Source organism: Coregonus lavaretus (genome assembly GCF_964263955.1).
Source record: "Coregonus lavaretus genome assembly, chromosome: 26".
Classification (NCBI taxonomy): Eukaryota; Metazoa; Chordata; class Actinopteri; order Salmoniformes; family Salmonidae; genus Coregonus; species Coregonus lavaretus.
This window is the reverse complement of record NC_140013.1, coordinates 26,371,621-26,425,661: the sequence shown is the minus strand read 5'-3', so window position 1 is coordinate 26,425,661 and position 54,041 is coordinate 26,371,621. Positions and strand designations below refer to the sequence as shown.

The 54,041-nt window shown below is 43.0% G+C and overlaps 2 protein-coding genes across 2 annotated transcripts; one reads left to right on the top strand and one right to left on the bottom strand.

The window, feature by feature from the left end:
* Positions 1 to 3,498: 3,498 nt before the first annotated feature.
* Positions 3,499 to 15,568, top strand: LOC311101386 (gamma-sarcoglycan-like; the record flags this gene model as incomplete). Its single annotated transcript, XM_084142518.1, has 7 exons — positions 3,499 to 3,693; positions 6,334 to 6,438; positions 7,283 to 7,370; positions 8,171 to 8,287; positions 9,385 to 9,457; positions 9,600 to 9,723; positions 14,090 to 15,568. The coding sequence occupies 7 exons, from the start codon at positions 3,499 to 3,501 to the stop codon at positions 14,255 to 14,257; spliced, it is 870 nt and encodes a 289-aa protein (XP_083998644.1). The 3' UTR covers positions 14,258 to 15,568.
* A 6,371-nt stretch (positions 15,569 to 21,939) lies between these two features.
* Positions 21,940 to 53,736, bottom strand: LOC311102072 (sacsin-like; the record flags this gene model as incomplete). Its single annotated transcript, XM_084143293.1, has 9 exons — positions 21,940 to 33,512; positions 37,814 to 37,905; positions 38,043 to 39,525; positions 39,669 to 39,815; positions 40,013 to 40,124; positions 42,539 to 42,624; positions 42,765 to 42,855; positions 49,761 to 49,911; positions 53,714 to 53,736. 9 exons carry the CDS (start codon positions 53,734 to 53,736, stop codon positions 21,940 to 21,942), a joined length of 13,758 nt encoding a protein of 4,585 aa, XP_083999419.1.
* Positions 53,737 to 54,041: the final 305 nt, after the last annotated feature.

Below are 54,041 nucleotides of genomic sequence, written 5' to 3'. Positions count from 1 at the left end.
TGTTGAACGCCTGACAGACATCTGAGGCAAGGGCTCCACCACTGCTACCCCTTTTGCTGCTGCTGCTGCTTCAGAAGAGCTCTGTTTGCTACAGGAGAGGAGAGGAAGCTAGCTGTCTCAGCACACAAAGGTAGGCAACATGCTCTGCTTGTCATTGTTACTGTACTAGTCAGTGCTCTGAATATCTGCAGCTTTTGAATACTCTAGTGTTTCAACTCTCAAGTCTTCACAGTCTAGACTTTGACCTGTCTTGTGTGAGTGTCTGGTGGTGACATTGGTGTCCTTATTGTTTTGCTTGTTTGGGTTCACTTTGTTTTTATTTTAGATTTGTGTTTTTTATAGAAAGACAATCTTGAATTTAAATGTATGTGGATTTATTGTGCCAGAACTATTGTTTTATGTGCTGGTAATAATTTTACCATACATGGTCAAGAATATTGGAAGACAGAAAAAAGTTATGTCAATGTACTTCAGTTATAATTTAAGTTAATTTCCCTTGTTACTGTATCATATTATTCTGTTGATTAGTTTTGCTCATGTTATGTCCTGTGGCTCATTTTAAATTTAGAACCCAATGCTATGCCCTATTTTTAGAAGTGGAAGCATTACAGCAGATGGGAGATATGGACATAGCAGCTTAGACAGAGACAAAACACTTTCGATCGCCTTCTTTCCCACAGCTCAAATCTGAGCTCCTCTGAGTTTTGTTTCCCCCCCCCCAGCAGTCTTTATAAGTGAATATCCTCCAGCTAACTCACTATGAGGCTTTGGAAGTTCTGCTGGCACCTGAGCAGGTCAAAGTGAGGTGCTAAGAGAAGCCTGGATTGTCTCAATTAGAGTCAGACCCTAGTGATTTAGACAGGCAGGCAGCAGTATACATAGTACTGCTACAGCCCTTTAGCTTCACATGAGTGAAGACAGAACAGGGCAGTAAAAGTAGCATCACTGGTTTGAGGTTAATGGACAAGGGCCCCAAGATAAAAAGCAACGGTAAAAGTCTATGAGGTGAACTCATTACTCTTCATAACAGGAGGACAGTGAAATCTTATGGGACTATTGGGCTTTTGAAATGAGTTTTAAAACCCTTTCATGTGATCAGGTCTCATAATGAATTGTGTTCAACTACTAGGCTTGTGTTCTGTGAAAGTCACATGACTAGCATTTTGTTTCCTAAAGCACATTAGATGAGGAGGATTCTTTCCATGGCAGTCCAGTGGCGAGGTTGTTTAAGGAATGTTTATTTGGGTTGCTATGGTAGGATTGGTCTGTGGCTGGGCTGGCACGCTGAAACTGGAGCCTGAAAACCTTAAGAAATTCTGCCACCAGGCTGCTCCCACTCGGTTGTTTTAGCAGTAGATCTCCTCCTAATGCTTCTCTTTAAATTAATTAGGGAAAGAAGATTCATTAACAACTCAATTAACATTTCAGAGTTATTCAACCTTTATTATTCATTTAGGCACTCCACAAAGTATTATTACAGTGTAATTGTTTTAAAACATGTATGCTCTTTCTTAAATTCATACTGCCAACACACTGCATGGGCTTCTCTAATTTATACTCTAAGGGTATAAGCCCTGTGTGCATGGTTCTTTTCAGTCAGATGTAGTTTGTATTCGCTATAAGATGGGTCAAGAGGAAACCAATTTTGGGAATTGTTGCAATCCAATTTGTCATTATGATTTATTCTGATGACTCAGTCCAATTAATAATACAAATGAGCATTGATATGAAAAATAAGCATTCCACACAACAAAGATTACCTCCACATTGCCTTGGGTTAGGTTTTTTAGCTACATCGTTTGTGTTGTAGTGAAATAAGGCCTATTTATCACTGCTGGGCTGTGGATACAGTGTGACAGGTCCTGAGGAGAGGTGGATCCTGGTGGGAAGAGATACTCTGGATCCTTTATGCTAACACGCTTGCTGCCTTTGCAAGTTTGCATTTTTATGTTAACAGCAGGAAACAAGCTGTTTGTATCGTCTTCTCTGAAACATCTCTTCCTAGGGGACGGACCCAAGCAGGGAGCATGTATACTATTCATCCATTTACCTTTGATATAGTCACTAAGATATACAGCTAAGGGAGCAACATAGTGATATTCATTAATCATGCATTTATCTGAAAGGTTTTTGGCAAGTTCTGTGGAATTGGAGGTCACAAATTTGGAAGTTTATTTTCCACAGAAAATGTTAAAACTTTGTGAACCAACTAACAAAAATGAGGAGTGATAATAAAAACAAAGCTATAACAGTGCCACACATTGCCAGTTAACTTCCCCAGCCTCTCCAGGTAGGCCTAACCTTATCATTATTGGTTGGGAGCCAGCCAAATTACACTGAGGTGCTGTACTATCTTAGCATCTGTTTATGTCAGGATAGAATTATAGACCACAATGAAAAGTTGCTCCTTAACATGATGGAGACCATGTTTACTCCTGCAATGAGGCGGAGCGTATGTCCATATGTAAATCACCCAAGCTGCTATGTCTCCATTCCAGACGGGCATGAAACAAATCAACCAGACAGTCAGTTTACCATTTGTTTCGTTTTGTCAACAAGTTGAGATGTCAGTATGCAGTAAACAGCAGATATTGGGGAAACTTGGATGATACAGAAACTATGTTGTGTGGAATGGGTCTTTTATTAAACGTGTGCATTTTGCAGTATTGGTGTCAACCAGTGGAGGCTGGTGAGGGGAGGACGGCTCATAGTAATGGCTGGAATGGAGTAGATGGAATGGAATGTTCATTCCATTCCATCTACTCCATTCCAGCCATTACTATGAGCTGTCCTCCCCTCACCGTTCTCCACTGGTGCTGACAGAGATTAAATTAATTGAACAGATTAATTCATTTGTATCACCTTTATCAGTCACATTTAATCATGGTGTCTGTATATTCTTTATTCACTCAATATTACTGGGGTTTTCATGTTGTCTCTGTGTCATATGATCGATCCACCCTTTACAGAAGAGTAGAATGCTTTCAAAAAGACCCCCTGTTCGCTCTAACTGGTCAATAATTGAGATCATTTTGCTCTTATATGACATAAATATGAAGAAGCAGCAAAGCCTTTGCCATTTAGATCTCTGGTACTGTTGATTTATATGAGCATGCATTCCGATAGAACCCAAGAATCACGCTCTGTTCAGTTCTACAGTATATGGTCTGGACTTAAAACTAAAGCCAGTGGAATGAGGAGGAGTTTTCTCTCTCTTGCTGTTAGCCATCTTTGAGTAGATGTTGGAAATATAATCAAGTTTTCCATCAGTGTTCTGGACAGATATCCAGCTGATCATTAGTGACGGAGGTCTTTAGAGTCATGAGAACAGGCAGTGTACTGTACATGGTTGCTATTGCTATGAGCCAATTTCCATACGATGAAGCATGATGATGATGATTATAAAGAACTGCCACTTCAGGGTGATGTATAGTCAATGTCAGACGTGTCCATTGATCTAAACTGCCTCTTTCCATGTCCCTGTGTTTTTCCCAGCAGATGGTGAGGGAGCAGTATGTCACAACCACCCAGGACAGCATTGTCCCTGCCCCTGTCCCTGACTCCATCTATAAGATCGGGATCTACGGTTGGAGGAAGCGCTGCCTCTACCTGTTTGTCCTGCTGCTCATCATCATCCTCACCGTGAACTTTGCCCTCACCATATGGATCCTCCGGGTCATGTGGTTTAACACAGTATGTTGGGTCACTGACATGGCTCTCCAATCACCACTTAGCTCTAGTTCATTAATAACACGTTACCTGACCTTTACAGTAGATGTTTGGGTGGTTGTATGGACAAAACGCCATATAATCTGTCCTGCATCAATGAAAAATTATATATGTTTGTTAATGAGACAGAGAAATATCCCTATAGATGCAAATGTTGATTTATGAAGATGCTCTAGTACAGTGGTCACCAACCGGTCCACTAGGCATTCCTAGCCAATCACTAAACATTTCTGTAGAAAAGCCAACGATAAAGGCTTGCGCTCCTTTATTATTATTTTTCTTTCGACTTTGCGCTTTTGATGGAAGGTGCATTTGATTTAGAAGCCCTGCACGCTGGGTAGGCAAAGTGTTTCCATTTTTAACATTTTAATTTATCTGTAGTGACAAACCCCGGCCTAACGGCCTGACCACTGACCAGGATAGCCAATCAAATAGCTTGAATCATCGTGCCTATAGGTTCCACGACCCCACAGTAAAGTTTGATATTAGTCACTTGAGATTTCATAATTTTTAAAACCATTACCCGAGAGATTATTATTATTATAGAAACTGTCAAATAATACAGCAAAGAGCTGCTGTTTTTATAAGTGAGTTCATGTTTAAGTTATTCATCACTGTCAACTGTTTTTATTCAACACTTTTACTAAACATCAAACGCGTTTCTCCTACTTCCTATTGCGCTGCAGCTGCAATGACTAAAAGGCGCTGGATGCTCAATCGACGTCTGCAGCATTTACCGTTACACATTTTCTCATCGATGAAACATTTGATCTCAATACAGTTTTCTGTTCCCTAAACTAGAATATGTTACGAACAATGTGGACTACGTTTCGTAGACTTTACCCTTTGCCAACGTTTTTTAAAAATTGCGTTCTTTAGAAGGAGTGCAAAGGCAAATTGAGTTATTGCACACGCGCACTTCACAGAGTAGGCGTTCCCTAACGGAAATATGCGCATGTATGCTAGAACGCGCCAATAGGATCTCGCTAGCTCGTGCTTGGCTCTGCCCACGTCCTTGCTTGTTCTGCCCACTATGACTCATTTGTTCCCGTTTGAAACGACAGGCTGTGGTCTGTCTTGGTTTAGTTATAAATATATTTTACTGAGCCCTCCACATGCCATCCACATGTCGGAGGCGCACAGCGATGCGGTACAGAGGTCAATTTGGCCCCTGCATGACTTCGGAGGCTCAGCAATTGCGTTACACCATCCATTTGGCGCCTCCGACCTAATTTCGGATCAAACATAAATTGGCTCTTAGTAGCCAAGTGTATCGATAGGCCTGCGTTTTTATTATTAGCAGCTCCTCCTGTCTATTTTATTATCGAGGAATATTTCACATTCTCTGGTCATAGGAACACATTAATTTGTGCATGAGGCAGAAATAATGCGGTGCGACTCGAGTTTCGCCATCAGTGGGAGGTGTCCCCTCTCTCTGGTCAGCCTCATAGGAGGAAAGAAGAGAGCAGGGACCGTGAGAGGCGGACCCTCTGCTGCTCTCTCCAACCCTCTGCTGAGACTGACCAGCCAATGCAGGTACCATCAGTCCAGTAAAATATAAAATCAAATTATTTCAATTTATGCTCAGTGATTCAACAACTGATCTATTTTGTTATCAAAGCTCGAGTTTTTGGTCTGAGAAGAACTTAAACTGATTTGATTAATTTTGCATTGGTTTACATTTTTAAAGTCATGTTTAAAAGTGGTAGATCTCGGCTTGCTTTTTGACTGTGAAAGTGATCTTGACTCAGAAAAGGTTGGTGACTGTTCTAGAAGCCCAGTTTATACCTGCTTCTAACTTGCGTCCTTTGTCCTGATCTTGTCCACATTCTGATTGTGCCCACATTTTTAGACAGGTGTAGACAATCAAAAGGCACATTGTGATCTGATTGTGATCAGATCATCCTGCCACCCTCCCGGAGGTAGTTAGAAAACACATTGTGTCTGGATATCTTACAAGTGTAGACTGGACAGAGAAACCATTTAAATCATCATTATTCCGCCCTCTAAAATCCTTGACAGGTGGCACCATTAACTGATTACATCAATATGTGTCTTACAATAAATAAATACTATTTTAAAAGAATAGCTGTGAAATAATTTACATAAAGGAAGAGACCAGGAAATCTGGTCACAATGCAGACAGCATAGCCACGTCTCTTATCCTTGGCATCCAATGGCTGCCTGGTGGGATGAATCAAATCCAACATTTGCCCTCTAGCACAGTAAGCTTAGTTTTATACACATTTCATGATTCCTCCATCCTTTTGGAATATAGCCTGAGAGAAGTAGTTATTAGATGGAATTGAAATCAGAGAATCTGCTTTTGTTTCACACTGGATCATTATCAAAGTCACTATTGCCTGGGGTGCTATGAATCATATATTCACTGCAGTGTGGTTAACTCCCAACACTATACCCAGCAGAGACCATCACCTAAAATAGATTCACTCACCATCCAGAATTAGAAACCACATGGTGTCACAAGAATCCTTGGGGACACAGTATGGTCATGATTAGTGAGTGAATTTCTTGTAGGATACCCTGTGCAGTGCCTTTTCTCTGATGCATTGCTGAGTTAATTCTTTCTGCTTGTCATTGCAGGAAGGGATGGGACACCTAAAAGTAACATCGGACGGAGTGAGGCTTGAGGATGGCGAGTCAGAGTTCCTCTTTCCTCTCTACGCCCAAGAGATCCACTCCAGAGAGGTAAGCAAACAGGCTACTACACTCCTCCTCTTCCTTCTCCTCTTCCTCCTCCTCCTCCTCCTCCTGCTCCTCCTCCTCAAACACTCACACCCAGTCCAATAGGGTTGTGTTGAATAAAGTGGTCTGGTTTCCCAAGCACTGACTCACTGTCAGGAAACCATAGAGACCAAAGTTGATTGTTTGTTGAATCTAGGAGCGCTTTCTGTTAAAAATGCTGGGCAATTACATCAAAAAAGCTTTCCTGAGGTATAGTCATTAGATGCTCTGTATTTTGACATCACTCTCTTGCGTAGTTGGGAAATGTTTCTTACTCAGTAAGCTTTGGCAGTCCCTGTGGATGCACAGTGCAGCGAGTTCCTCATTAACCTCCTGGATATTTGTGGTGGAAAACAGTCGATGGTGTGCAATCGAGCAGCAGACGGTAACACTTTGCAGCAGTTGTCTACATGTTTATGGTTTTTCCTCATTGTGCTGTGTTTTCCCCCACTCTGTCTTTGAGCTTCATTAAAAAGGCAATGTATTCACCATTTATGGACCGACACTTTCATCACTGAAGTCGACAGTTTCTAATTAGATTCAGCGTTCATTATACTCAACCTGCTTTTCACGACTCGCCCAAATAAGCTAAATCTCTTTAGCCTATTGTAAATAATAGTGTTTTCTGGAAGGTACGAGTGAGGACCAGGTACTTGAACCTGTGAGCATAACGATACATTTTGTAGCATTCATTGGCAATGCATCATTTTGTGTTGTGCCCCATGTTCAATTACAGTCCTGTCCAGTGATATCTGATAATGACGTGCACAGGATGCTCATTGATGACCCAAGAGTTATTTTTTTCCAGGACTCCTCTCTCCTAGTGAACTCGTCAGAAAACGTCACCCTCAATGCCCGCAATGAAAATAATGATGTCACAGGAAGTCTCTCCGTAGGTAAGAGGACAGAAAACACACACCTACACATATACAGCATGCTGGCAATGTTCATAAATTCCACTATTCAACTGATATATGGAGACTTCAGCAATGTCATTCATGGACTTGTCCTGCAGCTGTACTGTATGTAATACAACATTAGCAATGACAAAAACGCATCTCCCCTTTCATATTCCATCAGATTGCCATTAAAACCCCATGCCCAGCTTTCTATCACCAGTACCAGAATGGCCTATCTGTTACACCAAGGGCCTCAGGCCTACAGAGACTATTATTTGTGCACCTTTTATGGCTTGCCAGCGGGGTTCGTAGAGGAGTGTGCCGTAATTAGAGGGGTAACAAACGACTTAACTAATTACAGTGTTTCACGAGGCTGTTATGTATTCTTGGTCATTATGCCATAAAAGGCATTGACCCATCTATGTGACCCTCTGTGAAGGAAGTTTAAGGCTTTTAAAGACCAGTTATTTGGTCTATTCCCCCTCAGACGTACTGTAAGTCGTTTGGAAAGAACATCTTGTTCTGTTCTTTTATAGAAGATGGTATTGAAGTGTATTAAATATCTCACTGGCCTATTTCTTCCCGGAGACAGTAGGCCTACTGGCACCCTGGCTTTATTTCCTATGAGAGAGAGGTGACAAAGTGGAAGAATTCATCCAAATGTTAAAGCTGCGTGCATCATTTACATGTTTTAGTGATACAGCATATGATATCTCAATTATGCTAAGCCTATGTCTCCCAGTCCCACAGCTTTGACTGCTTCTGGTCTCTAATAATTCTCCCTGGTGTCATTTCAGGTCCAGATGTGGCCCAGGGAAATGCACAGAACTTTGTCATCAGCTCCAACACCAAGACGCTGTTTTCTGCAGATGACAAAGAGGTGGTTGTTGGGACAGACAAGCTCCGTGTCACAGGTACAATCATGTCTGCAGTGTCAGTGTCACACCACTTAGCCCATACATGTGTATACAGCATTACAGATAGGACATACAAACAGGGTTTTCATTCATTTTCTTGTAATTTAAAGGAATGAGAGCAATGTACTGAATCACTCAGTGTTTTCTTACATATCAAAGTAATTAATTTTCATTTGACATGGTAGTTACTGGACTGGAGCAGTTTATGACTTTTTCAGCAAAGTTGTCCTTGAAAAGGTATTAAAAGTCAAAAGCTCATTCATCTAAAAATGACAGGAAAGATGACAGAAACACTGCTTTTGAATTTAAGTTCATTTATAATTAAAGTATATTTATAATATAACGTAAATTGAAGCTACAGTAACTAAGAACTGAAGTCGAACATATCAGAGTCCATCCAATTAATTATAGACTGTATGCTCAAGTTCTCTATCTTCCCTAAATATCTTTGTTGTGTCCAATTTTAGTATTGATGGGAGGTCAGTGCCCTCGTGCTGTGTGGGGTAATTAGCTGAAGAGAGTGTCCGTTGATAGCTTCATTATGTCTCGGACATCTGGAGCCTGACGTACCGCTGGACGGTGACGGTCATTTCACTTTAGCAAGACACTGAGCAAAAGTGAACACAACCTTGGCCAGAAAACCATGCACAAACAGAACGAAGCTAAAGATGTGTATACTGTCGCAATATAACTCTCAAACCTAGTGAGACTCTATAGTGTGATGTCAGGTGAGCAGCTTTGCATGCTATTGTAACATACGATTGGCAAAGGCTGGTGGTAATAAAGATGTAATTAGCTAGCCGAGGGAGCTGTCATCCACCGTGATTAAAGCACTGCAAACATTCTCTCTCTCCTTCAAGTCTGGTGGTTGGAGGTGACTCTGAGCCAGTGCACATGTCATCCTCTCACTAACACCAGTTGACAAGCACCTAGGGAAACAATTGACTGCCAGGACCTGTAGACCCACTCACAGTACATAGCAGAATTAAATAGAACACTATATGTAACATGTATCTCTATAGTAACACTGATGATGTTTCATTGTAATTGACTATCAACTTAATGAGGAGCACCTTGTGTTTGTTTTTATTTAGGTCCAGAAGGTGCCTTGTTTGAACACTCTGTAGAGACGCCCCTGCTCAAAGCTGAGCCCTTCAAAGACTTGAGGTAGATGTTGGATCCCATAACCATTGACATCTTGGAAGAGGCCAATATGAAATATTAACTCTTAATTCCAAGCAGTTTATTGATTGTTTTATCACAGTCATATGTGGAATTGATCAAACTGATGTTCTCCTGTGTGTTTCAGGCTGGAGTCTCCAACACGCTCTCTCAGCATGGATGCACCAAAGGGAGTCTTTGTCAAAGCACTGGCCGGGAACATCGAGGCTGCATCTAACATGGATGTTCTATTGCACTCCAGTGAAGGACTGGTGAGGCAATGTGTGATTTACTTGCTGTTGACTGACAGTACTGTACTTATATTTTACACTACGTGACAGAGACATGTACATTTACTCACTGGCCTTGATATCTATAAATAGCAGCGATGCTGTCCCCTAGTGGCATGTAAATGTACAGTGCATTCGGAAAGTATTAAGACCCCTTGACTTTTTCCAAATTTTGTTACGTTACAGCCTTATTCTAAAATGAATAAAATCGTTTTTTTCCTCATCAATCTACACACAATACCACATAATGACAAATCCAAAACAGGTTTTTATACATTTTTGCAAAAAAAATAAAAAAATATATCACATTTACATAAGTATTCAGACTCTTTACTCAGTACCTTATTGAAGCACCTTTAGCAGCGATTACAGCCTCGAGTCTTCTTGGGTATGACGCTACAAGCTTGGCACACCTGTATTTGGGGAGTTTCTCCCATTCTTCTCTGCAGATCCTCTCAAGTTCTGTCAGGTTGGATTGGGAGCGTCACTGCACAGCTATTTTCAGATCTCTCCAGAGATGTTCGATCGGGTTCAAATCCGGGCTCTGGCTGGGCCACTCAAGGACATTCAGAGACTTGTCCAGAAGCCTGTGTTGTCTTGGCTGTGTGCTTAGGGTCGTTGTCCTGTTGAAGGTGAACCTTCGCCCCAGTCTGAGGTCCTGAGCACTCTGGAGCAGGTTTCCATCAAGGATCTCTCTGTCCTTTGTTCCGTTCATCTTTCCCTCGAACCTGACTAGTCTCCCAGTCCCTGCCGCTGAAAAACATCCCCACAGCATGATACTGCCATCACCATGCTTCACCGTAGCGATGGTGCCAGGTTTCCTTCAGAAGTGATGCTTAGAATTCAGGCCAAGGAGTTCACAGGCTGTCATCTGCCTTTTACTGAGGAGTGGCTTCCGTCTGGCCACTCTACCATAAAGGCCTGATTGGTGGAGTGCTGCAGAGATGGTTGTCCTTCTGGAAGGTTCTCCCATCTCCACAGAGGAACTCTGGAGCTCTGTCAGAGTGACCATTGGGTTCTTGGTCAGCTCCCTGACCAAGGCCCTTCTCCCTCGATTGCTCAGTTTGGCCGGGCGGCCAGCTCTAGGAAGAGTCTTGGTGGTTCCAAACTTCTTCCATTTAATAATGATGGAGGCCACTGTGTTCTTGGGGACCTTCAATGCTGCAGAAATGTTTTGGTACCCTTCCCCAGATCTGTGCCTCGACACAATTCTGTCTCGGGGCTCTGCGGACAATTCCTTCGACCTCATGGCTTGGTTTTTGCTCTGACATGCACTGTCAACTGTGGGACCTTATATGGACAGGTGTGCGCCTTTCCAAATCATGTCCAATCAATTTAATTGACCACAGGTGGACTCCAATCAAGTTGTAGAAACATCTCAAGGATGATCAATGGAAACAGGATGCACCTGAGCTCAATTTCGGGTCTCATAGCAAAGGGTCTGAATACATATGTAAATATGTTTTATTTTTATTTTTATAGATTTGCAAACATTTCTAAAAACCTGTGTTCGCTTTGTCATTATGGGGTATTGTGTGTAGATCGATGAGGTTTTTTATTTATTTAGTCCATTTTAGAATATGGCTGTATCGTAACAAAATGTGGAAGAAGTCAAGGGGTCTGAATACGTTCCGAATCCACTGTATGTGTTTCAGCAGTGGCATGTATATGAATGTGTTTCATCAGTAGCATGTACACTACCAGTCAAAAATTTGGACACACCTACTCATTCAAGGGTTTTTCTTTATTTTAACTATTTTTTACATTGTAGAATAATAGTGAAGGCATCAAAACTACGAAATAACACTTATGGAATCATGTAGTAACCCAAAAAGTGTTAAACAAATCAAAATGTATTTTATAGCCACCTGGAATGCAATTCAATTAACAGGTGTGCCTTGTTAATTTGTGGAATTTATTTCCTTCTTAATGCGTTTGAGCCAATCAGTTGTGTTGTGACAAGGTAGGGGGGGTATACAGAAGATAGCCCTATTTGGTAAAAGACCAAGTCCATATTATAGCAAGAACAGCTCAAATAAGCAAAGAGAAACGACAGTCCATCATTACCTTAAGACATGAAGGTCAGTCAATACGGAACACTTCAAGGACCGCCACAGGAATGGAAGACCCAGAATTACCTCTGCTGCAAAGGATAAGTTAATTAGAGTTACCAGCCTCAGAAATTGCAGCCCAAATAAATGCTTCACAGAGTTCAAGTCACAGACACATCTCAAAATCAACTGCTCAGAGGGGACATGTTTGAATCAGGCCTTCATGGTTGAATTGCTGCAAAGAAACCACTACTAAAGGACTCCAATAATAAGAAGAGACCTGCTTGGGCCAAGAAACACGAGCAATGGACATTAGACCGTTGAAATTTGTCCTTTGGTCTGGAGTCCAAATTTGAGATTTTTGGTTCCAACCGCCGTGTCTTTGTGAGACGCGGTGTGGGTGAACGGGTGATCTCTGCATGTGTAGTTCCCACCGTAAAGCATGGAGGAGGAGGTGTTATGGTATGGGGGTGCTTTGCTGGTGACACTGTCTACGATTTATTTAGAATTCAAGGCACGCTTAACCAGCATGGCTACCACAGCATTCTGCAGTGATACGCCATCCCAACTGGTTTGGGCTTAGTGGGACTATCATTTGTTTTTCAACAGGACAATGACCCAACACACCTCCAGGCTGTGTAAGGGCTATTTTACCAAGAAGGAGAGTGATGGAGTGCTGCATCAGATGACCTGGCCTCCACAATCCCCCGACCTCAACCCAATTGAGATGTTTTGGGATGAGTCGGACCGCAGAGTGAAGGAAAAGCAGCCAACAAATGCTCAGCATATGTGGGAACTCCATCAAGACTGTTAGAAAAGCATTCTAGGTGAAGCTGGTTGAGAGAATGCCAAGAGTTTGCAAAGCTGTCATCAAGGCAAAGGGTGGCTATTTGAAGAATCTCAAATCTCAAATATATTTTGATTTGTTTAACACTTTTGGGGTTACTACATGATTCCAAATGTGTTATTTCATAGTTTTGATGTCTTCACTATTATTCTACAATGTAGAAAATAGTAAAAATAAAGAAAAACCCTTGAATGAGTAGGTGTTCTAAAACGTTTGACCAGTAGTGTATACAGTTGAAGTCAGAAGTTTACATACACTTAGGTTGGAGTCATTAAAAATAGTTTTTCAACCACTCCACACATTTCTTGTTAACAAACTATAGTTTTGGCATGTCGGTTAGGACATCTACTTTGTGCATGACACAAGTAATATTTCCAACAATTGTTTACAAACAGATTATTTCACTTATAATTCACTGTGTCACAATTCCAGTGGGTTAGAAGTTTACATACACTAAGTTGACTGTGCCTTTAAACAGCTTGGAAAATTCCAGAAAATTATGTCATGGCTTTAGATGCTTCTGATAGGCTAATTGACATCATTTGAGTCAATTGGAGGTGTACCTGTGGATGTATTTCAAGGCCTACCTTCAAACTCAGTGCCTCTTTGCTTGACATCATGGGAAAATCAAAAGAAATCAGCCAAGACCTCAGAAAAAAAATTGCAGACCTCCACAAGTCTGGTTCATCCTTGGGAGCAATTTCCAAACACCTGAAGGTACCATGTTCATCTGTACAAACAATAGTACGCAAGTATAAACACCATGGGACCACGCAGCCGTCATACAACTCAGGAAGGAGACGTGTTCTGTCTCCTAGAGATGAACGTACTTTGGTGCAAAAAGTGCAGATCAATCACAGAACAACATCAAAGGAGCTTGTGAAGATGCTGGAAGAAACAGGTACAAAAGTATCTATATCCACAGTAAAACAAGTCCTATATCGACATAACCTGAAAGGCCGCTCAGCAAGGAAGAAGCCACTGCTACAAAACTACCATAAAAAAGCCAGACTACGGTTTGCAACTGCACATGGGGACAAAGATCGTACTTTTTGGAGAAATGTCCTCTGGTCTGATGAAACAAAAATATAACTGTTTGGCCATAATGACCCTCATTATGTTTGGAGGAAAAAGGGAGTACTTGCAATTTAAAGGCAATGCTACCAAATACTAATTGAGTGTATGTAAACTTCTGACCCACTGGCAATGTGATGAAAGAAATAAAAGCTGAAATAAATCATTCTCTCTACAATTATTCTGACATTTCACATTCTTAAAATAAAGTGGTGATCCTAACTGACCTAAGACAGGGAAGTTTTATTAGGGAATTGTGAAAAACTGAGTTTAAATGTATTTGGCTAAGGTGTATGTAAACTTCCGACTTCAACTGTATGTGTGTTTCAGCAGTGGTGCGTCTGACCCCGCCCTTTGTTGTGTGTTGTCTGTGTAGGTGATTCTGGATGCCGAGACGGTGCGTCTGCCTAATCTCCCCCTGGGACAAGGAGGGGTGTCTGGAAACACTCAGGGACTCTACGAAGTGTGTGTTTGTCCCAGCGGAAAGCTGTTCCTGTCCAAGGCCGCGGTCACCTCCACGTGCAGCGAAAGCCAAGAGTGCTAGTGAGTGTCTTTGGCATCTGATTATTCCCTGGTGAATGAAAATGCCTTCATATTGGGTACTCTGAAACACTTTCATAGGAATCCTCAAAAAGGCACTTTTCATATCTGAACAACACTGCCAGTTGAACTGCAGACATATCCTCCTAAGTAATTATTCCATGGTTCATTTTATTGATGGAAGTTACATTTGAGACTATTTTACTATGTAACTAAAACAGTGACATGACAACTTTATACCGTATAGTTGTTGATACCATCTTATGTTTACACTGATTGAGATGATTGTTTATTTTATATAATTATGGTATTATGGCTGGGCAATGAGGAGCTGGTTAACAGATTACATCCTATGCAATATGTTTTTTGTGATGCAATAATATAGGACATTATGTGTGCCAAGTTTCCTGGACCCAGATGAAGCCTAGTCCACCATGGAGAATCTCCCATTGAAAGTGATTTTTAGTGTAGGCTTAATCTGAGGCCGGAAAACCGGCCCTTAGTGGATTCATATGTTGTGCATGTGGCTAGAAAAGCATGATATGATCTAGTCTGTAGATACACTGAGGAATACCTTCCTAATAGTTTTGATACACACGGGAAACTGTTGTGTGAAAAACTTAGCAGGGTTGCAGTTCTTGACACAAACCGGTGTGCCTGGCACCTACTACCATACCCCGTTCAAAGGCACTTAAATCCTTTGTCTTGCCCGTTCACCCTCTGAATGGCACACATACACAATCCATAGCTCAATTGTCTCAAGGCTTAATTATCCTTCTTTAACCTGTCTCCTCCCCTTCATCTACACTGATTGAAGTGGATTTGACATCAATAAGGGGTCATAGCTTTCATCTGGATTCACCTGGTCAGTTTATGTCATGAAAAGAGCAGGTGTTCTTAATGTTTGTATATCAGTGTATAATATAGTTAGTACAAATACAACCTAGTTATTGTCTAAGAAATAGAATAGAAAATAGATGTACAGTTGAATGCCTTTGTGTTTGTATTACAAATCCATTATGCAATGTTGAGCAATCTGATACATCTGTAAATCGCTCTGGATAAGAGCGTCTGCTAAATAACTAAAATGTAAAATGTAAATATGATCCTTTTGCTCAAGATTTTACTGTGTTTTCCCAAGTACTTAATTTCATCTCACAGTTCACCAGCTGCCACTGTGTTTCTGTTGGTTTTTTCATTTATGCATTTATTGTGTGAAATGTTTTTTATATTGGAGTTTAGATTAGTCAGTCAAACTAATCAGTATATTGTAGGTAATAACTTTGTAATAATGGGAAATTAAAGGGATAGTGTGACATTTTGGCAACTTTTTCTTCTTAATCTTTCCAGTCAGATGAACTCATGGATACCATTTGTATGTCTCTGCGTGCAGTTTGAAGGAAGTTGAAGGTACTTTCTGGAGTCATTGCTAACTAGTGCAATGACTGGAAGTGTACTGGAACAGCTAGGATGCATTTTCACCACTCTCTCAAATTTGCTTTATTTTGTTTATCAATACATCATTGTGTTTCTATCGCCTGCCATGGTATAGGCTCTGAAATAGGCTATGATGTCGCACTCCTAATCCTATTGCACAGCAATACTGTAGCCTACCCATAGCCTACTGTCACATGTCATGGCTACCGGTCTATTTACTTTCGAGCATGCTTGGCTATTTAATTAGCGATTGATAAATGGTAGCCTACTGTTTGTTGTGTAGCGGGAATAATTGAAATCAGTCATGTCAGTAAAGGAGACGTCCTGCAATAGGATTATGATTTAGACCTATATAATAAAAGTAAAATAAACATACAGTGGGGAAAAAAAGTATTTAGTCAGCCACCAATTGTGCAAGTTCTCCCACTTAAAAAGATGAGAGGCCTGTAATTTTCATCATAGGTACACGTCAACTATGACAGACAAATTGAGGAAAAAAAATCCAGAAAATCACATTGTAGGATTTTTTATGAATTTATTTGCAAATTATGGTGGAAAATAAGTATTTGGTCACCTACAAACAAGCAAGATTTCTGGCTCTCACAGACCTGTAACTTCTTCTTTAAGAGGCTCCTCTGTCCTCCACTCGTTACCTGTATTAATGGCACCTGTTTGAACTTGTTATCAGTATAAAAGACACCTGTCCACAACTTCAAACAGTCACACTCCAAACTCCACTATGGCCAAGACCAAAGAGCTGTCAAAAGACACCAGAAACAAAATTGTAGACCTGCACCAGGCTGGGAAGACTGAATCTGCAATAGGTAAGCAGCTTGGTTGGAAGAAATCAACTGTGGGAGCAATTATTAGGAAATGGAAGACATACAAGACCACTGATAATCTCCCTCGATCTGGGGCTCCACGCAAGATCTCACCCCGTGGGGTCAAAATGATCACAAGAACAGTGAGCAAAAATCCCAGAACCACACGGGGGGACCTAGTGAATGACCTGCAGAGAGCTGGGACCAAAGTAACAAAGCCTACCATCAGTAACACACTACGCCGCCAGGGACTCAAATCCTGCAGTGACAGACGTGTCCCCCTGCTTAAGCCAGTACATGTCCAGGCCCGTCTGAAGTTTGCTAGAGTGCATTTGGATGATCCAGAAGAGGATTGGGAGAATGTCATATGGTCATATGAAACCAAAATAGAACTTTTTGGTAAAAACTCAACTCGTCGTGTTTGGAGGACAAAGAATGCTGAGTTGCATCCAAAGAACACCATACCTACTGTGAAGCATGGGGGTGGAAACATCATGCTTTGGGGCTGTTTTTCTGCAAAGGGACCAGGACGACTGATCCGTGTAAAGGAAAGAATGGATGGGGCCATGTATCGTGAGATTTTGAGTGAAAACCTCCTTCCATCAGCAAGGGCATTGAAGATGAAACGTGGCTGGGTCTTTCAGCATGACAATGATCCCAAACACACCGCCCGGGCAACGAAGGAGTGGCTTCGTAAGAAGCATTTCAAGGTCCTGGAGTGGCCTAGCCAGTCTCCAGATCTCAACCCCATAGAAAATCTTTGGAGGGAGTTGAAAGTCCGTATTGCCCAGCGACAGCCCCAATACATCACTGCTCTAGAGGAGATCTGCATGGAGGAATGGGCCAAAATACCAGCAACAGTGTGTGAAAACCTTGTGAAGACTTACAGAAAACGTTTGACCTGTGTCATTGCCAACAAAGGGTATATAACAAAGTATTGAGAAACTTTTGTTATTGACCAAATACTTATTTTCCACCATAATTTGCAAATAAATTCATTAAAAATCCTACAATGTGATTTTCTGGATAGTTTTTTCTCATTTTGTCTGTCATAGTTGACGTGTACCTATGGTGGAAATTACAGGCCTCTCTCATCTTTTTAAGTGGGAGAACTTGCACAATTGGTGGCTGACTAAATACTTTTTTTCCCCACTGTATTAGACGACACACTGCTATACTATCTCCTTACCAATGGCAAATGCATCTGTTTTATCATTAGGCATACGTTTGAATGTTTTTATTAGCATACCATCATTATAATTCCTGTGCATCAAACACCTCCCATTTTCCCCAAACAAACAATAAGCCTATTTGTTGCAATACAGTTGATCAACCTTCTAAAAGTTGTGCACACGCATTGTTGGAGATTTGCGTGGGGATATGCACACTTTTCTGTCATGTTCACAATTGATAAATAACAACCGCTGCAGGAAAACTGGCGCACGCAAGGTTTAGAGTATTTTTTGTGCGCACGCACCTTTGATAAATGAGGCCCCTGTAGCCTATGTGTTCTACTACTTTAGGGAATATTTATTGTACTTTTTGATTTGAGCAAAAATGTTAGCTTGTTGTTATCTTGTCACGACCTTGACTGTAATCTAGATTATAATAAGTTACTGTTCACTGTTAACCCATGTTGTATCGTTTTATGTGTGTTTGCTTGTTGTTCTTATACAGTATAGTATGAATGTTTTAAATATTCTAAAGTCCTCAGTGAAGTTGAGGATGTTTTGATAAATTGTGGAACATGTGTGGCAGGTTTTGTATGTTTGAATAAAACATTTGTGCTATTCTTGTAAGAATAAGCTCCTGTCTTTTTAACAGAATCAAATGTATGTTTCATTGTTTAAAATTATGTATCTGAAAATACATTTTCCATGAACATTATAAATACCAGGGGGGCAAAAAGGATAATCTCTTTATTTTAAAGTTCCATGATCACCTTCTTTCTGTCTTGCGACAATTAGTAGTCCAATGCGTATTACTTATCTTTCCATAATGTATAGCACTGATGCACTCTACTGGAGCACTTCTGCAACAGTAGTACATCATAAAAATTCAGAAGCCATGGCTCAGAGAGACAAAATAGTCAAACATGCAGTATTTCCTGGTCTTTGTTCACATGTCCATAGACAATCCCATGCCACTACCTATAGTCAAAGAATACATGCCCATACATTGGGATACTTGTTACTTCTCCAGTGTTTCTGTATTTAATTCCTGTTCCAGTTATAACCAATTCATTAGTTACACTATTCAAGTTCAAATGAAACAAAATATATTTAAAAAATAATAATATATACAGTGGGGGAAAAAAGTATTTAGTCAGCCACCAATTGTGCAAGTTCTCCCACTTAAAAAGATGAGAGAGGCCTGTAATTTTCATCATAGGTACACGTCAACTATGACAGACAAAATGAGATTTTTTTTCTCCAGAAAATCACATTGTAGGATTTTTAATGAATTTATTTGCTAATTATGGTGGAAAATAAGTATTTGGTCAATAACAAAAGTTTCTCAATACTTTGTTATATACCCTTTGTTGGCAATGACACAGGTCAAACGTTTTCTGTAAGTCTTCAGAAGGTTTTCACACACTGTTGCTGGTATTTTGGCCCATTCCTCCATGCATATCTCCTCTAGAGCAGTGATGTTTTGGGGCTGTCGCTGGGCAACACAGACTTTCAACTCCCTCCAAAGATTTTCTATGGGGTTGAGATCTGGAGACTGGCTAGGCCACTCCAGGACCTTGAAATGCTTCTTACGAAGCCACTCCTTCGTTGCCCGGGCGGTGTGTTTGGGATCATTGTCATGCTGAAAGACCCAGCCACGTTTCATCTTCAATGCCCTTGCTGATGGAAGGAGGTTTTCACTCAAAATCTCACGATACATGGCCCCATTCATTATTTCCTTTACACGGATCAGTCGTCCTGGTCCCTTTGCAGAAAAACAGCCCCAAAGCATGATGTTTCCACCCCCATGCTTCACAGTAGGTATGGTGTTCTTTGGATGCAACTCAGCATTCTTTGTCCTCCAAACACGACGAGTTGAGTTTTTACCAAAAAGTTCTATTTTGGTTTCATTTGACCATATGACATTCTCCCAATCCTCTTCTGGATCACCCAAATGCACTCTAGCAAACTTCAGACGGGCCTGGACATGTACTGGCTTAAGCAGGGGGACACGTCTGGCACTGCAGGATTTGAGTCCCTGGCGGCGTAGTGTGTTACTGATGGTAGGCTTTGTTACTTTGGTCCCAGCTCTCTGCAGGTCATTCACTAGGTCCCCCCGTGTGGTTCTGGGATTTTTGCTCACCGTTCTTGTGATCATTTTAACCCCACGGGGTGAGATCTTGCGTGGAGCCCCAGATCGAGGGAGATTATCAGTGGTCTTGTATGTCTTCCATTTCCTAATAATTGCTCCCACAGTTGATTTCTTCAAACCAAGCTGCTTACCTATTGCAGATTCAGTCTTCCCAGCCTGGTGCAGGTCTACAATTTTGTTTCTGGTGTCCTTTGACAGCTCTTTGGTCTTGGCCATAGTGGAGTTTGGAGTGTGACTGTTTGAGGTTGTGGACAGGTGTCTTTTATACTGATAACAAGTTCAAACAGGTGCCATTAATACAGGTAACGAGTGGAGGACAGAGGAGCCTCTTAAAGAAGAAGTTACAGGTCTGTGAGAGCCAGAAATCTTGCTTGTTTGTAGGTGACCAAATACTTATTTTCCACCATAAAATGTGATTTTCTGGATTTTTTTTGGATGAAAATTACAGGCCTCTCTCATCTTTTTAAGTGGGAGAACTTGCACAATTGGTGGCTGACTAAATACTTTTTTCCCCCACTGTATATATATATATATATTGGTGGCAGCAACTGTACCTTTTAATAGATTCTCACTTTTAAGGTTACCATTAAGTGTATTATACTGGTTATGTATTATACAGGAGGGTTGCCTCAATTTATGTGGGGGAATTTATTAACTATGGCACTGCGTACATCAAGATATACATTTTCCTCTGCTAAAGTTTGTCAAAGATCTCTTCAAAGGATTCCCCTTGGCATTAAACAGATATGAAATAAAAAACATGAAATGTTAATGTATCAACAATATGTTGCCAGTGTATTTCTAGTCCCAAAAATAATTCATGAAAATTTAAACACGAAAAGAGTAAAGAAAATTGACAAAAACATGCACCACACAAGGTGCCACCTGTGATATTTCTCTAATATGAAAAGATCAGACAACCAAATTAAACAGAGCTTGATTCAACTTTGGCAAAATAAACATGTGTTACATTACCTATCTATAGAACACCATGGTTCTTCATTACAGTAATCACGATTTTTCTTAAGGATGAATCCTTGCCCTAAATCATTTTGGTCAGCCCAATCCATAATTAATAATTTTGACTCATGACGTTTTCAAAGCAGGTAACTGCTTTCTTATCATGAGTACTACAAAAAGTACCTGATGTATCATACATACTCGTCAGCATACAGATAATTACAGTAGATGTAGTGTACAATTGTGCTCCTAAAAGACACCATTCAAAGTCTAATAAACTGACAAACAGTTCAGTGGAGACACAGTCAATTATGATAAAACAGAATCTAAAGTATAGACGTATGAAAGCTAGAAGTAACATTCAGAATTTTCCATTCAGTCTATTTCTCCCAATCTGCTGGGGTGTCTGTCACAAGCGCTCTACAAGTGCAAGTGCAAGTACCAGAGGTGTTTTGAGAAAGTGCTTTGTCCATTTACAAGCAAAGGCTATGATACAGAACATTTACAACTTATTACAAATAAAAATAAACCAACCATCAAAATATAAAATAATTCCATTTTAAAAGTACAAATATGATTGTAATTTTGTTGGTTGATTTTCAGATGTTGCAAATAGAACACATTGCATGACAACAGTGACAACATGAGAGAATTGTCTAGAATCAATAAACTTGACTTTTTAGATGGTAACAAACAAAGTACAGACAAATGGTTGTCTATCGCAGGAAAAATATACTTGTATAAAAGGTCAAGTAAAAAAGCAGCATAGTACTCAATTATCTGAGAGCAAATATATTCAACATGGGACTTTGGTTAAAAAAGTATTGATGGGGCATTTGTATGTACAGCATTGCAGCTAAAGATAATTTGTGTATTTGTAAAATGGTACAGCCACATCAAATTACTTTCAGACAGCTTGTTGTTAGGATATGAAGATATGTATACATTATGCATGGGCCACAGAACCAATATTGGTACTGGCGTGCTGCATATCTAAGCTGTCAGCTGGATACTTAATTTTGCCTCAAAACAATAATATACATATCAGTATTGCACACAGCTACTATAATATTCTATTGTTCAGTGGATCTATGCATATTTGTTTTATTTAAATGGTCTAATATGTTCCAATCGCATGGCAGAATTAGATTTTTTGTTGCACAAACGTTTCAAGTTTGATGATGATCCGTGCTGTACATTCCATCACTCTCATTGCCACCTCAGACGTGAATCTGTCATTGGGGATCTGGGGAAAGGGTAAGAGGTCAGGATAGCGAGTTCTTAGGCTGTCCACGCCATATCCCTCCAATATGTTGACATCCTTGGCAAGTCCTGCTAGCTGTGGGTTGTACTCCTCCACTTTCTGTGCCAGTGATGTGGGTTTCACATCCTTGTCTGACTTCCCTCTGACAGAATAGTCGGCAGCTATCAAGGCTAGTTTCGTAGCTAGGTAGCATTTGAAACACACCCACTCATTGGCATTTTTGTGAAGGTCATTCCGTGCAGCAGAAAAGTTGGCTCTTGCTTGCCTGAGCCACCTGCGGGCTTCCACAGGATTGCCAACAGACTTGAAGGTCGGGGGCACAAAGAAGCGATTAGAATGTGACGAACCTGCATAAGTAGTGAACTGCTCCCGGAACTGCTGTTTCTCAGACTTATGGCTTGTTGCCTCTTGGTTCCACGATGTGTAAAATCTTTGAAATGAAAACTTCTCTGACTGGAAGCGGGTGGAAGACGTTGAGAAAGTTCTCCTGGATGCTCTGTCAGTGTTCTGCTGATCTGTCAGAGTCTGCTTCTCCATCCTGTTGATTTCATTCTGTAAGTGCTTGAAGACCTCTGTAGCTACGTCTAGATTCTCTGCATTCTTGTCCGGATGCCACTTGAGATACAACCGGCGAATGATCTTCTTCCTTTCCGTTTCAGCGAGTTTCCAAGCTTGCTCAATAACTAAGGTCACGTCTTTTAGGATTTCTGGCAATGCACTAAGTCTTATCTTTTTGGGAGATTGTTTTGTGGGAGGGACTTTGTGATTTTCCTTTCTAGTAAAAAGGGGAGGCACCAATCGTGGACCAGGACCAGGAGAGCGACATTCTGGGGGGGTTGTTGGAGTCGATGGGGCTCTGCTGTCTCGGATATGAGTACTTTCCTCTTGTCTAGAGAATTTGTACAGATCAAGAGAACTGACTATTTTGTACTCACTATATCCAATGTCAATTTGGAAGCATTTCCCAAGGAAGCTTGGGTTGTCCTCCTCTTCTTTCTCTACTTCTTGAACAATGATGGCATACGTGTAAGTGGGCTGATATCCGCCATAGACATCCCCTCCTTCAGAGTCCACAAGGTAACCCACATATTCTCCTGGATAAAACACATTCATTGGATCCATGAGGAGTATATGGTGTATCTCAGCTGGTATGGGTGTTCCAGGGAGGGGAAGCTCGAGTTTTGAGGCCTCTGTGGAGTCATACTTTACGCCAAGGTTGTCCAGCTTCTCTGTAATTCTGTAGATGTCGTTACAGCCCAGCATAGCAATTAGATAGGAGGTGTCAGATATCAAGTTGTCCGTTGCAGATTTTAGTGTCATCGCCAGCGCTAATAGAAAATTAATGTCTTTGCTGTCTGAGTGTTGGATGTAGAGATGAATCACAGCTGTTCCGTACCTTTTCAGGAAGGCAAGTGTTTCACTCCGGCTGTGTGGGATAGGGCTGCAACCTTTGACTCTTAGTGTCGTCTGGAGTTTCTCAAAACAAGACACCTTCAATCCCTCACAAAGTGCTTTGCACAATCGTATGGCTTTTTCCTCATTCACAAGGAATGCGTTGTCATTTTCATGTTTCATTATTCGTATCAGTCCTGTGATGAACTGTTCTGATGACAGTAGTAGTTGAAGGCGACCCTGAAGCGAACAGAGAGCTCCAAACTGGCACATTTTGGGAGACTCCTCATCCAGTTGCTCCTCAAGGATACCACTCAGGAGTCTTGGCCTTAGCTTCTGTGGGAGCAGCATGATCAGCTTTGTGTGGAAGGAATGGTCCTTGCCAAGATAACACTGACTCATGTCCACAAGCATCTGAACGCCTACATTACCCTGAATTCTGCTCTTGTAGTGTGGGGCATCGTCATACACTAAACTGTTGGATTTGGCTAATCTACCATCGTGACTTGGCAGGTAAAATATCAAATCTCTGAGGCTCTCAAGGTCTTTGCGTATCTGAACTGGGTCATTCTGTAGGCTTTTGAATAGCCCTGAGACAGCCCTTTTCACAGTTCTCATTTCATTCGGGTCGAGCTGCTTACCCTCTGAATTTCTGTGAATGCGGCACAGCACTTCAGCATATTGTTTTGTTGATACAACATCCTCTGTGCCCAAAAGCTTAAACAGCTGATGAAAGATGCCAAGCTCTAGTGGTAGTTTGTATAGGTATGGCTTGAAGTCAGATTCATTGTCCAAGTTGATGACAACCTCCTCTGGCTTTAGAAGTTTCCAGCCCTCCTCAACCATGACAAAACTCACCCCTTGTAGCTGGAAGCGAAACTCTCTTTTATCTGCATTGAGAAATTCGTAGGTGGATCTCAAGACTTTGTTTCTTGTTTTCACCATGTCATCGTCATGATTGGATATGTTGCAGATATTTTTGCAGTTGCTTATCACTTTGTCCAAGGGGGGTTCCAAGTTGACACTTAACATGGTCAGCACTAAGTCCAGTTGTTCTTGGCCAGTCAGCGTGCTTCCCTCCTGGTCTTTAATGGCTGCTGGTGTGGCCTTCTCTGGGAGAATGGGACATGATGTCCATAGCAATTGAATGATATCAGTTTGCTTGAATTTTGGATTGACTTGAGACCCACTGAAACGTATCAGAGGGAGAGTGCCATTCATCTCTTGGAATTGAGCATGGAGCCGGATCAGCTCAGTGGGTGCACGCTCAGGACAAAGGAATGCTATCATTGACAGCTCTTTGAGGAAAGCGCCAACAAATAGATCTGTCCTCTCATTGAATATGTGGTTAAGGAGAACATCAACAATCATTTGGGCTTTTTCTTTGGACCAGTTCTCTGTTTGAGCTTTGATGCTGACTTCTTTTGCATACTGGAGAATTTGCTGCTGAGAGACAATGTGTTTGAGACCTATATTCCTTAGGAATGTGATCCATGAGGTGAGAAATGCTGTTCCATTTTTTGGCTTTGACACTTGCTCAACCTTCTTGAAAAAGTCATTGGGTATGAATGCTTTTGGAGGGAGCATCACTTCGAACACCTTCACTGTTTCATCATAGAACATTTTGGTAGACTTGAGTCTGTTGGTGTAGTCATATATGAATGACAGACCTTCCAGTTTCTCATACAGCTGATCCTTCATCCCACATGACTCCTCCATTGCCAAAAGTCTCTGCTTCAGATATACAAGATGCTCAATTTTTGCATCGTATGACAGGCTGTCAAACTTTGGTAGGAGATGCCTCAGGTAGACTTCCAGATCATCAATTGGGAAACATCCAAGGAAACTGTACAGTTCCTTCAATTGTGGATTGTCAGCGAGAAAGGCGAAGGATGTTGTGTGGGCCCATTTTTCCATATCTGCAGAGGGAATGCTTTTTGCCAGAACATAGCATGACCCAAAGTTTGCAATACTGATGTATCTGCCACTGACTGCTTTGAAGCATGGGAGCAATTTCAGAGTTTGAATGTCCTCTTGGGAGAGGTTGATCAAATTGCAGTTGAAGTACAACAGAAGAGACTCAAAGTCTTTGTCAGTTAAGCTTCCTGTTTTGAAAGCTGCCGTCTGAATCATGTACTCCAGTGCTTTCAGGATGCTGGATGGATTGTCTATGTTTGCTGTATGCTGTGCCAGAAAAGGCAGGACAGGATTCTCTTTGAAGCATATTTTGTTGACAGCAAGCTGAATGCATCCCCCTTTCATTAGGATGTGAAAGATTTTGTCATTTTGCCCGTTTGGAAAGATAGCTGTGCTTATCAAACTCAAGGGAAGCAACACATCGTGATCAGGGACAACCAACTTGTTGCTTGAAACCATGAATTTGATTCCTGGCAGCAAAGCCCAGTCTTTCAGTAGGTCAAGTACAGTCTCAAAATTGGGTTTGATGCCTGCCTGCTCTTCCTTGACTGCAATGTTCTCACTGATGAAGTGCCACGCACCTTTAAGCCAAGACTCACTGGCGTAGCTGTCTCTCCACTTCACAGGGATTCTTGTTCTGTATTCACGTGGTAGAACAGAACTCAACAGTTCCCCGAAACTGCTGATGTCGAAGACCTTTGCAACACCTGAATTCATCAGGATGTTGTTGTACTTCATGTACAGTGTGTTCATGAACAGCTCTTTCCTTGACGAGACCAGTTCATGGTGTGTGGACAGAAACTTTGGTTTCTTGGAATCAAACACCTGGAGTATGTTGTCCATTGTCATCAGCAGTGGTAGCCCCTCTATGTTGATTTCATCACCTACGTCTTTGAAGCAGTAATCAACCAGAAGCTTCAGGCTATGGAAGAGCATGTAATTCGACTGCTGGAGTCGACAGGGAAGTTTCCCAACTTGGCAAGATGTGTCTGGGGACGAGAATGTGAGGAGAAATGTTCGTACATCCTCTGGGGTAACATAGCTCACGGGAATGCCTGCATCATCCAAACAGAAGTAAAGACTGGCTGTTTCATCACAACTGTGGACCAAGTTGAAGCCCACATCCGAAAGCAGGGCCTTGAGTCGGAAGACGTTTTCTGCAACAGACTTGCGTGAGGAGATGTTGTATTCTGTGTTCTTCAGATGTTGAAGTTCATCCTGCAGCAGATTGTCAAAGAATGCGTGACCTTTGTTGGCAGAGGATGTGTTCACCCAGGAGATGTATATGGCAGAGTGCATGTCTGTGTTGTCAATGTGGGGAGCCCTAACGACAGGAAGGAGACGTTTCAGGTCAGCATGAATGCAGGTGTACACTGCTTTGACAAGACAGTACCAATCTGGCTGGATGTCAAGTCTATTGACTGGGAAGAAGTACAGGAATTTCCTCAAAGTGTCTTTGACGATGTGAATTGGTGTTCCCTGTAACACAGTCATGGTGGGATCAGGTCCCGGGAAGTATTGTCGTTTCAGCTGAATCAACAGCTCCACATAGGCAGGAGCTATCAAAGATGTCATCAAGTTGTTGTTCCAATCACTCCTCACTCCTACTCCATTGTCATCTCTCCATAGGTTTCTCCTGGCAGAATCTAATGCAAAATGTCCATTAACATGAAAGGGCAAGCCAGTCTCCAATGAAAGGGGCAGAAAGCAGAATGCTCTGTGGGGCTTCTTGTAGTTGTGGCTTACACATGCAGCCACCCCTCCACGTGGAAAGAGAGTAATGTCTTCATTTTTGTGGGCTGAAATCACACTCTTTGAGACTTTCTCTATGCAGGAGAAGCCAGATCGATTGCAGACCATCCAAGTTGTTAGATTGCCATCGGAGTCCTCTATATCCATTGAGTAGGTTATCTGCTGGACTGGGATTTGAGTGAGCTGCTTCCTTTTTGTCACACTATCCACCACTGAGGCATGAAATTGCTTGCGTTTTAGACGGTCACCATCTGTGATTTTAGCAGTCACAGAGTAAAGCACCTTCAGGTCTCCTGTAGCGTTCTCTATTTCACAGATGGAAATTTTCTCCATGTGGTTGAGGAACATGAGAAGTTCTACCCCATCGGATTTTAGTTTATCCAGAAGGTTTTGCACCATTCTGTCTGATGCAGGAACAGAGCTGATCTCTGATATTTTGGCCATTTCTGTTGAGCGTATGGGGAATCTGAACATTGTGCAATGTTCAAGCTTGAAATGAGCTCCCAGGTAAAGATTTAGCACGTCAGAGAATTGAGATCTAAAGTCAGAGTCCAAGTCCCTAAACATTCTTCCAGGACTAACAGATGTCGCCCCGGGTGCATATTGTGCATGTGGATCAAAGATGCAAAGAATGTCATTGTTTGAAATGAAAGACGGGCAGTCTGTGATGTGATACACAGAGTTGAATCCTATGCCATATTGTCCAGTTTTGCCAGGGTTTGCTTCTTTTGTTCCTCTTCCTAGGTTCTGGATTCCTCTGACATCCTCCTCAGTGAAAGGCTGATTGTTGTAGACACAAAGAGATGGGCCTTGCATTGGCAACCATTTGTCATCAAATATTCTGTCTGTGGGGTGGGTTCTTGGATCAAACACAAAGTAGATTTCAGTGGCTTTAGCATCATCTGCATTCTGCAGGAGCTCCTTTAGCATTTCCTTTTCTGATGGGTAAGCATTGAGGATACTTTTAATTCTACTTGTGAGTTTCTCTTTTTGTCCAAACTCACTTCCAAGTGTAGTGAAGCAGATATTTGAGGCATACCTTTCCAGGGCTTTGTGACGTTTGGGAACTGCTCCTAATTTCACAGCAACCTCTCTTGGAATATCTGCATGGCAATATTTCACAGTTGTGTCTCTGACTTTGATCCACGGACAGTCATTGTAACACAGAGACTTTGATGGCTGCAGTGTAAGATGGGTGTCAGGAAGGAGAATTTCCCCGTAGGTAGCTTGGCAGAATTCTTGTTTTTTGTCTCTGATTAAGCCCCATATTCCTTCACTAATGATTCTGCGAGAGAGCTGAAAGCTATCCTCAGAGAGTGCTCTTCTCCCACACTCCTGTTTCACTAATTCAAGGACTGCTGAAAAGTTCTCAACTGTGAAGCTTGACTGAACCCCAACATTCTCAAAGAGCTCACAGCAACTGTTTCTGTACTTGTTGGGAAGCTGGTAGAGATATGGTGCTGCGTCAAAGTTCTGGTAGAATGCAACTTTGGAGGGCTCAACGTAAGTGTTCTCCACCAGAATGGAGCAAAAGGTTTTCAGCTCCTCATTGATCTGTGTCTTTGCTTTGGCATCCTGGAGCATTTCTTCATGTAGGTATTTGTAGCAGGCATTGGTAATATTTTCCTGATACAAAGTAACTCCGTCAAATGACTTAGCAAGTTCCTTAAGTTGACTGACAACTAGTCCAACTGTTGGCTTTCTTATCAATCCGAGAGAGTCTTTTACAGCCAATGTGATCGGGCCGCACCCTTTGAAAGATGGAGAGTTCTCATTAAGGATGGGCTTCATCAAGCACACTGTGTCCTGGTGGTCAGTCGTAAAGAGCTCTTTGGCAGAAAACATGGTGGACGGGGGGAAAGTATTCCCATGCCATGGTAGTGAAAACCCTGCAGGCTTTGTCAGAAATGGAAGGAACTTTATGTCCTGTAACTTCTCCAGTTGTTTACCTGCTCCGGAGTCTGTCATTTTCAGCTTCTCATCAATGAGACTGAGAATAATGCTGCTCCGAAGACATGCAGCAGTGTGATCATTTTCATTTAGATCAAACACAGATTCAGCACGATCAATCAAATCCTCCCAAGAGAGATCATCTTTGACCATTCCCAGCTGTACTAGCTTGACCAAGCACACTGGATTCATGTAGTCTTTTGAGGTTCCTTCTGGAAATCTTCCATCATCAGCATTGTACAGTTTTGCAACTCTTCCTTCTGGATGGATTAGTCTGGATGGTAAGACTAATTGTTGATTGGGGCCAGAGCATGGGATGCATGGAGTCTCTCTAAGAATTGATGCAAATTCGTCCAGTTTGTCATTCAAAACATAATGCATTAGGGGGTCACAAAGTTCTTTGTCGATGTCTTGGATATGGGGGAAAAAGACATCTAAGAAGAACTGCTTTTCTGTCAGGGTGTTCTCTATCAGCTTCTCTTTGCATCCAGCATCATCAAAACCTTCCTTGACCCATTCAGGCAGCTCAACAGCACAGAGGTCTTGCGAGCCGCTCTTCTTGAGGTATTTTAGGAATATCTTGAAAGCAGCGGTACCAATGTCTGATCTACAGAGCAAGGAGTCATCTAGGAATCTGACGTACTTGATTGATACCCAGGTTTTGCCATCTGAGAAAACTTTTGCATGGTCACCGTCACGCCCTTTGGCGATCTCTTGGTAGACTCCTTGGCTGATCAATGTGAAGTCATCGTGTACTACACTTGGATCAGGCCATGCTACGTAGTAGCTGTAGTCAAGTAGTTCTCCACTTTCTGCCATTGAACGCAGCATATTGAGTGCTGCTAGGTATGCCTGGACAATCACATGTCTCATGAACACTGAGTTCCAGTGTCCTTTGGTGTCTGTCTTCCAGATCTCTTTGCGGTTAGATGTCACAGCAAAACAGCCGTTTATATGGACTGGCAAGCCTGTTTTGATTCTGAGAGGTAAATAGCAAAACACCTCTCCTATCGGGTTGGTGTGGTTGGTGTTTGCCTTCACTGTCCATTTTCGATTCTCCTCCTCTGAGAGCAGAACAGCTACACCCCCGCAAGGCACTAGTCCAAGTCGTTTTCCGCTCTCACCAAGTGAAAATTTGAGAGCTTCGGTCACATCCATACATGAACAAATGAGCCAGTTTGTGAGATCAACTGCCTTTTGGGGCATTTCGTCTGTCAGTCGTCTGTTCTTTCCGTCTTTCGCAGCCATTTCAAAGTGTGAGGAAGGATCCTCCTCTGAACCTCTGAAGAGGGGTGACTGGAGATCAACTATGCGCTTGAACACATTGTGAAACTCCTCCACCACAATGCGTATGATGCAGCCAGACTTGGGAGTGTCAGCCGGCACCCTATTGGTGGCTGCAACCTTTTTCATGACTTTTGCTGCAGATTTCAGGATGCTCAGAGGCCCATATGCAGCTTTGGATGACCATACACTTTTGTTGATAGTAACAACATCCTGTGCTGCTGCTGGATTGGGCTCTTCATATTTCAGGTACTTCAGTACCATGGAGCCAACATGCTGAGTGAAGAGAATGAGCCGGTGGCCACATATGCTGAACTCATCAACAAGGGAGTAGATGTCTGGGGTGTTGTAGTAGACACTGCTGATTTCACTCACTGATGCTTCTTGCTCAGTCCTGAAGGGGAGTCTGAACAGTGTTCCATCGTACTTGTACGGAGACTCTTGTGCAAGAGGAAGTTGGCAATTGAAGACATTGATGAAGGGTTTGAATTGATTGGGGAACTTTCGTAGCCGTTTCTGTTGTTTGCTCCAGTTTATCTTGATTCCTGGGTTTGACCTGTCTCTAATGTGCTTGCTGATGTGGTTGATGTTTGGATCGAACATGATCATGAACTCTCTGCTCATTATGATGGGGATGTCAGTGATGTGATAAACTGAGTTGAAACCTAGGCCAAATTTGCCAACTTTGTCTGCCTCACATCTCTTCATTGACCCACCTAACCTTGTTATGTTCAGAAAGTCAGTGTCAGAGAATGTAGAGTTGTTGAATGACCACAAGGAGGGGCCATGGCATATAATCATGCCAGGATCAAGCAGGTTCTCTCGAATGTCAATATTCTTCCGCATGTCTATCAGGAAGCTACACTCTGTAGCACTCGCATCATCAGCATTCTGAAGAAGTTCTTTGAAAATATCTGCGACAGATGGATACTCTTCTAGAATGTTCTTTATTCTCACTGTCAGAGGCTCCCGTTGGCCTGATTGTTCAAAGCCAAGGTTTTCTGGGTTTATCAGTCTTGTACTCAAACATGGCACGTTCAGCCATTCTGCTGTTTTCATGGGGATGTCATCATGGACTAAGATAATGGGCTCTGATGTATCATCAAGCAAGTCATGTAGATCCTCCACTTTAATGTCGCAGTAGGTGCACTCGTGAATGGGTTTCATGGCCAGTTTGCTTGGATCTTTGTAGCAAAGGATTGGTACATGCATGTCAATGTCCACAGAAATGTGACTGTTATACAGCCATCTCAGAATATTTATCAGGAGGAGGAGATCATGCTTACTTTCCTCTTTAGTCATTTCTTCCTCACACCTTTGCCTTACTGTTTTGATCACATCGAACACATGGCTTGGGACAACCTCTTCAACCGAACCACAGAATTTGAAAAGTTTGTGAAACTTTGCAATGGTCTTTGGCAAAGAGTACAGGTAGGGTTGCAAATCTAGGTCAGGAATGGGTTTTAGAACTGTGTGGCTAGGTGATGAGAAGGTCTTGCCAGTCCACACCCAATCAAATGGCAGTGACTTCATTGCCTCTCTTGCATCTTCAAGGTGTGCTTGCATGAAATCATAAATCTCAATAAGGATCTGTTGGAATTGATACCAGTCTTCTGTAGTAAATGCTTGAGATCTGTGCCAGTCATTCACTGCCTTCAAATGCTGTAACACTTGATCAACCTGTGGCTCTATTGATAACTTCAGGGCCTTCTTTATGCCGGCAGAAGTGCGCTCCACAAGTGCAACTGAAGAACCTACTAGCACTGCATGGGATATATCGCACATTTCTGAGAATGAGCAGATGTTATGGGTGTCTCCCATCCAGGCAAGAGACTTTGGGTAATTTACAGGTCTGTCCTTGCAGACTGGCACCCATTTCAGTTTTTGCAAGGATGTCTGAGCTTCTGAAGACTTTACCAGCTTGGTTTGTCTATTTAGTATTTGCAGCAGTGTTTTCGCTTTCTGTATAACTGGTTCCCATTCTGGCTCATTGCCACCCTGTAATTCCTCGATTTTCTGTGCCACCTGAAGTACATCTTTTTCGCTGAGTTGTACTTCATTTTTCAGTCCAAGTTGTCTCAGTGAATGTAGCATATCAGGAGATGATATATATGTATTTGTGGGAAACCTATTCTTCTCCTCCATGTAGAACAGATTCTGTAAAATCTCCAGCTCAGGGTCAAAAAGGTCTGTAGCTGCAACAGATTTTCCTGCAAACGTATGAATGAACTTCAGAGCCGAAAGCCATCCAATCACAGCTTTGTTTTCATTCTTTAGGAATGACAGATGCTTAAGGGCCCAGAGCATGATTTTAGTGATATCCTCTTTTGAGTAAAACCCTTTCTCCATGTCTTGAACAACCATCTTCAAGCATTCAGTGGTTTTCAACTGTTCCACGTTCAGCATCTTAATGAGACGGATGGATGCCTCATCACTGCAGCCCACAACATTGATGGATAGTTTGACGTCTGGTGGACACTTGGCGGTATGGTGTAAAGCCCTGGCTCCTCTCAGTGAGGTATATGTTGGGATGCCTTTCTCTGAACATGGCCCTACTTTCTCAAAGATTGTCAGCTCAAGGAGGATACGCTTCTCTTTCTCTGTGATGTCAGACAGCCCTGCCAGGAAGTCCCTCAGTGCCACTTTCTGTTTGCTAGAGAAGGATAAGACCAGGCTGGCCACTCTCTGGGTTGACGACCTGTCCATGATTTGCAGTAGCATACTGGGAGATGAAGGATGGATGTAGTTCTTCAGCAGAGGATGCTGCAAACACAAGTCCAACTTTCTCATCACTACTACTCCAAGTTTTTTCATGATTTCAAGAAGGCTTTCAGAAAGTGGGGCCTCCTCCTCATCCACAATGATAATAGGGGATGGAGTTTTGAGACGATGGAGCTCGATTGAGTCCACACTTTCCACCAGGGGCACATTTGGGATCAAAGGCATGTCTTCAAAGGTACTAAGGTCATCAGTAAAGTTAATATACAGATGCTTCCAAACCATCTTTAGCCAAGAGCGTGTAGGATGCTTCTTCTCTCGGTTCCCAGGGTCCCACTGGACTGTGAAGTCTCTGGTAGGCCAGACTGTTGAGAGGATCTCCTTTATGAGTCGAGCTGACCGTTCAGGTGTTAGCACTTGTACCTGAGTGCAGGGTCTTCCTGTAGAAGATACAAAAACAAAGGTGAATATAAATCTTAATGATGACTTTCTCAATGATCATTTACAGGAACTACATACAGTGCATTCGGAAAGTATTCAGATCCCTTGACTTTTTCCACATTTTGTTACGTTACAGCCTTATTCTAAAATTGATTAAATCACAGTTTTTCCTCATCAATATACACGCAATACCCTATAATGACAAAATGAAAACAGGTTTTTAGATTTTTTTGCAAATGTATAAAAAATACAAAACAGAAATACCTTATTTACATAAGTATTCAGACTCTATGCTATGAGACTCGAAATTGAGCTCAGGTGCATCCTGTTTCCATTGATCATCCTTGAGATGTTTCTACAACTTGATTGGAGTCCACTTGTGGTAAATTGAATTGAATGGACATGATTTGTCTATATAAGGTCCCACAGTTGACAGTGCATGTCAGAGCAAGTATTAAGCCATGAGGTCGAATGAATTGTCCGTAGAGCTCAGAGACAGGATTGTGTCGAGGCACAGATCTGGGGAAGGGTATCAAAACATTTCTGCAGCATTGAAGGTCCCCAAGAACACAGTGGCCTCCATCATTCTTAAATGAAAGAAGTTTGGAACCACCAAGACTCTTCCTAGATCTGGCCGCCCGGCCAAACTGAGCAATTGGGGGAGAAGGGCCTTGGTCAGGGAGGTGACCAGGAACCCAATGGTCACTCTGAAAGAGCTCCAGAGTTCCTCTGTGGAGATGGGAGAACCTTCCAGAAGGACAACCATCTCTGCAGCACTCCACCAATCAGGCCTTTATGGTAGAGTGGCCAGACAGAAGCCACTCCTCAATAAAAGGCACATGACAGCCCGCTTGGAGTTTGCCAAAAGGCACGTAAAGACTCTCAGACCATGAGAAACAAGATTCTCTGGTCTGATGAAACCAAGATTGAACTCTTTGGCCTGAATGCCAAGCGTCATGTCTGGAGGAAACCTGGCACCATACCTATGGTCATGCTGTTGGGATGTTTTTCAGCGGCAGGGACTGGGAGACTAGTCAGGATCGAGGGAAAGATGAACGGAGCAAAGTACAGAGAGATCCTTGATGAAAACCTACTCCAGAGCGCTCAGGACCTCAGACTGGGATGAACGTTCACCTTCCAACAGGACAACGACCCTAAGCACACAGCCAAGACAACGCAGGAGTGGCTTCGGGACAAATCTCTGAATGTCCTTGAGTGGCCCAGACAGAGCCCGGACTTGAACCCAATCGAACATCTCTGGAAAGACCTGAAAATAGCTGTGCAGCGACTCTCCCCATCCAACCTGACAGAGCTTGAGAGGATCTGCAGAGAAGAATGGGAGAAACTCCCCAAATATAGATGTGCCAAGATCGTCATACCCAAGAAGACTCAAGGCTGTAATCGCTGCCAAAGGTGCTTCAACAAATTACTGAGTAAAGGGTCTGAATACTTTTGTAAATGTGATATTTCCGTTTTATTATATTTTATATATTTGCAAAAAAAAAAAAAAACTGTTCTAATATTTCAGTTTATCTTTAAAAATTAGTTTTTGCTTTGTCATTATGTGTTATTGTGTGTAGATTGATGAGGGGAAAAACAATTTAATACATTTTAGAATAAGGCTGTAACGTAACAAAATGTGGAAAAAGTCAAGGGGTCTGAATACTTTCCGAATGCACTGTATATAGAAGCCCAATGTTTAATTTAACAATGTTTGTCCTGCAGGCATTCTAGGTGATTTATTAGCTTTACTACATAGCCCCAGGTTCATTCCCATCAACACCACCTGTATCACCACCCATACACAAAAATGTATGCACGCATGACTGTAAGTCGCTTTGGATAAAAGCGTCTGCTAAATGGCATATTTATTTATTTATTTATTATCAACAAGAGATATTTGCATTTTGGGTCTGCAATGTAGTAGGGATCGACAGGACATTAGAAAATCATGTTAAATCAAATATGATCATTTGCATCAAGACCATATGGGATAAGTTAGGCAAACTACAACCATTTCATTACAAAGATTTCTAGTTAATAGAGTTTGATTAACTGCAACACTAAAAAAATCCAAAGCACAGCAAAACATAAACACTACATTAACTTACCATGCACAGCATGGCAAGCATAACACACACTTAATAAGCTAATATTTAGTAGACTCACAATGTCACATCACAATTCTATCAAATTCTGCAATGAGTTCTAACTAAATGACTGATACACATAAAGATTGTGCGAATTTCTGCAATGAGCAAAGACAAAGTGCGTTCCAGTGACGTTAGAATTAACACTGCCAGAGAGACACACTTTTCTGGGAACTCACACAGCTAAACCAATACAAACACAATATGGGCACTATGAAATGTGACGTTTTTCAAATTAGATGGAAGAGAACATAATATTTCAAATGCTCCCACTTCCACAAAGGTATTCTATTCAGTCTTTATCAATGTTGAGGTAATGTTAGCTACTGTTCACATTAAATATATGATACGGATTAGATTAGAGTTTGCATAGTGCCCATTAAAAGAAGTGTATTGGTTTGGGTCAATGTCAAAAATGATTCCGGGACACAACACCACATGTCAAAGTACCTACCTGAACACCCCCAAAGAAATTGTTGCACTGCAATTACATTTAAAGTACATGTCTTAGACATTTAGGTTATCACGTTGAAAACTATTTCAATTTAAATATAACTACATCCCGTGATTCCCACAAATCTAATTATGTCATTATAGTTGTATACATTTTATTTTAAAATGTAACTGTAATGGAGTTTACTTTGATATACTAGTTTGCATTGATAGCAGAGGATACAATCAATCTGCCAAGAGACTGTGATGATGAGGTGGTGATTCTGAGGATGAGCCCCTAGAGTCCTATTGGGTGGGGTGGGCCTTCAGGCTGCAGCAGCAGGATACAGAGTTGCAGCAGCAGGATACAAAGCTGCAGCAGCAGGATACATAGTTGCAGCAGCAGGATACAGAGTTGCAGCAGCAGGATACAGAGCTGCAGCAGCAGGATACAGAGCTGCAGTAGCATGATACAGAGCTGCAGTAGCAGACAGTCAATGCCTGCAACAGCCACTGTAGGGCCGCGATCATATAACACCGCTGAGGTAGGGGAATTCTAGTGTCTCTGGCTGAGGATCATACAGATGTCGTTCTGCATGGCTATCTGTGAAGGGTCTATTGTGTGAGACAAACTTCTATGTGACCCACTTAATTAAGTGTAATGGGGATAATTCAATCTCTGATGCATGCAGCAGCTCCCAAAGTGGTGTCCTAGCTATGAGGTGGCAATAACAGACCAGCAGAGAGCCAGAGAGGTGTCAGGAAAATGACTTAGGCTTTGAGTAAAGTAGAAAGTTAGAACTGTGTCAACTCGTAAAACTAAAAAGATAAATCTGAAAAATAATAAAATAATATATTATCAATATTATTCAGGTTTGTAGTCTTTTTCTGAAAGGCAATATTCCAAATGAATCCACAACGCTTATTTACAGAAATGCAATGGATACAGTTAGAGCAGCATATTATTGCCTTACCCCTTCATATTAGCTACCCCTGGCAGTCAGAATGATGGCATGCTCTCTGCCCAGGCTAGACCTTTCAACAGTTTCACAGACAACTAGCTCAACATGAAGAATCCTTCAATGCCATATTATGTCCAGATTATACACACTGTGAAAACGATGTTTGATTCACACATAGTGAAATAAAGTATCTGATCTGATTTGTTATGTGGCGGTCAGGATGTGGACACGTTGTTTTCTCTGGACCGTGCAGCAAAGGGCTTTAATGGACAAATCTGTTAATTCAGCATATTCCCCCTGACTGGCTCCTGGCCCTTTTGGCAAACTCCAGGTTGGGTATGGGAGCGAGCATGTCCAGGATCTGATAGCAGTGAGTGGAATGTGAGGCACCAAACCGACTCCCCCATCTGCCAGCTCACACACACACTCAGCAGTCATAAATTATCTATCAGCAGTGCACCAGGTGTAATGTCCCACGGAGGCAGCAGGGGAATGGGGTGACCAGGAGTTACTACTACCTGGCTACAAACCTTACACATCCTTCACAGTCACATCCTTCGAGTTTATGAACTAGGCAGTGAAGGCAGTGAAGCTGCCTTGTAACGCTTTGAATCTACTGTGTGTTGAGCTACAGTTTAGAGTGCATGTCTTCTAGATTCATCGATCTTATTTCCTATAAATAATGTTGGTATCCAAATCTAATATTAGGATATAAAAATAAAAGGACCTTCATGTAACATGTGAGTTGGGGTTTACCTCTGCTTTTGGCTGCATCCTTCAGGCTGCTCATAACTGATGGTTTAATGCCCTCCAGTATGAATCGTCCCTCCAGTCCAGGGTAAAGAGACCTTAACACAAAACAAACAGAGAGTACACACTATGATATCTTAGCTCACAGGCTGCAATCCAGCATATCGTTGACAGTCAACAATACTTACATTCAAATATGTGGCATAGAGAAAGTCTCAGGACTTTAATTCTTTACCTGGGGTACTCCTCCGAAGCAATGTAAACTGCATCCTTATCACTGACAGAGGAGGAGAACGCTGAAAATGTCTCATCTTGCAAAGGCAGCAGCTCTAGTCCAATTAGGTCGCTGTAACCATTGTCACTGAGGACAAACTCCAGCAGAAGCAGCTTCTCCTGAGAGGACCCTTTGTGTTTGGTCTTCCTGATCACCTGTCGCACCAGGGGAGGGGTCACCTTCTTCACAGAGGCAGGCCCAGTCACGTACATGTTCAGGACAGCATCCACAGCGCCAGGCACTCTGGCCACCTGCATCCCTGAGCTTTGGAGGTAGCTGATCACCGTCTCTGTGATGTCCACGTCCGTGTCCAGCTCCGAAAACACAGCCTCATCCACCTGGATCCAGCTGTTAGTGAGAGAGTAGATGACCTGCTGCTGTAGCAAGTCATGAAACAGAGGCTCCAGTATGGGCTTCCAGCGAGGCTTGATCCGGTTTGGGTCTGGCCAGGCCCTGTATGTATCTCTGGGGGAGAGGGGGAAGTCTTCATCCTTCTTGGTCAGGATCCTCTTGATGGCCTCCATGATGAGGGTGAAGTAGGCCCTGGGGATGACGGTGACGATGAGGAGCTCGTTCCAGAGCGCTGCAGGGTCCCTCCACTGGTCCACCTCCCGCCATTTGATGCTCCTGCGATTGTCTGTGAGGCCGAAGAAGCCACTGACGTGGACCGGTAGCCCCGTCAGGCTCTCCTCTCCAGGGGGGAGAGGCAGGAAGCAAAATGCTCGCCCCAAGAAACCAGACGTGGCGCCCTTGTCCTCGTCAATGCGGGTGAGAGGCAGGGCGATGCCGATGGTGGGGATGAACTTCAGGTCATCTGCCAGCGAGTCCAAGTCACTGCACAAGCCCCGGCCCCCCACTCCATTACACACCAGCCAGGTGGTCCTCTGGGTCTCCTTGGCTGTCTCGTCCTGGGTCTCGATGTTGACCTGGTAGGTGGCGCACGTGACAGTACCGCTGGGCACTCCGTTGCTGTAGCTGTCTGTGGCCAGGCCCAGGGTCTTTAGAGAGTTAGGACGCTCTAGCTTGTCTTCTGGGTTTTCTCCTGCTGTCACCTGGAAAAGCTTGCGTTCTGTACCGTCTGACTCACGCACATGCAGGGAGACCTTCTGAACGCTCTTGAGGAAGAGAAGAACTGTGTCAGCGTCGGCTTTGAAAGACTCAAAGAGCTCTAGCACCTTCTCTTTGTTGTAGATGTTGGCGCTCAGCTGGGAGGGTTTAATGCGGAGGGGGAAGCGGAACAGAGTTCCAGAGAAGCTGCCGTCCTTGATAGTTTTACCGGAGTTTCCAAATAAGCCAATGTAGGGTGCAAACTGGTCAGTGAGCTCTGTGATCTCCTTCATGTCTGTCTTCAGGTTCCAACACTGCCCAGACTCATTGGCACCAAACAGCGTCTGGTGAGGGTCCAGCATGCCGATTTGTTCTCCACTGAATATACTGGGGACATCTGAAACATTCAAACAAGATTTTATTTATTTATTTATTAAATGTAACTTACAAAACGTGCAGATTGAAAGATATATGAAACATAATACAGATTAATCACCTTACTCATATGCAGGTAAAATAATATTTCAATAAAAGCCTCACCTGTTATGTGGTACACAGAGTTGAACCCAATACCAAATCGTCCAACTTTCAAAGGATCCTCTCTCTTTCTGCTCCTTGCTATCTCCTGAATTCCATTCCAATCTTCAGTCGTGAACACTGCATCATTGTACACATACAAGGCCATTCCTAGAACCAAAACAAGAAATAAGTTAATCCAAATAAAATCATCATCTTGATGACAGTTTTCAGATGTTTGCTGCTGCTATGGTAAAACCAACAAAACAGCACAATATCTCACTACTCTGAGACTTTTTTTTACTGAAAACAAAAATGTCCCTATATCTGGTCAACTGAATCATCTGTGAGAATGAATAAAAACCTACCTTGATACTGAGCCATGTCATGTGACCAAAGTGACTCCACTCCATACTCTGTCTCATCGAACATAAACTTAACCTCTGTGGCTCCAGCATCCTCAGCATTCTGTATCAGCTCCTGCAGAGAAAAACAGTGAGCTCATTTTAAACAACTTAAAGGTTCAGGGCCCAGCCAGAGCCCGGACTTGAACCCGATCTAACATCTCTGGAGAGACCTGAAAATAGCTGTGCAGCGACACTCTCCATCCAACCTGACAGACCTTGAGAGGATCTGCAGAGAAGAATGGGAGACTCCCCAAATATAGGTGTGCCAAGCATGTAGCGTCACCCGAAAAGAGGCTGTAATCGCTGCCAAAGGTGCTTCAACAAAGTACTGAGTAAAGGGTCTGAATACTTATGTAAATGTAATATTTCTGTTTTTTATTTTTAATACATTTCCAACAATTTCTAAAAACCAGTTTTTGATTTATCATTATGGGGTATTGTGTGTAGATTGATGAGGGGGAAAAAACTATTGAATCCATTTCAGAATAAGTACATAACGTAACAAAATGTGGAAAAAGTCAAGGGGTCTGAATACTTTCCGAATGCACTGTAATTGGTCTAGCCTATACTCCAAAATTAAACAAATTAGAGTAATTGCCTTTGAGTGTGGACTGTATTATTATTACATTTTAGTCATTTAGCAGACGCTCTTATCCAGAGCGACTTACAGTTAGTGAATACATTTTTTTTTTATACTGGCCCCCCGTGGGAAACGAACCCACAACCCTGGCGTTGCAAACGCCATGCTCTATCAACTGAGCTACATCCCTGCCGGCCATTCCCTCCCCTACCCTGGACGACGCTGGGCCAATTGTGCGCCGCCCATGAGTCTCCCGGTCGTGGCCGGCTGCGACAGAGCCTGGATTCGAACCAGGATCTCTAGTGGCACAGTTAGCACTGCGATGCAGTGCCTTAGACCACTGCGCCACTCAGGAGTATGCATACTGGATGTACTGGTTACCTTATGCTCCACTCCAACATTTCTATCCATGAGTCTGGGAGAGAACGTATAGCCCTAGGCGATGCTGTTGGTTCATTGATTGTGCAGGGCGGCTTACAGTTAGTCTACAATTAGTGAATTTGTATTTCATTTTGAATAGCCTAGTAATAGGGATTTTAAAAAATATATTTTAATGATTAATTGGGTGACAAATTACCTTTAGCTATACATAATATCTCACCACTATGCATTTCCATCTCCTCCTCTCTCTCCTTTATTTATTTTTCGAGAGGGTTGTCAACAGTTTAGTGAAATATTAATATTAAGTTAAGCACTGGGTAGCTGCAGGAACAAGGTTGAAGAGCCCATGGCATAAAGAGTTTGGGTGAAATATCACCTGTCGGGCAGTGAGAGCATGCTCCTCAAACAGTGGTTGATGCTTGGAGTGAAATAAGTGTTCTTATATTTATTTTTCAGCTGCTCATATTAAGCACAGCTCCGCTATAAAACCGAAGTAACCTACAAAACGGACCAGCGGGAAAGCGCTTGGCCTCCATTCGCTATTCGAGTGCACACAGATGACATGTATTTTTTCCCCCTGCCCCTGCCCATTTGATAATGGGCCATTCTAAATCGAAACAAACTTTCCATATTAGTAAAGACAAGATTCAATTGAGAATAGTCTGATGTGAAAATATGATCACTTGATGAGAGAACAGCTGTGCAGCCTGAGGCAAGGAACAGAGCGCAAGCTTTTGTTGCTACTTTCTCAAATCATCAATAGCCTATAGTAGCACCATGCAGCCCGTATATGTTTTGATTTCTAAGACATTCTAAGGTTTGTATCATTCACAACTAAAGTTGCCAAATAACTCTAAATCTAGCATATATGACCTGTTTCAAATGATCACTTTTATGCTCAATATAGCCACTTCATATGCGAACTCACTCTGGAATGGTAAAAATACCTTTTCTATTTTATTCAGCTAAGTTCAATTATATTCTTCTTACTATAAAATCATCTAAAATAAAATAATGGCACGGAACTTATAAGCATATCTTTTCAGCTAAATGAACAAGCCTACAGCCTATGGCATGGAGCATAGCCAGATAACATAGGCCTACAGTAGGCCAACTCATATTCTGTTCTTCTGAAATACATTTTCTTCATATCATAATGTTTATTTAGACCTGACAAAAATTAATAATGGATTTATTGTGATTGTGTATATTCAATTGATTTATTAGACTTTTAAAAAAGTAGATGTTCAAAAGGCAGTGTGTGTTTATGTTAATTAACGGTCAATTACCATGAGACAGGCAGACTTTTGCATGACAATAACCGGTGGACAAAATGTCATGACCCCCACAGCCCTATCCAAACCCAATGTGTGTTCCTCTCAAGAGTATAATCACGTTTGCCTGGATGTAATACTATTAGGCATGGTTGTTCATCATCACCATCAATGAGTCCATGTGTTGGGCTACTATGGACTCTTACAGGGTACAGTATGTTAAAGTCAGACACCATTAATACATGTCCTTACTTTCAAAATTTGTCCACCTTCAGGATACCTTCTTAGAATATCTTTCAAAAACTCGACCAATGGTGGTGTCGTCTGTCCAAACCTCCCTGTAAAAATAGCAGTGAAATAGAAGGGCATGTAAGACATATACTACGCATGAAGAACTAAACTAAAGGATTATGAACACCTATGTGAGAAGTAAGAATGGATTCATCACATAACTATTTCCAGTTATCTATTATCTTACCTCCCCCTTTCAGGCCACTTCCCTCCAGTGTCATGCATACTTCAGGGCTTCCCGTGGGCACCAGGGTCCCAATCTGCACTTTGTCATAAAGCTTAAGTAGGGGGAGACAGAACACACCATGAGTACTATACAATATGCTTGTCCTTAAGCTTTAGTAACTGCACTGGAACTATAATGAACGTCTTGTATACAAAATATTAATGCTTCAAACGATGAAACAACCTGACAAATATCTTCAATTGCACATCAGATCACATTTATTTATTTATACACTGCCATAATGGCAGCCTATGATCATAATGCAAGACCATTACATTTAATAACGTTCACAGCATCATAAAGAACATTCGACTGTCAACCAGGCTAAATCTTGGGGTGGCGTTATTGCACACGTGTCAGTGTGATACACAATCACCCTCTGCACCTAACAGGATCGATACTGAGCAGAGCAGGCTGGACGTGCACCAATGGGCAGGCAGGCTTACAGGAAGTCCGTTATCTCTCGCTCTCCAAGGTGAAAACCCTCATCTGCAGCGTCACTCGCTTTGCTCAGCACTTCTGGCACATGAACAAGCAGTCCTGCACGACGAGCCCTGCTCTGCAAACCAAACCTCTCATCACAGAGGCTGTCTGACTCCTCACATACTGTAACTGACTGACTAATACTAATTGTCACTTTTTCTTGCTGGCCATGGTTTGTACAATATTGTGTTACTGATATGTAAACAATTTGTCTAATAGTTGCTGATCATTTGCAATCACAAAAACTCAACAACTAAATTCAACACAGGTCAGGTACTAGGCCAGGCCTAAATGAACTTTTCATTCAACCTTGTGAGTGAGAGTTCATTAAGGTTGTTGGTCTTAACCTGCCAGTGAATATCCCTTTGTTGAGCCAATGAGATGTGTATAATAATAGCACAAAATATAAGGTGTAAAAGGTTGACAGAGAGGGCAGAGAGGGCAGGGCTTTCAATCTGATTGAAGCAGGCATGAATCGTAGTATATGCTGACTGACCATAATAGGCCTACTAATACGATACTGGTAGTGGTGCAATGTCCAACTTCTGAGCTTGAAAATCTTCAAAGCCCCTAATTCTCCAAAGAACTGGAATCATTCATTGCTAATCGTCTGGGTAAGCATTTCAACTTTCAGCTGTAACAAATCTGGCTCTCTACTCCTTTCCCTGATGAAGATGTTTTCAGTTTACATTCAACGTTTTTTGTCCCTTCAGATGGTTAGCAAACCATCTTAGTTCATGCTTTTCAGAGAATCAGCTGACCCTCAAAGGCACACTGAAGAATATGTTAGGGGAGTATGGAGACTAAGACTAAACTTGTTACTGCCTTTAAGTGTCCCCCAAAGCAAGACATTCCCATGCGAAGTATGGACGCTAGGACAGAGCCAACCCTTCAGATAGATAGCTGCGTTCACAATCAAATCAAATAAACTAGATCTCAACTTGCATGAAAGTCAGTCAGACACCCTTCTCAACTCTGTTGGACTGGGCAGAGGGAGGGCTCCCTGTGGGTATAGAGTACCAAAGTATGAGTCATAATACCCATAAAACCTAGCGGTCAAACAAGGAAATGGTTCCAATTGTTTTTCCACCATTCATTTTTCCCATAGGGGATTTTAGAAACACTTAAAATAAGGGCTGTGTTTCGTGTAGGCTTACCCTGGCGTGACGTTTTGATAACCGTGTAAATCTCTCTAGGACAAGGTAACTTTCATCACTATATTTGCCTGCATTTAGCCCCCCAAAATAAAATGCTAATTAGCTGCTAATGTGGCTATCATAAAGAAGTACAAACGCCATGATGATCTGGACGAGACTGCCGAATCGAGGCAAAGGTAAGAATCTCTGGATTAACTATGTAATGTTAGCTAAATTTAGTAATGAATAAATTGGCAACATTTCTTTCAATTGTCTTGTGCAAGTTTTAAATTGACACAAAAGCTGTTAGCAAAGGTGTCAGCTAGAGATGACGTACAGGAGCCTGCAGGGATTTGTAGTCTTGCATGATGTCTACTTTGATTAGATTTTATGGGTATTATGACACCTCCACTGTGGGGCTCTATTGCAGCTGATATAGGATAGTTTGTAGGCGTGGCCTGTGGCTAATTTCTGAGGGTGACATCAGAGGGGCTGACAGCAGGGATCCACCTGTTCCTTTGCATCAGTCAGTAAACGCTCAGCAGAACAGTGGGTCCTGCAATCATGTTAATCATGGCACATAACAACCCAACATAGAATACAATGCTGCTAGGCTGTATACATGTACCTAATACAGATAATGTAAGCGTTAATCAAAGATATGAATAGCTACAAAATGTAATGCATAACATGATAAGAGCCTAAGTGACAAAGCAAGTTGTCTGCACAGTCATGCTTCCTATCATATGACCCAGGCCCACAGGAGGGGTTTCCATGAAAGAGAGAATGGGATCTAAAACTCTATCCCAAACTCCACATAGCCACCAAGACCCGAGCATGGTGATCAATCTGTAGCAGCAAACACTCAGTTGTCATCATTTGCTACAGCCTGTCAACTATGCCTCTGCCTATCCCTGTTCTCTCCTCTCTGCACAGGCTACACAAACGCACCACACCGCGTGGCTGCTGCCTCTCTAACCTGGTGGTCCCTGCACGCACCCCACACCTGGAGTTCCAGGTCTCAGGCAGCCTCTGGAACTGCCGTTCTGCTGCCAACAAAGCTGACTTCATCCCAGCCTATGCCAACCTCCAGTCCCTCGACTTCCTGGCGCTGACGGAAACATGGATTACCACTGAAAACACTGCTACTCCTACTGCTCTCTCCTCGTCTGACCATGTGTTCTCGCATACCCCGAGAGCATCTGGTCAGAGGGGTGGTGGTACAGGAATCCTCATCTCTCCCAAGTGGACATTCTCAATTTTTCCCCTAACCCATCTGTCTATCTCCTCATTTGAATTCCATGCTGTCACAGTCACTAGCCCATTTAAGCTTAATATCCTTGTCATCTATCGCCCTCCAGGTTCCCTTGGAGAGTTCATCAATGAGCTTGACGCCTTGATAAGTTCCTTTCCTGAGGATGGCTCACCCCTCACAGTTTTGGGGGATTTCAACCTCCCTATGTCCACATTTGACTCATTTCTCTCTGCCTCCTTCTTTCCACTCCTCTCCTCTTTTGACCTCACCCTCTCACCGTCCCCCCCTACTCACAAGGCAGGCAATACGCTTGACCTCATCTTCACTAGATGCTGCTCCTCTACTAATCTCACTGCAACTCCCCTCCATGTCTCCGACCACTACTTTGTTTCCTTTTCTCTCTCGCTCTCCTCCCACACTACTCACTCTGCCCCTACACAGATGGTAATGCGCCGCCGCAACCTTCGCTCTCTCTCTCCCACTACTCTCTCCTCTTCCATCCTATCATCTCTTCCCTCTGCTCAATCCTTCTCCCTCCAATCTCCTGATTCTGCCTCCTCAACCCTCCTCTCCTCCCTTTCTGCATCCTTTGACTCTCTGTGTCCCCTATCCTCCCGGCCGGCTCGGTCCTCCCCTCCAGCTCCGTGGCTTGATGACTCATTGCGAGCTCACAGAACAGAGCTCCGGGCAGCGGAGCGGAAATGGAAGAAAACTAAACTCCCTGCCGACCTGGCATCTTTTCACTCCCTCCTCTCTACATTTTCTTCATCTGTTTCTGCTGCTAAGGCCACCTTCTACCACTCTAAATTCCAAGCATCTGCCTCTAACCCTAGGAAGCTCTTTGCCACATTTTCCTCCCTCCTGAATCCTCCCCCCCCCCCCCCCCCCCTCCTCTCTCTCTGTGGATGACTTCGTCTCGTTTGTTAAGTCTAATGACACTGCTGGTCCTGCTCACACTGCCCTACCCTATGCTTTGACTTCTTTCTCCCCTCTCTCTCCAGATAAAATCCTGCGACTTGTGACTGCAGGCCGCCCAACAACCTGCCCGCTTGACCCCATCCCCTCCTCTCTTCTCCAGACCATCTCCGGTGACCTTCTCCCCTACCTCACCTCGCTGATCAACTCATCCTTGACCGCTGGCCATGTCCCTTCCGTCTTCAAGAGAGCGAGAGTTGCTCCCCTTCTCAAAAAACCAACACTCGACCCCACTGATGTCAACAACTACAGACCAGTATCCCTTCTTTCTTTTCTTTCCAAAACTATTGAGCGTGCCGTCTTTAGCCAACTCTCTTGCTATCTCTCTCAGAATGACCTTCTTGATCCAAACCAATCAGGTTTCAGGACTGGTCATTCAACTGAGACTGCTCTTCTCTGTGTCACGGAGGCTCTCCGCACTGCTAAAGCTAACTCTCTCTCCTCTGCTCTTGTCCTTCTAGACCTGTCTGCTGCCTTTGATACTGTGAACCATCAGATCCTCCTCTCCACCCTCTCCGAGCTGGGCATCTCCGGCGCGGCTCACTCCTGGATTGCGTCCTACCTGACCGGTCGCTCCTACCAAGTGGCGTGGCGAGAAGCTGTCTCCGCACCACGTGCTCTCACCACTGGTGTCCCCCAGGGCTCAGTTCTAGGCCCTCTCCTTTTCTCCCTATACACCAAGTCACTTGGCTCTGTCATATCCTCACACGGCCTCTCCTATCATTGCTACGCTGACGATACACAACTAATCGTCTCCTTTCCCCCTTCTGATAACCAGGTGGCGAATCGCATCTCTGCATGTCTGGCAGACATATCAGTATGGATGACGGATCACCACCTCAAGCTGAACCCTGGCAAGACGGAGCTGCTCTTCCTCCCGGGGAAGGACTGCCCGTTCCATGATCTCGCCATCACGGTTGACAACTCCGTTGTGTCCTCCTCCCAGAGTGCGAAGAGCCTTGGCGTGACCCTGGACAACACCCTGTCGTTCTCCGCTAACATCAAGGCGGTGACCCGCTCCTGCAGGTTCATGCTCTACAACATTCGGAGAGTACGACCCTGCCTTACACAGGAAGCGGCACAGGTCCTAATCCAGGCACTTGTCATCTCCCGTCTGGATTACTGCAACTCGCTGTTGGCTGGCCTCCCTGCATGTGCCATTAAACCCCTACAACTCATCCAGAATGCCGCAGCCCGTCTGGTGTTCAACCTTCCCAAGTTCTCTCACGTCACCCCCCTCCTCCGCACACTCCACTGGCTTCCAGTTGAAGCTCGCATCCGTTACAAGACCATGGTGCTTGCCTTTGGAGCAGCGAGGGGAACGGCACCTCTGTACCTTCGGGCTCTGATCAGTCCCTACACCCAAACGAGGGCATTGCGTTCATCCACCTCTGGCCTGCTGGCTCCCCTTCCTCTGCGGAAGCATAGTTCCCGCTCAGCCCAGTCAAAACTGTTCGCTGCTCTGGCACCCCAATGGTGGAACAAGCTCCCTCACGACGCCAGGACAGCGGAGTCACTCACCACCTTCCGGAGACATTTGAAACCCCACCTCTTTAAGGAATACCTGGGATAGGATAAAGCAATCCTTCTACCCCCCCCCCCCCCACACACATAGCGGAGTCGCTCACCACCTTCCGGAGACATTTGAAACCCCACCTCTTTAAGGAATACCTGGGATAGGATAAAGTAATCCTTCTACCCCCCCCCCCCCCCCCAAAAAATTGTAAAGTGGTTATCCCACTGGCTATAGGGTGAATGCATCAATTTGTGAGTCGCTCTGGACTAGAGCGTCTGCTAAATGACGTAAATGTGCCCTTGAGCAAGGCACTTAACCCTAATTGCTCCTGTAAGTCGCTCTGGATAAGAGCGTCTGCTAAATGACTAAAATGTAAAATGTAAATGTAAAATGTCTAATCCCAAACCTTAATCCTGAGCTGTGGTGGTCTCATGGAGTGTAAATATCTGCCCTTAGCAATAGGCCTATCATACTTTCTGTAGGACTTTAAACAAACTAGTTGCCTAGCTTAGCAATAAGTGAGACCTGTCAGCAAGCATCACTGATAATGTATGTGAATGTACATATCTGAATAAATTAGTTAGCCTAAATGTCATATTAGAGAATAAATCACAGGCTACATCACATAGAGCCTACTTTTGCAAGACATGAAAAGGAACTGTGTCTGTAATCATAGGCACTCTTGATCACGATGACTGGAATTCTATCAAGAGATGAAAACCAAAGGGCCTTGAGACTATTGAATCAATACACTGTCCTATCAGACTGGTAATAAACTAAAAATAATGTAGTCCTCTCAATGATGACATTGTTAATGGTGAAGATTACGTCATTGTAATGCTGTTGTGGCAATGGAAAGCCATTAAATACTTTGGACAGTTATCAGTTGGGAAAAATATTCATAAAGGAAATACATCATGTCATTCCCTCAGCCACTGTAGTAAGGAGAAATTTGGCCAAGTCAATGCACAGGATGTGCGGTAATGAAGATGGTATTAACATGTTCCAATATTGAATTAACAATGCAGAAGGACATGTGTTGGAAAGAGACAGGCTTGACTACACAAAGAAATCGACACTAAAAACAAACCTGGATGTGATGAGTTCTAATCCTTCCCTAGCAACACAATGGGTATTTACTCAGCAGCACTTGCTGCGATACAATCCCTAAATCCCTACATTTTTGGATGTTGTTGTTGTTGTTATTATGTAGTCAAACAATGATGCCAATGTTGCTTACTAGTAGAAGACATATTTTCTGACAATGTAACCAGCACTGAGGTAGCCTATGTTGACACTGTCAGGATGGAGCACTTTCACTTACTCTATTAAAGACCTTTTCAATACATCACAAAACAATAAACAATGGAGAAGTATGAGAAGTATGAGTATGAGACGAGATTAAACAATAGTGTCACACACAGGATGTATGCACAGACAAGTGATGGTCTCTTATCAATTAATCTTACCATTGTTCTCTCATGCCAAGCATGTCATCTACTGTAGTCAAACTATGCCTCGCTACACTTGTACATTTTCTGTAATTTCAGCAATGAAAATAGCTACAATTTGTAAAATTACTTTTTACCTACCACTTTCCCATTGTGAACCAGCTGCTGCTCGATGACAGGCAGGTCGGTTTCTTCATAGATAAGTTGCTTGACGTCCCTGACAGCTGCAGAATGAGGGACCTGGTAGGCTTTCTGGCCAATATATTCATGACGGACTGTCACCCATGGCAACCTAGAAAATGCAAAAAAATCGCACTGTGAATCATAGATGGCATGGCATTCTTCATTTGGTAGTTCACAGGCATAGAGCAACGTCAAGCTAACATGATGATGTTCAGGGAGTATATTTTTCTGGCAGTGCACTGATTTCATCACAAACTGAAATGTGTGTATAATTGTAAGTACATGTTTACTTGGTCATCCTGAGTTCATGAGACCAGATAGCTCTTCTATTGATATGTAAAGGACACAGAATACTGGTAGCACTTAAACATAGGGAACAATGGGGTCAGCAAGGCTTGCTTGCAGTTTGTAATGATTAAATATGTTATCTAACATTTCAATATTGCTTGTGTTTCAGCTGTTTTCTCCTCTGCATGTGAGAAATAATGTCAGAAAAAAGAACATCAATCCCAAACGGTTTCAAGATGGTGATAGTGCAAATATCAGCACTTTCCCGAAAGAGAATAGCTAGATCCTGACATCAAATCAAATCAAATCAAATTGTATTGGTCACATGTGCCGAATACAACAGGTGCAGACATTACAGTGAAATGCTTACTTACAGCCCTTAACCAACAGTGCATTTATTTTAAACAAAAAAAGTAAAAATAAAACAACAACAAAAAAAAGTGTTGAGAAAAAAAAGAGCAGAAGTAAAATAAAGTGACAGTAGGGAGGCTATATATACAGGGGGGTACCGTTGCAGAGTCAATGTGCGGGGGCACCGGCTAGTTGAGGTAGTTGAGGTAATATGTACATGTGGGTAGAGTTAAAGTGACTATGCATAAATACTTAACAGAGTAGCAGCAGCGTAAAAAGGATGGGGTGGGGGGGGGGGGCAGTGCAAATAGTCCGGGTAGCCATGATTAGCTGTTCAGGAGTCTTATGGCTTGGGGGTAGAAGCTGTTGAGAAGTCTTTTGGACCTAGACTTGGCACTCCGGTACCGCTTGCCGTGCGGTAGCAGAGAGAACAGTCTATGACTAGGGTGGCTGGAGTCTTTGACAATTTTGAGGGCCTTCCTTTAACACCGCCTGGTATAGAGGTCCTGGATGGCAGGAAGCTTTGCCCCAGTGATGTACTGGGCCGTACGCACTACCCTCTGTAGTGCCTTGCGGTCGGAGGCCAAGCAGTTGCCATACCAGGCGGTGATGCAACCAGTCAGGATGCTCTCGAGGTGCAGCTGTAGAAATTTTTGAGGATCTGAGGACCCATGCCAAATCTTTCTAGTCTCCTGAGGGGGAATAGGCTTTGTCGTGCCCTCTTCACGACTGTCTTGGTGTGTTTGGACCATGATAGTTTGTTGGTGATGTGGACACCAAGGAACTTGAAGCTCCAAACCTGTTCCACTACAGCCCCGTCGATGAGAATGGGGGCGTGCTCAGTCCTCTTTTTTTTCCTGTAGTCCACAATCATCTCCTTTGTCTTGGTCACGTTGAGGGAGAGGTTGTTGTCCTGGCACCACACGGCCAGATCTCTGACCTCCTCCCTATAGGCTGTCTCATCGTTGTCGGTGATCAGGCCTACCACTGTTGTGTCGTCGGCAAACTTAATGATGGTGTTGGAGTCGTGCCTGGCCATGCAGTCATGGGTGAACAGAGAGTACAGGAGGGGACTGAGCACGCACCCCTGAGGGGCCCCCGTGTTGAGGATCAGTGTGGCAGATGTGTTGTTACCTACCCTTACCACCTGGGGGCGGCCCGTCAGGAAGTCCAGGATCCAGTTGCAGAGGGAGGTGTTTAGTCCCAGGATCCTTAGCTTAGTGATGAGCTTAGAGGGCACTATGGTGTTGAATGCTGAGCTGTAGTCAATGAATAGCATTCTCACGTAGGTGTTCCTCTTGTCCAGGTGGGAAAGGGCAGTGTGGAGTGCAATAGAGATTGCATCATCTGTGGATCTGTTGGGGCGGTATGCAAATTGGAGTGGGTCTAGGGTTTCTGGGATAATGCTGTTGATGTGAGCCATGACCAGCCTTTCAAAGCACTTCATGGCTACAGACGTCAGTGCTACGGGTCGGTAGTCATTTAGGCAGGTTATCTTAGAGTCCTTGGGCACGGGGACTATGGTGGTCTGCTTGAAACATGTTGGTATTACAGACTCAGTCAGGGACATGTTGAAAATGTCAGTGAAGACACTTGCCAGTTGGTCAGCACATGCTCGGAGTACACGTCCTGGTAATCCGTCTGGCCCTGCGGCCTTGTGAATGTTGACCTGCTTAAAAGTCTTACTCACATCGGCTACGGAGAGCGTGATCACATAGTCATCCGGAACAGCTGGTGCTCTCATGCATGCTTCAGTGTCGCTTGCCTCGAAGCGAGCATAGAAGTGGTTTAGCTCGTCTGGTAGGCTTGTGTCACTGGGCAGCTCGCGGCTGTGCTTCCCTTTGTAGTCTGTAATAGTTTTCAAGCCCTGCCACATCCGACGAGCGTCAGAGCCAGTGTAGTACGATTCAATCTTAGACCTGTATTGACTCTTTGCCTGTTTGATGGTTCGTCGGAGGTCATAGCGGGATTTCTTATAAGCGTCCGGGTTAGAGTCCCGTTCCTTGAAAGCGGCAGCTCTACCCTTTAGCTCAGTGCGGATGTTTCCTGTAATCCATGGCTTCTGGTTGGGGTATGTACGTACGGTCACTGTGGGGACGACATCATCGATGCACTTATTGATGAAGCCAGTGACTGATGTGGTGTACTCCTCAATGCTGTCTGAAGAATCCCGGAACATGTTCCAGTCTGTGCTAGCAAAACAGTCCTGTAGCTTAGCATCTGCGTCATCTGACCACTTTTTTATTAACCGAGTCACTGGTGCTTCCTGCTTTAGTTTTTGCTTATAAGCAGGAATCAGGAGGATAGAGTTATGGTCAGATTTGCCAAATGGAGGGCGAGGGAGAGCTTTGTATGCGTCTCTGTGTGTGGAGTAAAGGTGGTCTAGAGTTTTTTTCCCTCTGGTTGCACATTTAACATGCTGGTAGAAATTAGGTAGAACGGATTTAAATTTCCCTGCATTAAAGTCCCCGGCCACTAGGAGCGCTGCATCTGGATGAGCGTTTTCCTGTTGATTAATGGCCTTGTACAACTCATTCAGTGCAATCTTAATGCCAGCATTGGTTTGTGGTGGTAAATAGACAGCTATGAAAAATATAGATGAAAACTCTCTTGGTAAATAGTGTGGTCTACAGCTTATCATAAGATACTCTACCTCAGGCGAGCAAAACCTCGAGACTTCCTTAGTATTTGGTTTTGTGCACCAGCTGTTGTTTACAAATATACACAGACCGCCACCCCTTGTCTTACCAGAGTCAGCCATTCTGTCCTGCCGATCAACATCTAGTGTAGTCATAACACTGTTTATAACACTATTTAGGCTCTGTCTGAGTCATTAAATACAGAGATCTGTATGCATATATTTACTTATGCAACAAATATTGATTGTGCAGGCAGCGATAAAGGGTAATAGCTTTGCCTATTCTGCAAACCATTTGACTCAAGCTGCCATCTCTGCAATGTCTATAGCTCTACAAAAAATGGGTGGGGCATTCAACAGGGGGATGGAGGAAACACAACATGTTCTAGACAAAGGTTCACTATAATGGCAATGCGTCTTCTATAGCCGCTTCAGAAATTACATTAGGCCTATAATTTACAGTCGTATGTGACATCTCACACCTCGGTATCAAGACAGGTAGAGAGAATAATGGTGAGTTAACAACTCAACATAGTTTAACAGCAGTTGACAGCAAGTTTGATTGGGGATCTTGATAAATAGAGCTACTTCAGCCTCCAGGTTTAAATATGAAATGTGTAAAAATAGAACTTACCATGGGTCTCGACAGTTTGCCATCACTTCGAAGCCGTTTTCGTGCTATGTTTTCGTGTGCACATTCATTGGACTTCTATTTTATGCACTGAGCGCTGGGAAACTCCATCCGGGAAAAGACTGTCGCACAAACAAACAGGACCGTTATTTTCTCACAATACACCTCACAACCTCTATCCATATATCTGCTGTAGGTTTATTGTTAATAATTTACATTCCATGGGTTAAGGACAGTTAGCCAATGTTGCGGTTGTAAGAAGCTTTATTTAGCCATTCCCCCTCAATGGGTCCGCCGCTAAGGCTACAATGTACAATGTATCACTGCGGTG